The sequence below is a fragment of the Eptatretus burgeri genome, chromosome 4 (genome assembly GCF_056783735.1).
Source record: "Eptatretus burgeri isolate ZD-2024b chromosome 4, Ebu_testis_v1, whole genome shotgun sequence".
Taxonomy (NCBI): domain Eukaryota; kingdom Metazoa; phylum Chordata; class Myxini; order Myxiniformes; family Myxinidae; genus Eptatretus; species Eptatretus burgeri.
In genome coordinates this window covers 59,069,786-59,141,874 of record NC_140964.1, presented here as the reverse complement: position 1 = coordinate 59,141,874, position 72,089 = coordinate 59,069,786, and the positions used below count along the sequence as shown (strand labels likewise).

The 72,089-nt window shown below is 43.2% G+C and overlaps 3 protein-coding genes across 8 annotated transcripts in view; 1 reads left to right on the top strand and 2 right to left on the bottom strand.

The window, feature by feature from the left end:
* Nucleotides 1-6,990, bottom strand: part of TAF10 (TATA-box binding protein associated factor 10) — a 26,114-nt gene extending 19,124 nt beyond the window's left edge. Inside the window, exon 1 of the mRNA XM_085878291.1 lies at nt 6,769-6,990. Within this exon, the coding sequence (XP_085734417.1) occupies nt 6,769-6,814 (46 nt within the window). The 5' untranslated portion in view covers nt 6,815-6,990. The remainder of the gene's footprint in view (nt 1-6,768) is intronic.
* Nucleotides 1-17,955, top strand: part of SCNN1A (sodium channel epithelial 1 subunit alpha) — an 86,254-nt gene extending 68,299 nt beyond the window's left edge. Inside the window, exon 14 of one of the 2 annotated variants that reach the window (XM_085878281.1) lies at nt 16,698-17,955. In XM_085878281.1, coding sequence (XP_085734407.1) covers nt 16,698-17,102 — 405 coding nt within the window. In that variant the 3' untranslated portion in view covers nt 17,103-17,955. The other variant, XM_085878282.1, reaches the window with a different exon arrangement.
* A 7,783-nt stretch (nt 17,956-25,738) lies between these two features.
* EIF5A (eukaryotic translation initiation factor 5A) lies at nt 25,739-57,630 on the bottom strand. 5 transcript variants are annotated; one of them, XM_085878269.1, is made up of 6 exons: nt 57,531-57,630; nt 56,248-56,445; nt 55,575-55,679; nt 28,928-29,059; nt 28,392-28,462; nt 25,739-27,932 (listed from the first exon to the last, which is right to left on the bottom strand). In XM_085878269.1, exons 2-5 carry the CDS (start codon nt 56,407-56,409, stop codon nt 28,400-28,402), a joined length of 462 nt encoding a protein of 153 aa, XP_085734395.1. In that variant the 5' UTR covers nt 56,410-56,445; nt 57,531-57,630; the 3' UTR covers nt 25,739-27,932; nt 28,392-28,399. The 5 variants fall into 5 exon arrangements, with proteins under 5 accessions (XP_085734395.1, XP_085734398.1, XP_085734394.1 ...); XM_085878272.1 differs by having other exon boundaries at nt 57,524-57,592; XM_085878268.1 differs by having other exon boundaries at nt 57,386-57,551.
* Nucleotides 57,631-72,089: the final 14,459 nt, after the last annotated feature.

Here is a 72,089-nt window from a genome sequence, read left to right as displayed (position 1 = left end):
CAACTCCATATTAATGCTTATTATTTTGGAATGAGATATTGGACGAGCAGGTGTCCACATACTTTTGGCCATGTAGTGTATTTGTTTGGATACATACGCAAGCATCACTACACAAGAAATACATAAGGAAATTAGATGCAGGAGGAGGCATTTGGCCCAACATGCCTGCAACACATCAACAACAGACCAATTTACAGTGTATAAGAAATAAAAATGCAAAATGTTTTTTTTGCCATTTCTTTCTGTAATTTTTTTTCTCTTTTTGGGGTGTGGGGAGGGGGGGATTACCAAAGGCAATTCTTGGTTGAAAAACACAATCACCCATCCATGCTAAAGCTACCTAAAAGTCTTGTCAACATCTCCATTACCCCTCAATCTCCTTCATTTCCAGGTACATATAAAAAATGACCGTTTTTACAGCCATTTTTCCCTGCTGTGCAGGGGTTTGGCTTTTTCTTGAGGCAATGTTTTATAGCCGGATGCCCTTCCTGACGCCAACCCTGGTCACCTCTTACGACACACAGGGATATGGTACACCTATTCTAACCGGGGCATACACCGGGACCAGTACACTGCCACTAATTTCGCCGACCTCGGAAGGATGACAGGCTGAGTCAACCCCCTGGTGTTCATTCAGCAGCCAACGGGGCTTGAACTCAGGACCCTGGGATCCCAAGCCGCCACCCTAACCACTAAGCCAACACCAGGCTTATTTCCAGGTACATATCCAATTCTAATTTAAACTTGTCTACTTTTACTGCTGCCATGACCTTTCTCGGGAGGCCATTCCATGCATTAACAACTGAGTAAAAGTCCCCTGCCTTGCTACTGTCTTAACTCTCTTCTTCTTTACTCTCAGGCTATGGCCCCTGGTCCTATCACTGTCTACTCTGTTGAATAATTCATCGGTACTTACTTTGTCTATACCCTTCATTATCTTAAACATCTCCATCATATCTCCTCGTAACCGCCTCCTTTCTGGTGGATAAAGCCCTGTCTCCTTCAGGCGCTCCTCATAGTTGAGTCCAGCTAGGCCCAGAATCAATCGAGTAGCCCTGCGCTGAACCATCTCTATGGCATCGATGTCCTTCCTGAGTTGTGTTGACCAAACCCACACACAATATTCTAGATGTGGCCTCACTAAATTCCTGTACAATGTCAACACCACCTCTTTTGATTTATAAATGATCCCCCTCGAATACAACCGAAAACCCTATTTGCTTTACCTGCAGCTGCCTGGCATTGTGCTGCCTGCTTACCTCCCATATCTATTGTTACGAATCTGGCAGCCACGAGCACACACCAGACAGGTCCCCGTAGCTCAGTTATTTCGTTAAGTAAATGTGTATAGTTAGAATCCATCCCCTGTGTCTCATGGGTGATTAAATGTTCGTGCGCTGCGGAGTTATTTTGATAGTTAGGGTTTTCTTTTACATTTTCAACTATAACAACACCTTCGCCTCGCTCCATCCTGATGCCATAACGCTCGCAGTGGGCGGAGTTCAATGAAGGACTTGGCGTCTCTCTCGACCAGAGAGATACGAGCGAGTTTGCCGTCGTTCAGCCAATGGGAGCCAACGCAGGACAATCTTCCTCATCTTCCTGTTTGAGGGGCGGTCCGCCGTGACACCCGCCACACCCCCCGGTCCAATTAGTGGACTTGGCACCCCTTTTGGCCAATCACAGGGGCAACGAGCGGATCGCGCGCAAAGTCCGTCCAGTAAGGGAAGGAGGGGGCGGGTTACGAGAGTGAGTCTCCTCCCCCCTGGATGGGGAGTGAATAATTGATCGGCACAATCTGACTGGGGGCAGTTGGGGTTTGCCTGCCGGATCGTCTCAGATTGCCTCGCCTTGCCTGCTGGTGCTCGCTACCTTGTCCGCCCTCGTGCTGGTTGGCTTCAGTCCTTCACCCTCCGTCCCTGGTGCTTGGAGTGGCATCGTTGTTGCGGGTTATAGTCCCGCCGAGCCAGAACGCCGAAGACCGCACGAGGCGGACAGGTCCAAGCTCGCTCTGGTCTCCAGCTCACCTTTCCTCGAGCTGGAAGCCTTCAATAAAGACTCGACGGGGTGTGTGTGTGTGTGTGTGTGTGTGTGTGTGTGTGTGTGTGTGTGTGTGTGTGTGTGTGTGTGTGTGTGTGTGTGTGTGTGTGTGTGTGTGTGTGTGTGTGTGTGTGTGTGTGTGTGTGTGTGTGTGTGTGTGTGTGTCCGTGGGCCCCATCTGATAAGTAGAAACTGTGAAGTACCTGTGCTCCTTGTACATTATTTGCCTTGCTATATTCGAATAACTCTTCCCTTACGTGCTCCCCTCGTCCCCCAGGTATTGTTAATAAATCCCCCTTTTTGTTGAATGTACCAGCTCGTTTCTGTGTTTCTTTCATTAGCTTAGCATGGTGAGTGTTGGAAAATAGCGAAGCAGCAAATTGTTAATTTGATCCGGCGCGGCTCTGGTAACTCCGCTCGGTTACGCCGGATCCAAGCCGGATGCCCTTCCTGACGCCAACCCTGGTCACCTCTTACGACACACAGGGATATGGTACACCTATTCTAACCGGGGCATACACCGGGACCAGTACACTGGCACTCATTTCGCCAACTCGTACCTTTGCAACTCGGATCGGACAGTCAGCCGAGGGTGTGGTTCCCCGGTAATTAGACTGCGTGGGTATTTGGGTATATTGCAATTGGCAATTGACCCTATCCCACGTGGTCGAGATATTGGCGATCTTCGGTCCAATAAGGGACCCATGACCTTTCGGATTTATCTGAAAGGTACGACCTAAATTCCGGGTGTTCGGTGGAGCCGACTGTACTGCTCCCCCTAGCGGTCGTGCTCGCCACCGAGACCCGGCACCACAACACTATTACCTCCCCCAGATCCTTCTCCTGTGTGACACGCTCCAAAATTACCCCTTGCATCCTGTAATCTCTATTTTCATTATTCTTTCCCATCCCCAACACCTTACACTTGTTCAAGTTAAATTCCATCTGCCAATCTGAGCAAGTATCAATACTTTCTTGAATCTGATCACCATCCCCTCTGCTATCCACCTTACCTCCAAGATTTGTGTCATCTGCAAATTTGGAAAGCTTACTCTTTTCCCCATTATCCAAATCGTTGATGTAAATAATGAATAGTAATGGTCAGAGTACTGCTCCCTGATGTACCCCATTAAATACATCCTCCCACTCACAGCCACTCTTTGCTTCCTATCACTAAGCCAATTTGCAATCCAATTAGCTACCTGACCAGGCACTCCACAAGCCCTCACCTTGGCTAACCTCCTCCTTTGTGGAACATTGTCAAACACAGTCTTAAAGTTTAGATTTACAGGTTGGCCACAATGTCTTGGCACCTCCTCGTAAAAATAGTAACATTGCCTTTGTGTGCAGTGCGTCAATTCCTTTCCTCTTTTCAGATCGAGTGAACGTAACCATGGGTGACACAAGCAATTAAACCATTGAACAACGGATTGTTGCCAGTGTCTGGGTTCATGAACATCCACAAATGGGGAAAATAATGGAAGAGGTGCACGTCGACTTCCAGCAACGATCCCCCCCCCCCCAAGAATCCCTTTGGGCTTCATAAGACATTGTTGCACAGCAGTCCTACGAAACCACTGATGACCTTAAACAAGCAGTGAGACTTCATTTTGATCACATCAAGCGACAAATGCTCCAGAAGAATGTCCTACAGAACATGGCGCAAAATGATTATCTGTAACGATGATAATGGAGCACAAACAGATCCGCTGGACACTTTAGGCTTGTGTTATTGGTTCGCGGGCGCCAGCAGTGACCACTATTTTCGTTGGGTCTGTGTGTCTATCTGTCTGTTTGTGACTCTCTCCAGAGCATAGCTCCGTGACGTTTGATGCGATATTGATGAAACGTGGACACAAGCAAGATATCATGGTCTAGTTGTGTCTTTTATATGAGGGGCGTCCCACGCCCCTTGTGGGCGGAGCCACGCCCACTTGAACTTTTTATTGTCGATTTTTTTCTCGCAATTTCATTTCCTTGAAGCTGTGCGTAATGTCCACAATTACAACATATAAAAAAATCTGATTTGATTTGGTCAATTTTGACGGAAAAGATAGGTTTTTACGGTCGGGCTTCCTCAATAATGCCTGCGAACCATCGTTGCCTTCCTCGTGTAGCAGCTTGTAGAAAAATCGTGCAAATTGATACAAGCATCAAATTTGGCATTTCTGTTCTGCAGGGCTTTCTGATCAAATCTGCCCAATTGGCCATTTGAAAATCCAAATTTTGAAAAAAAAAATTCAAAAAAATTTTTTTCAAAAAAATTTGAAGTCACAACTGGCTGAAATTCTTGAATCGCAAGTGAACATCCCAGACAGAGAACCAAGGGGAGAAGCAGTCATCACTGATGGCTCAGCACTTATCAATGCCCTACCTCCACGCACTTCAAAGATAATATTTGATGACTATGCTAAAGAAGACATCACCCCAAAGGTGGAATCCTATGGTGCCAGGTACGAGAGGGTGGACGTAGTGTTTGATGTGTACAAGAAGTCAAGTCTGAAGTCCGAGGCAAGGTCGAAAAGGGGGCAAGGAATCAGAAGAAGAGTGACAGGAACCAGTAAGACCCCAAGTAACTGGGGAAGCTTTCTTCGAGATGACAGCAACAAGACCGAGCTGTTTCACTTCCTTGCGGAAAAGATGTGTGAAGCACAGACGACAAGCAGTCATTGCACAAAAGGAGAAGATGCCATTAGCAACACAAGGAAGTCACTGGATGCTGTGTCTCCATGTTGTTATGAAGAAGCTGACTCGAATATTTGTACACACCAGGGAGGCAACAACGGATGGTAGCAAGTCCATCATCATTAAGGCTAATGACACGGACGTACTAGTCATAGCAATATCTGTACTGCCATCCTTACAGGAACTCGGTCTTGAGAACATGTGGATTGCCTTTGGCCAAGGAGCCAAGGCGCGATGGATTCCAGTCCATGAGGTAGTTTCTGCAATGGGCCTGAGAAAGTTTGAGGGATCCCATACTTCCGTGCGTTCACTGGATGTGACGTCGTGTCTGCCTTCCGCGGTAAAGGGAAGAAAACTGCATGGCAGATTTGGAATGTCTTTGATGATGTTTCTGAAACATTCACCAATCTCAGCCAGCATCCAACATTGATTCGTGATCTTAACTTTTTTGAAGTTTTTTTTTTTTTTTTCAAATTTTTCAAAATTTGAATTTTCAAATGGCCAATCAGGCAGATTTGATTAGAATCCCCTGGAGAACAAATGTGCCAAATTTTATGCTTGTATCATTTGCACGATTCCTCTCAAAAATTGCTGTTATCTGCCCCACGACCCGGCAAGCTGATTATTGGTTCGCGGGCGCCAGTAGTGACCACTATTTTCGTTGTGTCTGTCTGTTTGTGACTCTCTCCAGAGCATAGCTCCGTGACGTTTGATGCGATCTTGATGAAACTTGGACACAAGCTAGATATCATGGTCTAGTTGTGTCTTTTTGCATGAAGGGCGTCCGACGCCCACTTGAACTTTTTATTTATTTTTCTCCTCGCAATTTCATTTCCTAGAAGCTGTGCATAATGTCCATTAGTACAACATATAAAAAATCCGATTTTATTTGATAAATTTTGACGGAAGAGGTAAGTTTTTACGGTCGGGCTTCCTCAATAATTCCCGCAAACCATCATTGCCTCCCGGCTTGTTGGTTCGCGGGTGCCAGCAGTGGCCACTATTTTCGTTGTGTCTGTCTGTTTGTGATTCTCTCCAGAGCATAGCTCCGTGACGCTTGATGCGATCTTGATGAAACTTAGACACAAGCTAGATATCATGGTCTAGTTGTGTCTTTTTTAATGGGGGGCGTCCCATGCCCACTTTAACTTTCTTTTTTTTTCTCGCAATTTCATTTCCCAGAAGCTGTGCATAATGTCAATAAGTACAACATATAAAAAAATCCGATTTGATTTTGTCAATTTTGACGGAAGAGATAGGTTTTTACGGGAGGGCTTCCTCAAAAGCTTCCACTAACTCAATTGTACCTATCGTGGCATTGTTCAATAATGCCCGCGAACGATCGTCGCCTCCAGGCTAGTAAAGTAAATAAAAGAGTGCTGCAAATGTTTGTGACACAACGTGGAGAACCCTTCAGTGTTGTCAGCTGATCTGATAAAAGGCAACGTCACAGTTTTTACAAGGGATGACAAGACATTGTGGCCACCTTATATATATATATATATATATATATATATATATATATATATATATATATATATATATATATATATATATATATATATATATATATATATATATATATATATATATATATAGTCCACTGCCATTCCCTCATCCACCCAATCCGACACTGCTTCGTAGAACTCGAAAAAAATTGTTAAACAAGAACCACCTTTGGTAAACCCAGGCTGACTACCTTTAATTAGTTTGTATTTGTTTAAATGGTTCCTCATCTGGTCCTTAACGTCTCCAATAGCGCTTCCCCACAACTGAAGTCAAACTAACAGGTCTGTAGTTCCCGTAAGTACTCCATATTAAATTCCATAAATGTCTGCACGCCAAAGCTGGTTTTTCCTTCAGTATAAACCATTCTTCATTTGAGAAAGGGTGAGAGTAACAGCTTCAATAAATATTCGATCGATTGCAAACTGGTGATGACGCCTCTGGCAGAAGTAGGCCTCGGTTCAGCAACACGGCGATTCGCGTAATAACCGAAACGTTCGGTTCATTTGATAACCCCAATACGAAGAGAGCACTCACCTTCATCACTCGCCGTCGGTTTTGACTCGGTAATGTCGTTATTCATATTCAGCACTCACGGCTCCTCGCGTCACGGCAGAAAACCCCTATCAAATTAAACACCAACAAATAGAACCCTCGCTTGAATTAACGGCGATTTGTTGTCGAATTTTTTTTTTTTTTAATAATCGTTGCTATTTTCATAAATACTATTTATATGCGTCACGTCGCTCAACTACAGAGAGCGATTTGAACTTTGTTTGACTTTCAGTAATCTTTTTTTTTTTTGAGGAGGTGAAAGGGAGGAAGCACAGACTCAATTTACAATATATACCGTCACGTTTGTATCGTTTCGACGAACGACGTTGCGTTGCATTTCGTTATCCGAACACGCACCCGGGGAGAGGAAAAGCGAAACGGTGTATACGCACGAATCGCGGTTTTCGTACACGAGCAGAGTACCCGCCATCCGGGCGATCATGCAACACGTTCTTCCGACGCATACCTTCACTTGAATGGTGCATAGGCAACTGACAGCTGCTTCCATCGCTCCCGAAAATAATAAATAAAAATAACCCGGCTTCGTGAATGAAGCAAAAACATTCCTATTGCTTGCAATTCAGAACACCTCACCCACTGGAAAACTTGGGGACAGGAATATTGTGACTGCAAATGGCAAAACCCTCTCCGAGAGCGGCGCGACACGATACCCCCCTCCAAGACCCTCTACATTCATTGGTGTCATGCTGATCCTATGGAGCAAGTTTGGATGTAAATTGGCCCAGATTTGTAGGAGCAGTGTTGTGTAGCAAAGTCAGCGCACACGTCGGTTCTTCAGCTCAACCGTTTTTGAATGGCGTCTCCTGCTGCCAGTGACGACACGGCTCTGTGACGTCACACTCGGTTCCGACTCGTCAGTTCCGGTTCATCATGCATTCATTAATACTAGTACGGGTCCGTAGAGGCGGGCCCGTAGGTGCATGCCTGTAGGTGAGTGCCAGTATGTGCAGAGTCTCTCTCTCAGTCTCTCTCTCTCTCTCTCTCTCTCTCTCTCTCTCTCTCTCTCTCTCTCTCTCTCTCTCTCTCTCTCTCTCTCTCTCTCTCTCTCTCTCTCTCTCTCTCTCTCTCTCTCTCTCTCTCTCTCTCTCTCTCTCTCTCTCTCTCTCTCTCTCTCTCTCTCTCTCTCTCTCTCTCTCTCTCTCTCTCTCTCTCTCTCTCTCTCTCTCTCTCTCTCTCTCTCTCTCACACCTCGAAAAGGCACATCCGCGGGTCCCCAGCAATATTCCTGGCAAGTTTCAATCGTGCAAAAGAAATAATAATAATAAATAAATAAATAAATAAACATTAATTGTGATGTCATTCGTGATGTCATAGCACCGTGTCCGGTCATTGGTCGACAGATAAATGGCCGTAACTTGGGAACCGCTCGTCCGATTAATATCAAACGTTGAAAAGCAGATCCGCGGGGCCCCGACAATATTCCTGGCAAGTTTCAATCAGATCGGACCGTCGATCGTGCAAAATAAATAAATAAACATTAATTGTGACGTCATCCGTGATGTCATAGCACCGTGTCTTGTCATTGGTCGACAGATAAAAGGCCGTAACTTTGGAATCGCTCGTCCGATCGATATCAAACCTTGAAAAGGCACATCTGCGGGTCCCCGGCAATATTCCTGGCAAGTTTCAATGAGATCGGACCGGCGGTCGTCGAGAACCGGCAGTTGCAGACAGACAGACAGACAGACAGACAGACATACACAGAGATTGCTGGAATTATAGATAGACTAGTACGGGCCCGTAGGGGCGGTCCCGTACGTGCGTAAACAATGACTGGATTGGGGCATTATTTCAATTAGATTGGACCAACCGTATCATAACTTGGGAAACATCTGGGAAACATATTCAGGTCTCCAGCGTCAATTGTGACGTCATATCAAATGAAGAAGAATTGTGACGCCCCTCTCTCTCGTCCCCCCCTCGCTCCCCCCTAGTCTCGCCCCTCCTCTCTCCCCCCTCCTCTCTCGCTCACACTCTCATCCCCCGTCTCTCGCCCCCTCCTCTCTCCCCCTCTCTTGAATTGTGACGCTCCCTCTCTCTCACCCCCTCTTTCCCCCTCTCTCCCTCCCCTCTCTTGCCCCCCTCTCTTTCCCCCTCTCTCGCCCCTCTCTCACCCCTAGTCTCACCCCTCCTCTATTCCTCCTCCTCTCTCCCCCTGTCTCACTCCTAGTCTCGCCCCTCCTCTCTCCCCCCTCCTCTCTCCCCCTCCTCTCTCGCCCCTCTCTCGCCCTTCTCCCTCGCCCCTCTCTCTCGCCCCCACTCCCACCCCTCTCTCTCCCCCTCTTTTGCCCCCCTCTCTCCCCCCTAGTCTCACCCCTCCTCTCTCACCCCTCCTCCCTCGCCCCTCTCTCTTTCCCCCACTCTCATCCCCCCTATCCCGTCCCCTCTCTCGCAGACATTGGTCGACAGATAAATGGCCGTAACTTGGAAACCGCTCGTCCGATTAATATCAAACCTTGAAAAGGCACATCCGCGGGTCCCCAGCAATATTCCTGGCAAGTTTCAATCAGATCGGACGGTCAATCATGCAAAAAATAATAATAATAAATACATCAATAAACATTAATTGTGACGTCACTCATGGCATCATAGCACCGTGTCCTGTCATTGGTCGACAGATAAGTGGCCATAACTTGGGAACCGCTCGTCCGATCAATATCAAACCTCGAAAAGGCACATCCGCAGGTCCCCGGCAATATTCCTGGCAAGTTTCAATGAGATCGGACCGCGGTCGTCGAGAAACGGCGGTCGCAGACAGACAAACAGACAGACACACACACAGAGATTGCTGGAATTATAGATAGATTCATGTAACTCCCAATACCACCACGTGGGGTGGTGCTTGTGTTACTGCCACCACATGTTCGGTGTTTGGGCTCATGACCTTTTTTGAGATCACGTGACCCAGAAAAGAAAGTTCAGCCTCCCTGAAATGAAATTTGTCAGAATGAAATTTTAAACCTGCTTGATCAATACGATTCAAAAGAGCTTGAAGACGTTCCTCATGTTTCTCAGGAGACGAAGCATATACAACAAGAAGCAAATACTTCGATATCGCGTGGCTGGGGGCAGTAAAAGTCGAGGTTAAGAATGATGAAACAATTTTTCAGTTATAAAATTTAAATGTGGACACGGTGAATTAGCATGCATGATGGGAAGAGTTGTGACGTTGGACAAATTTCTATTTATAGCCCTCAGATCAAAAGGACGTACGCGGCCATAAGTGTGACAGAAGACACAGAGGATAGAATAGCCAATTATATAACAGCACGATATCACCGCGCTATAAAAAAAACGTACGTGCAAAAAAAAAAAAATGAAGGAGAGTTACAACGCTGCGCGTCAACAACAAACGGAAGAGGAAGATTATCACTTCCTGCTCAGAAAATCAACTTCCGGCGTCACACAGAAAACGATTCAGCACAAAAAACGTCGCTCTTCTGCATTAACCCCGCCCACAATCCACCCGGCAATCTCCGCCCACAATCCACCCGCAATCTCCGCCCACAATCCACCCGGCAATCTCCGCCCACAATCCACCCGGCAATCTCCGCCCACAATCCACCCGGCAATCTCCGCCCACAATCCACCCACAATCTCCGCCCACAATCCACCCGGCAATCTCCGCCCACAATCCACCCACAATCTCCGCCCACATCACACCCAACAATAAGTGTGACAGAAGACAGGACAGAATAGCCAATGATATAACAGCGCGATGTCGCCGCGCTGTAATTATGTCACCTCGGTAACACTGGACACGGACACGTTAGATCTTCCTGGCCAGCTAAGATCTGTGACATCATTCGCTGGAATTCACTGGGAGCAGTGGCAAGACCATAATGTGTGTTATGAAAGCCGTAAAGTCTCTGCTTTCCTCATGCAAGAGCACTTGATGGTTTTATATTCACTCTCAAGGTCAAGAGTAGAGAACATTCTCACTCCACAAAGTTCTGCCAATACTTCCTCAATATGTGGGAGTGGATGACTGTCGATACGATCACGTTATTGGGTTCACGAGGATCCACACACAGTCGTATACCTCCTGTTCTCTTATGCGTAATGACTACAGGTGAAACCCATTCGGAAGAGTCAATTCTCTCGATGATACCCGCTTCTTCAAGCGTTTTCACTTCTTGCGAGACAGCAAAAAAATTATCTTCCGGTGTAAAACATGTGCCAAATCATTATGCGGATCATGATGGATGATCCGCTGTGGCGACCCCTAACGGGAGCAGCCGAAAGAAGATATATATATATATATATATATATATATATATATATATATATATATATATATATATATATACTGTATATGTATATATATATATATATATATATATATATATATATATATATATATATATTCCAAAATAAAACAATACTAAACCGTAAAATGAAATTTTATTTTTCGAAATGAAATATTTTAGTAATATTTTATTATTATTTATATTCTTGTATATGTAATTTTTTTTTTCATTTATTGTGGGGTCCCCTTTTTGTGGGCCCTGGTTCAGCTGCAACAATTGCACCACGGTCCATTGTAAATCCGGCACTGGAAAAAAGACTCTGTGGGCGTGGGGACCCTCTTCCCTCGAGGCGGTTAAGGCTGACCAAGTGTAATTTTGGTTCTGTAAGAAGTCCATTCTTGAAATGCTCCAGGTAGATAGACTCTGGAAGTATTGGAAATGATTGAACCTGTGTCCACCAGCAATTTAGCTGAGCATGCCTGACCATCAGATGTGCAAAGATAAACATCACAAAATAGGTTCCCTCTAATTTGTGTTTTTATGCTTAAAACAGTCACCTCAGTGGAACGTAAAAAATCATGAAAAACCTTTCCTTCATAAAAAAATCTCTTTCTCTTTCTCTTTCTCTTTCTCTTTCTCTTTCTCTTTCTCTTTCTCTTTCTCTTTCTCTTTCTCTTTCTCCTCTCTCTCTCACCCCCTGCTGGCTGTTTGTACGTTGTGTGTACTGTCATGGTCGCTCCTTCCTTCGTGTCGTGAGTACCTCTCCTCTGCTGTGCTTTTTGGTGTTTACACTTTCCCCATTTTTCATTTCCCACATGTTCGTTTTCTACTTGTTGACTTTTCCCCGTGTTATTTTTCAGAGAGAGAGAGAGAGAGAGAGAGAGAGAGAGAGAGAGAGAGAGAGAGAGAGAGAGAGAGAGAGAGAGAGAGAGAGAGAGAGAGAGAGAGAGAGAGAGAGAGAGAGAGAGAGAGAGAGAGAGAGAGAGAGAGAGAGAGAGAGAGAGAGAGAGAGAGAGAGAGAGAGAGAGAGAGAGAGAGAGAGAGAGAGAGAGAGAGACAGAGAGAGACAGAGAGAGACAGAGAGAGACAGAGAGAGACAGAGAGAGACAGAGAGAGAGAGAGAGAGAGAGAGCCCACGGTCTCGTGTAGAGAAAATCGTAGGCCTAAGGCCTGTCATGGCCGCCGGGGGAGGTTTTTTTCTCGTTCACTGCGACCTTGGTCTTTGTTAATTCTCAACTTTAATCGTTGATTTTTTGGTGTTTGTGAAAACTCCTTATTTCTCTCGATAAAGTTTACTAACTTGTTTTCTTGAGTTAGAATGGTGGGTGAACGTTTCCGTGTCGAGATGTTCGAGTCACTAACTCGTAAACACGCTGTTTTTTGTTTCCCTCCCAGTGAGGTGGAACTTAACGATGTGCTTTCCGCCATCGGTAACATCGTTGGTTTACATAATATTTGTGCTGCTTCTCGCATGAATAAGAAGTTTGTCATGTTTGTGTCGGAGGAACACATGGCCGTCACGGTGGTTGAGCATGTCCTGTTCATCGAACCGAACACTTACCTCTCTGTGTTCGCTTTACAGGCCCCAACAGTTAAAGTTAACATTAATAATATTCCACCATTTATAAGGAACCAGGACTTGTGTAACCAGATAAACAAGTTTGGTAAGGTTGTGTCGAGGATCTCAATGGTGCTGATGCGTCATGTTAGCGATAAATTTAACCACGTCATGTCCTTTAAAAGAGTGGTTTATATGATACTACCTGAAAATGGAAAAACACTGAATGTTGCACTCAGTGTAAAAATCGACGGGGTTGAATATAAAATGTTTGCCTCCTCAGAGGTTATGACGTGTTTTTGGTGTGGAGCTTACGGGCATGGGAATAGTGTTTGTCCCAATGCGGTTACACCGCAAGAAAGTGAAGGTGCGGTGAGGAACGATTCTTCCTCACCACAAACTAATGGGGGAGAAGGTGAATTAGGAGCCGAACCCCACCCCCCACCGGCTGAGGTGTTCGACGAATTGGACTCGTCCACCCCGACCGGCGTTGGAGAGAGGGTGTGTAATCGTGACTTAATTAATCCACTCCCACCAAACGAGGAAGTGAAAGTGGTTGCTTCCTCTCCTTTACCATCCACTGTACAGGACAGTGTGGACGATATGGAGGTATCTATTACGGATACCAGGAACAAAGGCCAAAAACGGTCAAATGTTGATGCCTTTGATGCTGAGGAGCAGAATAAGGTCCAGATCGTGTCAGGCTCGGTGGATCTCCAAGGGACGTCCCACGTTGGAAACCCCTTGGTGGTACCGGAGTCGTGTGCGGATGTGGAAACTTCACTTGTTCCACTGGCCGACTCCGAGCGGCGCACAGAGAACAGTGAGGTATCTCAGGATGTTTTAAGTGTTTGTCCCGTTCGCCAAACTTGTTCAGACGAGTTAACAGCTATGTCTGACAGTGATGGAGGAATAGATAAAGGGGAAAATCCCTGTGAGTTAAATGTCAACCCCTCTCTCACAGATGATGCTGTAAGGGTTGTAGAGGGGAAGGACATGGACAAGGCAAATTCGGAGGGGTCCGTAAACAGAGCAGAACTTTCTGTTGAGCCAAAAGTAAGTGTTCCACAAGTAATAGGAGATGCCATCGATGAAGCACTTGGTTCAGATGAAACCTCTTCTACCCCACATTTTAGTGCTTTAAGCTCTCAAGAGGATGAAGGGGGAAACGACACAACCTTAGTGTCTCAAGAAAATGTGATTAAATTCCTGGATGATACATTCAGGAAAAGATACATAAAAATCAAATATTACTTCCTGAATTTACACGATTTCATTAAAACTGCAAGGAGTACGATTCGTGATCCTTCTCAGGTTAACATGTCAGAGCCTCAGTTCCAAAGGTTAAGGAAATGTGTTTCTCGGGCTGGTAAAGAGCTTCAAGAATAACTAACTGAATGGAGATAAAAGTAGCATCCCTGAGCATCAATGGGGGCCGCAGTTGTGTGCGTCGCCTCCAGGTATTTCAGCTCTTCCAAAATGAAAAAAAATGATGTGTTAATGCTACAGGAGACGCATGCAAATCAGTCTACTGAGGATGAGTGGTGTAAAATCTTTAAAGGTTGTCTTTTTTCTCGAGTGCGCTTGTTGAGGCCAAGGCTGGTGTGGCAATAGTGTTGCATCCTCGACTCCGGCCTTCGGAGATAACTTGTAAGGAAATTTGCAAAGGTTACTTACTGTCTGTGCAATTTGTCAGTAGTCACCTAAAGATTTGCATGACAAATGTTTACTGTCCTTGTGCTAACTCTGAAAGAGGTGCCTTTCTGTACAAGTTGGCAGAGTTTGTAAGCACCATTGACTTAACCATGTTGTTGTGTCTGGGGGGTGACTACAACTGCACCCTCAACCCACAACTTGATCGCAACACTTGTGAGCCTCATCCACCCAGTGCAAGGCCTCTGGCACAGCTAGTCAAAAAGTTTAAACTGGTGGATGTGTGTTGGGTACAAAACTGTAATATCCATCAGTATACATGGGTTTGTGCATCAAGAAATGTTTTGACAATGGCTCGCCTCGACAGATTTTATGTTAATCATGAAATGGTAAACATTGTTAAGAACTCTTATATAAGGCCGTCTGGTTTTTTCCGATCATCACATGATTGTTATGGTGTGTGGCTTTCCTCATCATGTCTGTGGAAGTGCGTATTGGACTTTTAATTTGAAACTTTTACAAAGTGCACATTTCATAGAAGCTTTTAAAATGGTTTGGGAAAAATGCGAGTCACAAAAGGGTTCATATTTGAACTTAAGACAATGGTGGGATTGCACAAAGTCCCAAATCAAATATTTTTGCCAACAATACTGCTCTTACAGCACATACAATGCTTTTGGTGTGATATCTGATTTAAAAAACGATATACTTATCTGTGAGCAGAAAGCTGGATTGTCTAGCATGAATGTCCAGCAGTTGTCGGAGAAAAGGACCCTTCTGGCTGAAATGGTGAAAGAGCGGGCGGCCGGTGTATTCGTCCGACTGTGGAACGAAAAAATACAACTTGACACACCAAACAAAGGGTTCTTCAATTTGGAAAAAAATGGTCAAGACCTCTCAACAAATCCATGCTTTGCGCTCTTCTGGTGGTGATTTGTTGACCTCCCAGAGTGTTATCAAGCATGAACTACAAGACTATTTTTCTAAACTCTTCGCAAAAAGAGCTGTGAATAAGGAGAACAGGAATGCGATGCTTGAACAACTCCCTTCTCTGTCTGAAGACCAACAACAATTGCTTGAGCCTGGCATTTCTCTTGGAGAACTTACTGCTGCGCTCAAGGATAGCAAGGATGGGTAAGCCCCTGGACTAGACGGCCTTCCGGCTGAATTTTATAAGGCTTTCTGGGACATTGTAGGTCCTACTCTTCTTGAGGTCTTTCAGGAGAGTGTTGAACAAGGTGAATTGCCATTGAGCTGCCAGAGGGCAGTTTTGTGTCTCCTTCCGAAGAAAGGAAATCTACATGAGACCGCAAATTTGCGGCCTGTATCACTCCTCAACACGGACTATAAAATATTGTCAAAAGCACTTGCAACCCGTCTAAAGGAAGTCATCTCCTTCTTGATTGGCACTGATCAATCATATTGTGTTCCAGAACGTTCCATATACGACAATATTTTTTTAGTGAGAGACTTGATCAGTCTCAATTGAACTACATCTCCTGGTTTTGGTTTATTTCTTTTAGATCAAGAAAAACCTTTTGACAGTGTTAACCATTCTTTTTTGTTTGATGTATTAAGAACAGGGTTTGGGGAAAAATTTATTGCTTATGTTAAGTTGTTGTACAAAAATGCATCTTGCCTGCTGATGGTTAATAATAGTCTTTGTTACCCTTTCCCCTTTCAGCGAGGCATCTGTCAGGGCTGTGCGCTATCAGGCATGCTCTACAATCTATCCGTTGAACCTTTATTAGTTTTACTTCGGAACTCTGTGTTAGGAGTCTCTCTTTCACAAAACTCCAAAGTCGTTGTATCAGCTTATGCTGATGATATTTGTGTTGCTATTGCAAATCAAAAAGATGTTTTCTGAGGTCTCTCGTTGCCTTACCCAGTTTGAGCTTGCTTCTACTGCGAGGGTAAATTGGAAAACAAGTGTAGCTTTCTGGGTGGGCCCCAGATCGCCTTCCTCGTCCCTGCCTGTTTTACCAGGAGGAATACAGTGGAGTAGTGAGGGGTTTAAATATTTAGGCTTGTTTCCAGGAATTGAAGCGTATGAACAAAAAAATTGGGAGAACTTCCTGGAAAAAATTAAATTGAAACTGGCAAGGTGGAGAAGATTGAACCAACTTCTCTCGCTTAAGACACGGGTATCAATCATAAACAACCTGGTGGTTCCATTTATTTGGCTTAGAGTTATCCCACTTGAACCTCTGAGATACTTGGTTACAGGCATTCAGAGGGTTCTGACTGATTTTTTCTGGGGTGGCCACCATTGGCTGGGCCCAGACGTGGTCTGCAGACCACGAAATGCGGGTGGTCAAAATGTGATGCATATCCCAAGTCGGATAATGGCATTCCGGATTTCCACGATCAAGCGCCGACTGTACAGTTAGTGTGTTCCTTGGTGACCTCTCACAAACGCCTGTTTGCAGAAAGTGGAAGGGCTGAAATATGACCGTGAACTTTTCCTCATCGACCTGCAACACGTTGACATGTCTCAGGTCCCCAGTTTTCATCAGAGCCTTTTGAATGCTTGGCAAGTCCTCGGAGTGCAACGTTTAGAGGTATCATACGATGCCCAACAGTTTGTCCATGAGCCATTAGTTCGGAATCCTTTGTTCTCTAGAATTTCAACCTCCAGGTCGTTTATGCATTGTTTCACCAGTGTTGGAATAAAGAGTGTGAGACCTGTTGTAGCCATCCTTGAATGCCTGGCTACCTGTAAGCTCATTTTCATTAAAAACTGGTGTTCGTTCTGCTCGTATTGTGGAAAATGTCTTGAAAGCAGAAATTCAAACCTTTCATGGACTAAACATCGGGTGGACTGGGGTGGATGAAGTGGTAGACTCGCGTCTCCATTTCCCTGAACTTCAAATTGCCTCAAAAAAACAAGGTGTGTTCTCCTCAAACTTAGAGGAAATTGGTGTGTTTCATGTCATGGGGAAAACGGCTATCCACAACATATGTCTGGAAGCATGTATACCTGGTTTTACAAAACTGTTGAAAAATCGGTGGAATGAGACCTTACCTGCTGGAGCTTTTTAAACTCCAGTGTGGAACAAAATGTGTAGTTCTCCAACTCTTGGGTGAACTGGAGACCTGAATTGGAGACTCGTGCATCAAGCCCTGGTCACACAGACATTGCTCCATAAGTTTAATTCTTCTGTTCCAATTTCTTGTCCTTTTTGTGATTTGATTGAAAATGTTGCCCACGTTTTTATTGAATGTAAGACATTGGTACCCCTCTTTCTCTTCCTTCAACAGCTTTTCTATAAATTTAATTTTGTTTTTTTCCTTTCCAGTCTTTATCTATGGAATTGGGGGAATTATAAAAGTAAACGAGTCCTCTCGTTTTTGTCTTTTCTGTTGGGCATTGCTAAACTGGAAATTTATAAAACCAGGAAAGCAAAATTGAAGGGGGAAAAAGCAAATGTGCTTTTGTGCTTTAAAGGTATGGTTTCGGCACGAGTAAAAATAGAGCAGGCTTATCTTTCGAGCCTGGATATTGTGGGTGATCAGTGGTGTACTGATGAGGTTTTGAGTTTCTTTTCGTGAGGAATCTGTTTGTAAAAGTGTAAGCCACTTACTTACTTTTTTGCATATATGTATTATTCTATGGTGTGTTTGACATGAACACACCATGACATGACACCGTTGCTTTTGTTGAATTTATTTTTGCTGTAAAATTGTTTGGATTTGTTTTTATGGAGTGTGCTTTTTCTGGTGTGTTTTGATACTTGTATATTAAAAGCATACAAAATCCAAATCCAAATCTATCTCTATCTCTATCTCTATCTCTATCTCTATCTCTATCTCTATCTCTATCTCTATCTCTATCTCTATCTCTATCTCTATCTCTATCTCTATCTCTATCTCTATCTCTATCTCTATCTCTATCTCTATCTCTATCTCTATCTCTATCTCTATCTCTATCTCTATCTCTATCTCTATCTCTATCTCTATCTCTATCTCTATCTCTATCTCTATCTCTATCTCTATCTCTATCTCTATCTCACACTCACACTCACACGCACACGCACACGCACACACATACACACAGCAGCCTGTGGCTGCTGGTTGCATCATTGGTTGGGACGTGGCTATGCCACTGATGCAGTGTCCCCCTTACCAGTACACTGGTGCTCATTTTGCCAACCTCAGAAGGATGACAGGCTAAGTCAACCTCCTGGTCCTGGTGTATTAATTCAGCAGCCAACGGGGCCTTGAACTCAGGACCCTAGGATCCCAAGCCGCCACCCGAACCACTAATCTAACACCCGGCTTCATAAGAACCGACTACTCATGTAGAATGTTTTAATGATAATTATGATGCCATAGGTAATGTGGTATGGCAGCCATGATGGAAAAAAGTGGAGAAAAATAAATAAATAAACAAGCAGTGATAGACTGGTACTTACGAAATCGTCAACTTGACCTCTGACCTTGTCTAATAAAAGCTGTCTCGAGATAAGGTAGCGACGCAAACCAGAAGTTTCTACGATGATTCTGCACCAAACCATCAAAAATCGAATGTTTCACCTCACTGTGACCTTGACCTTTGACCGATTTTGACCAAAATCTAATCAGCACTAGTCATCACCCTCCTGAATCACGTGGTGTAATTTGACATTGGTCGCTTCTTCCGTTCTCGAGTTATCGTGCCTACAAACAAACAAACAAACAAACAAGCAGTCATAGACTGGTACTTACGAAATCGTCAACTTGACCTCTCACCTTGTCTAATAAAAGCTGTCTCTCGAGAAGGTAGCGACGCAAACCAGAAGTTTCTATGATGATTCTGCACCAAACCATCAAAAATCGAATGTTTCACCTCACTGTGACCTTGACCTTTGACCGATTTTGACGAAAAATCTAATCAGCACTCGCCATCACCCTCCTGAATCACGTGGTGTAATTTGACATTGGTATCTTCTTCCGTTCTCGAGTTATCTGTACGAAACCATCAAAAATCGAATATTTGACCTCACTGTGACCTGGACCTTTGACCGATTTTGACCAAAATCTAATCAGCACGAGCCATCACGCTCCTGAATCACGTGGTGTAATTTGACATTGGTAGCTCCAACCGTTCTCGAGTTATCGTGCCGACAAACAAACAAGCAGTCATAGACTGGTACTTACGAAATTGTCAACTTGACCTCGGACCTTATCTAATAAAAGCTGTCTCCAGAGAAGGTGGCGACGCAAACCTGAAGTTTCTATGATGATTCTGTACCAAACCATCAAAAATTGAATGTTTTGGATGTTTGACCTCACTGTGACCTTGACCTTTGACCGATTTTGACCAAAATCTAATCAGCACTAGTCATCACCCTCCTGAATCACGTGGTGTAATTTGACATTGGTCGCTTCTTCCGTTCTCGAGTTATCGTGCCTACAAACAAACAAACAAACAAACAAACAAGCAGTCATAGACTGGTACTTACGAAATCGTCAACTTGACCTCTGACCTTGTCTAATAAAAGCTGTCTCTCGAGAAGGTAGCGACGCAAACCAGAAGTTTCTACGATGATTCTGCACCAAACCATCAAAAATCGAATGTTTGACCTCACTGTGACCTTGACCTTTGACCAAAATCTAATCAGCACTAGCCATCACCCTCCTGAATCACGTGGTGCAATTTGATATTGGGAGCTCCTACCGTTCTCGAGTTATCGTACCTACAAACAAACAAACAAACAGAAACGGAAGTCATCAATATACTTACAAAATCTTTAGATTTCATAAGTAACAAGCAGTCATAGACTGGTACTTACAAAATCGTCAACTTGACCTCTGACCTTGCCGAATAAAAGCTGTCTCCAGAGAAGGTAGCAACGCAAACCAGAAGTTTCTACGATGATTCTGTACCAAACCATCAAAAATCGTAACGTCGACCGAAGCAAAAATCTCCATTTCTCCACGCAATTACACCTTAACGTAACTCAACGACGCGTTTGCTCGAGCGCGCTGCACCACGTGACGACCCGTGACGCGTCGAGTGAAATATTTTTTTTATAAAATCTTAAAACGTCTCCAAAACATCCGATTTTTACCAGAATTTCGACAACCGAGTTTTAAGCGTCCTAAGCGATCGCAAAAACCGAAGACAAAATTAAAATCGAAGTTAAAACGAACTCATAACGTCGAGCGAAGCAAAAATACTCCATTTCTCCACATGAATTTACGGAATTATGTTTGACCTCACTGTGACCTTGACCTTTGACCGATTTTGACCAAAATCTAATCAGCACTCGCCATCACCCTCCTGAATCATGTGGTGTAATTTGACATTGGTAGCTTCTTCCGTTCTCGAGTTATCGTGCCTACAAACAAACAAACAAACAAACAAACAAACAAACAAACGGAAGTCATCAATATACTTACGAAATCTTTCGATTTCGTAAGTAACAAACAAACAAAGGGAAGTCATCAATATACTTTCGAAATCTTTAGATTTCGTAAGTAACAAACAGAAACGGAAGTCATCAATATACTTACGAAATCTTTAGATTTCGTAAGTAACACAAACAAACGGAACTGATCAATATACTTACGAAATCTTTAGATTTCGTAAGTAATAAAACCTCCATCCCAAAACCACTCCAAGGAAAAAATTGAAACTTGGCAGATGGCAAGTACTCCTGATGGGGGGATAAGGCTGATTATATATATATATATATATTTTTTTATTAATGTCACAGGTGACTTCGTTATGACGTCATGATCACATACATAAAACACTACATCTGCTCAGGATGATAAATTTTATGGTCATCTCAGATAAATTGGTCCACAAAAAAAAAAAATAATTGCTCATCAATCATGTGCTTCAGCAGCCATATTTTTTTTTAACCTTCAAAAATCTGCTCGATACGGCCAAACAGATCGAAGCAAAACTTTACACATATGACTATCCATGAGGAACAAAACGTTCACACATATGAAGTAGGGTATTCCACTTTTGCAAAAGTAGTTGCTGGAATGAAGCACTATGTGCCTATCGATTCCACGAGTGAAGTTAGGTGATTGACCAAAGTTTGAAAATTTTCGCGCCTTTTTTGACCGTGGGCCGGCATTTTGAAATTTCAGGAAAAATCCATATTTTTGGAAATAATATTGATTTTTGAATATTAAAAAAATGGCAACCCCTTCTCAAAATGTTGGGACAAGTTGTGAATAATATTTACAGGTATCATACTGGTGCCCACTGAAGTGCATTCGGCCATCTAAACGCAGAGAAATATATATTTTAAAATATTCAAAAATCAATATTATTTCCAAAAATATGGATTTTTCCTGAAATTTCAAAATGCCGGCCCACGCTCAAAAAAGGCGCGAAAATTTTCAAACTTTGGTCAATCACCTAACTTCACTAGTGGAATCGATTGGCACATAGTGCTTCATTCCAGCAACTACTTTTGCAAAAGTGGAACACCCTAATATGAAGTCATGGGTCACATGGTTTGGCAGCCATGTTGGAGTTACCCAAAAACCAACAACAATCTTCTCCAGAACGGCTGGACAGATCGAGGGGAAACATCACAGAAACGTTCCCCAAGCCTTTGGTGACACCGGGGTATTCACGAATAAATTATAGGAGACATGGTCTGGCAGCCATAACGGATTGAGTAAAAATCTGGGAATTTTTTTTTTCTCTTGAACCGCTTCAATCGAAATGGAACCACAATTACGATCTTGACGTGATGGTGAATAAACGTTTTAAATTTCAACCTGATCCGAAGCATCGTCTGACAACCAGAATTATTTAATTTTTTGAATCTGGGTTCTTTTTTAAATTAAATAAGGGTCACTTGGCTGCGCTTGGATGGGTTTGAGGGAAAGGAGTGTCGCAGCTGAAACCCGAATCCTATCCAGGTTTATCCTGATGACTTCATCTTTGCTTTTTTGCTCGGTCAGGTTGTTTCTGATGACTCCAATGCACGACTGTACCTATTTGGTCTTCCATTTGATTTATATTGCATATGGCAGCACAACATCTTCGTCAGCCGTATCCTTGCCCTTCAGATCCTCACCGAATGCAGCTGAGAGTTTTGGCAGAGGCTGCTTGCAGCCAATGTTGATCTCTGCAAAGCATTTGATTCAGTGATGCCCTCTGGAGGATTCTTGGTCTTCGTTGGGTGCCACCAAAACTGATCAATCTGATGTCTGAACAATACTCTCGAACTGAGAATGCTGTGAGATATGGTGGTACCATCTCCGACTTATTTCCAGTTGTTACTGGAGTACGTCAGGGGTGTGTCCTGGCCCCCACACTTTACAGCACTTGCATGGACTGGATTCTGGGGAGGATTTCAGAGAGATCAAGCTGCAGTGCATCGTTTGGGAATGTCAAGATCTCTGACCTTGATTTTGCAGGTGATGCAGTCATCTTTGCAGAGATTCTGGATATCCTTTTGGGGGCCCACGAGGTGCTGAATGAGGAGCCGGAGCCACTGGGATAACAGGTTTCCTGGGTCAGCACTAAGATCCAGGCTTTCAATGACACATTGGATGCTGCTATCTTGTCTGTACCCTTGATGGGCCAGGCATTTGCCTGGGGGACTGGCAGAAAGTTGACGTAGTGACATGCTGCAGCGGTGCATGCACCCACACCTAACCTCAGTCAGCTCACTAGTGGCCATTTTTTTGGGCCTGCTGAAAAATGCCTGACTTGGAACGGGCCACAATTTCTTGATAAATTTTTCGTCACTTTCCTCATGTGATTGAATGCCTGATCACCATACCGATGAAGAGCTGGATACATTGCAATGTTTATAAACGCCCGGAGATGCCGGAGTTTGCAGCTTTATTTCATACCCACATGACAAAAGAACGAGAATCTCTTAATCTCAGCCAAATTTCAAATTTTAAACTTCTTTATTGATGTCAGTCATCCCACTGCTAAAATAGAAATATATGTATAAAAAAAAAGTGTTCACATGTGCAATTTGGATATTGCTTCACATTCCAGGCATCGATGGGTCCATTGTGTTTATTTCACCGATCAGCAATCGCTAATCACTTGCCAAGCCAGACGTTCCTTATCAACCATTTTGTTGGGAGTGTTTGCTTGAGTGTTTAAGCCACTTGGTGAGCACTCAACAACATTCGCACTGTCTGAATCGATTAATCAACTTGAACAAAGTTCATGGCCCATTCCCCTGCGTTTGGATGTGTAGTAGATCCCTCACTGAAATGTGCTATTTTATTTTACACGATCTTTCATTATACCACCCGCCACTTCGGCATAGATACATAAAGATGAGAGCGCATACCTCCGCCAAGCAATTCCTGATCCACGAGAACATATCAAGCCGAACACATTTTTTGAAATATGGCATACAGTACTATACCATTTTTGGCCCCATCTCTCAATAAAGAATCACTTTAAAAACTAAATAATTCTCATATCTAGATCTTCACCAAAATCGAAGAAATTCGTCATGGTGACACCAAACCTGTCAACCACGTTTCATCCAAATCCATCCTCAACTTTGAGATATCCTACTCACAAAACAGACAGAAAGGGGTGAAAACATCCTTCAGCTTTGGTGGCAGAGATAAACGTTTCATTAAGTGTCTTCAACCGTTTTGTTGGAGTGCGTGCTTGAGTGGTTAAGGTACCTGCTGAGTGCTCTTCAAGCTTCGATGATGATTTGGTGGCATGGTTCGCTGTGGGGATCATGGCAGCGTAACTCAGGTACACAAACTTGCTCTAAGCTGTCTCGCCTGGGTTTGAATCCTGACCCAACTATAAACCGTCACCCCGTGTTTCACAGGCAGAGTGATTCATCAACGGGTGCCATCTCAAATGGACATTAAAACTGGTGGAACCCTCCCCAATGCCCTCAGCTCCACCCGTTAAGGACTGACGGTTTCGTTTTGCATTTAAAACTGCTTCCCAACACTGCATGATGTACAAATCAGATTTGGAGTGAGCCGATCGGAGAGGTGCAAAGGTCGCTGCTGTCTGAGCCAATTCCACTCCTATTTTGAGAGCCCTCACAGGAGCTAAGATCAGAATGTGCATCCTGGCCAGGAACAAACCAACGAAGAAGCAAGCCCTGTTCCAAATATTTGGAGGACATCTCTCATTGACTCAATACGAGTATGCAAAAAGTTGAAGGATTCGTCAGAGTAAAAGCCTTGAGTTAGTGTTATCTCCGGCCAGTCTTACATTAACTGTTTGGCCAGCAACTTCTAAGTGCAGCTGTTGCAAAAGGCTTGCCGTGTTTGGGAGGACGGTTGAAGCGCATTGCTGCTGTAGTTATGTGGTGTAGCTGCTGTCCAAATCCACACTAACATGCTTCTTATACACAAGTTGCAACAGCACAGCATGTTTACAGGCTGCAGCGACATGCCGATATTAAATTTCCATCCAAGACTCAGGTGAGTATAAAACAGACAGGACAACTTAGGACAAAGGTTAAATGGCACATTATGGCTTGTGTTAATGAGCCTCGATTTTTTTTAATAATAGAATGAGAGCTTATTTATTACACCCCGTTAACATTTTATGCCACTTGTACGAGGTGTATTCAAAAAGCATCCAACCTTAATTTTTCGTGCGTCAACAAATGAAGCTCGGGAGGCGTGGTTTGGTGCACGTATGTAGGCGATCCTAATTAGTATGCGTGAGTATTTTCCCGCCTGCAGAAGCTGTCAGTCACCGACAGACCGCCGATGAGTGAGGAAGTGTAAGTGAGTGCCGTTGGATTTTCTCTTTTGACAAAATGACGGATCACTGTGTTGAAGAAGTTGGGATCGCTGTTCAGTCTCCAAATGGCGTTGCTTCTGCTCGATCGTTAGCAGCTTTGGCACAAACTTCGCTGACATTCTCCTTAAGCCCAAATGGAATGAACGGATCCAATGCTGACGCCCGCCTCGTCTGCAAGTTCTCTGATCGTGATTCGACGATCCTGCATCAGCAGGGTCCTCACTTGGTCAATGACGATCTCATTTCGGGATGTTGAGGGCCTACCAGAACGTGCTTCACTTTCCACTGATGTGCGACCGTCTTTGAAGCGGTTGTACCACTCTTTTATCTGTGTGGTGCCCATTGCTTCGTTCCTGAAGGCCTGTTGAATCTTGCAGATAGTTTCCACTTGGGAATCGCCAAGCTTTACACAAAATTTGATGCAGTAGCGTTGTTCAAGTTTTTCCGTCATTTTGTCAAAAACGAAAATCCGAAGGCGCTCACTTACAGTTCCTCACTCATCGGCGGTCTGTCGGCGACTGACAGCTTCTGCAGGCAGGAAAATATTCACGCATACGAATTAGGATCGCCTACATATGTGCACCAAACCACGCCTCCCGAGCTTCATTTGTTTACGCACGAAAAATTAAGGTTGGATACTTTTTGAACACACCTCGTATATGAACGATTTCCAATTTCAGAGAAATCCAAGAAAGCGTTTTCATGCCTCATTTGAGGTCATCACTTTTCACGAAGATAACACCAGACATCAAGGACGATGAACCTCTTTATTCAGTTTTATCTCCATCCTTATTGAAAGCACACTGAAAAATAAACCAAATGGCTGCCTACAACCCACCTAAATGCCACAAACTGCATGCTTTATGTTAACCATAATCTACACTGGCCTCAAGGCCTCCCATCCCTTAGTTAAGAACTTGGCTTGAAAGATGTAACAACAACAAAAAAAGTCTTGGCCATTTCAATTTCAATGGTGCACACACTTATCTGCAGTGGCATGTAAGAGGTGAGTTTCACATCCCATCTGGAACACTCAAGTGGTACAATCTAAGATTTTGAATCAATAGCCTCAGAACAATTTCACCCCTTGCCCCCCCCCCCAAGCTTCATCTCTTCTCAAAATAAAGAGGTCAACATTGCACTTTGACCACCTTTCACTTTCTCCCACCTGCACTCAACTCCCAGATATCCACAACTCAAATATGCAATGTACGTTTGAGCATTCAGAAAATTTGCTGTGGCAAAAACCTGCAAAAGGGAATAGCTTCCACCATTTGGTCAAGATTAATGCAGATTTATATTTTGAATGACAATTATTTATTTATTTTCCCCTCATTAAGCTGGAATTTCAGGTCATGACCCTTCTGCATCTCTTAGCTTTGTTACATCACACAAGTTTAAAACCTGCAAATCATCCATTGCTGGTGAGAACTAAATAAAATTCAAATTTGTAATGAATGACATCAGCTCAAGACAACTCTGACTGCAATCTTACATTTTTCATTGAACTTTGTAATTAACCAATTACGACAAAAAATATATAAAAAAAAATTAACCCCTCCCCTCCCCCAAATGGCAGTGGTATGGCATGTCCACCAATATTCTGCAAAAATAAAAATAAAAAGTTAAATTAATGCGACTAAATTAAATCATATTCGTTTATTCACCAGCATGAATACAAATGGGAGGTTTTAACAATAAAAGTTGTGCAACTGATCATTACCAGCAAAATATTTGGAGGTCAAAACTTTTGCATTTGACATAAACTTCAAAATGGTCTGCAAGACATGACAGCCAAAGTAACTTGCAAGCAAGTGCAACATACCTAGAAATTGGAATAAAAAACAACCAATTTCAGCTGAAAGACCCACAGCCAGACTCATTCAATAACCATGCATCAACAAAAATACAAAAAAAAGTAACCAACCACTTTCAATGTGTGCATTATGCTGGCCAAGCTTTGCAAATTGGTCCTTTAAAAAAATGTTTTTTTTACTTTTGCTCCAAAAGTTTATGTATGTAGATTCGCAAAATATTAGCTATTTGGAGACCAAAATCATTTCAGGAGGGACAAACTTATTGGGTGTGCCCAACATGACCATTTAAGTTTAGGATGCAAGTTTAACAAGCAAATTTCCCTCAAATGCAAAACAAGTAGGGACCGTCATGGAAACCTTCCAAACCTGATTTACTCAAACCAATCGTTGAACCAGCACTGCCCCCCTCCCACCCCCCACCCCAACCAAAAAAAAAACTAAAAAAGGCAAACAGCTTCAACATTAACCTACTCGCACTTGCCCAACACAAATTTCCGTAACAAGGCAAGTCTAATACTGTACAATTACAAGCCTTTGTGTATACACAAACAAGCACTTGCCCCAAAGCCCAAATAGGCAAGACAGCCATCATATGAAGCTCAGAAATCCAGGAGTTCCACTGTAATAACATTTATTGTTTAGCAACTTTGCCCAGCATACGGTGAGAAGCAAAAGTGAGATCTATAATTTCCATGCCATTTAACCATAAGGGAGTTGCTGATTCATTATGCACAAGCACGCAACAGCCTCAACTTGGGAGTCCACTTTAGCATTTCAAAGAATTTTTTTTAAAAAGGGGGAAATAAAAATAAAGGTAAAAGAACCCAAAATAAAGTTGGCCTGGTTACTTCATTTTACCACCAGGTTGTACTGGGGAGGAAAAAAAACAAAACAAAGAAAAGTGAAGTGGAATAAGATGAGCAAAAAAAAAACTTCAAATACTGAGATGCAATTGGATTCTGGGAAGCAGGCTATTTACTGTTGCTATTGCAGTTAAGGCCAAGGCAGGGCAATCCCAACTAAGGGTGATAAAACCCTTGAGGGTCAGTGGCATGTTATGCTCCTTGCTGGTCATTTGTGGTTTCTAGGCAGTTCCAACAGTTCAATTCAGCACTAGTGCCTCAAGAAATCTGTGGAAGGGAAAGAACAATTAGTGCACACACAACCTTTTCCAAAACTGCACAAAATTCCAATAACTATAATAGCACTCAGTAGAGCGAATACCTCACGAGGCTGAACAGTTTATATTTTGTATCCCAATGAAAGGCTGGATCTGGACTTGAACCAAAATCAAATTGACTCGTTTGTCATCGAACCAACTCATTCACAACTTTCTGAAATAATATATATAATCATTTGTTGACTCTGCATCTCAATGGTGAAGAATCACGAAAGATTTTTTTTTATTCTCGTATCCAGATCTTCACCAAAATCTCATCAAATCGTCCTCACCACACAACCAAGCTGTCCACCAATTTTCATCCGAATCCATCCACAACTTTGTGATATACACCATTAACAGACAGGGGTGAGAACAACCTCCACCCACTTAAGGTGGCAGAGGTAAAACAAAACAAAAACATATTCACCTGCATTGTCATTTAGAAATTGCTTTGATCCCCACAGCACTCTCTTCCTGCAGAGCACCTAGAACAGTGATCTATGGAACAGACATTTGCAAAGGATCAAAAGAACTAATGAAATCAGCAAGTTACACGCCAAAAAATTATTTATTTTAGTTCAACACAAAACAACTTTAGACTAAAGCATGCAGGTGGACATTAAAAGTGAAATTGCATGAATGATAAATATGAAAAAACCCAAACTCAAACTGATAGCAGACACATCAAAAAATAAAACAAACCCAACTCTACCCATTGTGATGAGCAATAAGTTGGTGCAAACTCAAACCCAACAATTCACAAGTTGGGAATGTCCAATTAAGAAATCTTGCTTTCCATTTGACTCTCAAAGAAAGAAACAAACAAACAATAAAGCCAGAGCCAGGGTTAAAGGAGTACCGAACCAAGATTACTAATTACAGCCAGTCTCCCGAAACAAACTTTAAAAGAGATGGTTTAATCAGAATGGTAAAACACAACAGCGACAAAACAGTTAAACTCACAACAAACTCTTCTTCACGTTCATGCCTTGCAAGGATGTCCTTGCCCAGGTCACCCTCTGGGAGGCGAATATCTTGACGTACTTCACCACCCTCATCCATGAGAGACATGAAGTCATCATTGACGCCAAGAAACTGCCAGAAAAAGAAAAGCAATTACTGCAAGAATCATGAAATACCATCTGTTCATACACAAGTGGAGGGGGGGGGGGAAGAGTATGGTGGGGGCAGGTGGCAAATAAATGTACATTTAAAAAGAAAAACAAAGTAAGCAAATAAATAAAAAACACCAACCAACTCACTTCGGAAGTCCATCAAAATTGAAAATAAATAAAAATAAAAACAGGCCAACATCAAATCCAGCTCAATATCTCAATTTCCAAGCAATACACACTATATATATATATATATATATATATATATATATATATATATATATATATATATATATATATATATATATATATATATATATATATATATATATATATATATATATATATATATATATATATATATATATATATATATATATATATATATATATATATATATATATGGCGAAGCGCATGTAAATGCGAGTGTAAACCACTCTGTTTCAAAAATGTCAAAAAATAAAGTTTGTTCCATTGCCTTCTCACTACATTTTCCTGAAAGTGTAAGTCTAACCGAGTTCAGAACAAAAAACCGTTTCGCTTAATTACATATACTAGTACGGGCCCGTAGGGGCGTGCCCGTAGGTGAGTGCCCATAGGTGAGTGCCCGTATATGCAGCCCTCTCTTGCCCCCACCCTCATCCCCCCCTCTCGCAGATATTGGTCAACAGATAAATGGCCGTAACTTGGGAACTACTCGTCCGATGAATATCAAACATCGAAAAGGCACACCCGCGGGTCCCCAGCAATATTCCTGGCAAGTTTCAATCAGATCGTACCGTCAATCGTGCAAAAAAATAAAAATAAAAAAATAAATAAACAAACATTAATTGTGACGTCATTCGTGACGTCTTGCACCGTGTCTTGTCATTGGTCGACAGATAAATTGCCGTAACTTGGGAACCGTTCGTCCGATTGATATCAAACCTCGAAAAGGCACATCCGGTGGTCCCTGGCAATATACCTGGCAAGTTTCAATGAGATCGGACCAGCGGTCGTTGAGAAACGGCGGTCGCAGGCAAAAAGAAAAAACCACACACACACAAACCACACACACACACACACACACAAACCACACACACACACACACACACACACACAGACACACACACACACACACACACACACACACACACACACACACACACACACACACACACACACACACACACACACACACACACACACACACACACACACACACACACACACACACACACACACTCTGCTGGAATTATAGATAGATATACTGAAATATGATACTTTGAAGAAGGGGAACCTATTCTGATGGTTTTGAGAGTTTTCAATGAAATTACCTAATTTTTCTTTTTTGGCAAAATAAATGAAGGTCATCGTATGTTACTTATTCTAGCAACTAATCTAATAATCAAAATACCAATTTCTGGGATTATTAAGAAATAATACATACCTATTTTTTTATAACTGCTCTATTTAGTGACTGTCAGATGCTGAAAAGCACTAAGAGATTTATCGAACAAATTCTTAGACGTAAATTTTCAATTCAATAAATTCTGGGAGTAACAAAACTGTTTTAACTGCCTTCTAAATTAAAATATTTTTTAAATACCAGGAAAAATATTTTTAAGAAAATTAATTTCTAATCAAATTCAAAAAAGTGAGACGTGCAGTCGGACAAAAATGCAAAATTACTCTAAACCAAAGCCATGTATGTTTTCAATTTTTTTATATTATATCTATATCACTGTTCCCCATTTGTAAATAAATTTTAGCAAAAATAATCTGATGCACAGAAGACTAAAAGCATTTTTTTTTTAAACGTGACGTGCAGTCGGACATTTGGGTTGGAAAGTTCGGTCAAGCCGCTGTAATTAAGTATCCACCCGGATCAATTTTTTTTTTTTTACATTGATAATTAGTTGAATAATTTAAGACACGTAAATACGAGTTATTGATAAACTAGTCATTTTGTTCGGGGATTTCATAGTCCCAGGCTCTAAAAGGGCAATATAACAAGTAGAAATAAAAATATGCCAGAATGAGCATATATTATGCGACTCCACCACTGACCGACACAAATGCTGATTTTCTCAGGTGGTGGGTGACAACTGTTTGATTAGATGAGAAATTTCATATAGAATGTTTTCTATGTTGTGTTTTTGCATGATCTAATGTCATATTTTAAGGTGAAACAAGAAACAAGGCCAATACTGGGCATTTATATTCAATAAAAATCTTGTAGATTCAGTAATATAAATCATAGACCCGTGAACCTATATATTTTAAGGTCCTATGGAACACTGTGCAATGAACCAAATTTCATGACCAGTAGTAGTCTTTGTGACTTTCAAAAATGCCACTCAATTCAGGGTATGCCCTAAAATAGGGGTGGTAACCACGTACATGCGCTTAGCCATACAGTGGGGAGAACAAGTATTTGATACACTGCCGATTTTGCAGATTTTCCCACTTTCAAAGCAAGTAGAGGTCTGTAATTTTTATCATAGGTACACATCAACTGTGAAAGACGGAATCACAAACAAAAATCCTGAAAATCACATTGTATGATTTTTAAATAATTAATTTGCATTTTATTGCATGAAATAAGTATTTGATACATCAGAAAAACAGAACTTAATATTTGGTACAGAAACCTATGTTTGCAATTACAGAGATCAGACATTTCCTGTAGTTCTTAACCAGGTTTGCACAGACTGCAGCAGGGATTTTGGTCCACTCCTCCATATAGATCTTCTCCAGATCCTTCAGGTTTCAGGGCTGTCGCTGGGCAACACAGACTTTCAGCTCCGTCCAAAGATTTTCTTTTGGGTTCAGGTCTGGAGACTGGCTAGGCCACTCCAGGACCATGAGATGCTTTTACGGAGCCACTCCTTAGTTGCCATGACTGTGTTTCGGGTCGTTGTCATGCTGGAAGACCCAGCCACGCCCCATCTTCAATGCTCTTTTTGAGGGAAGGAGGTTGTTGGCCAAGATCTTGTGATACATGGCCCCATCCATCCTCCCCTCAATACGGTGCAGTCGTCCTGTCCCCTTTGCAGAAAAGCATCCCCAAAGAATGATGTTTCCACCTCCACGCTTCACGGTTGGGATGGTGTTCTTGGGGTTGTACTCATCCTTCTTCTTCCTCCAAAAATGGCGAGTGGAGTTTTAACCAAAAAGCTCTATTTTGGTCTCATCAGACTACATGACCTTCTCCCATTCCTCCTCTGGATCATCCAGATGGTCATTGGCAAACTTCAGACGGACATGGACATGCGCTGGCTTGAGCAGAGGGATCTTGCGTGCGCTGCAGGATTTTAATCCATGACGGCATAGTGTGTTACTTATGGTTTTCTTTGATACTGTGGTCCCAGCTCTCTTCAGGTCATTGACCAGGTCCTGCCGTGTCGTTCTGGGCTGATCCCTCACCTTTCTCATGATCATTGAGGCTCCAAGAGGTGAGATCTTGCATGGAGCCCCAGACCGAGAGAGATTGACTGTTATCTTGAACTTCTTCCATTTTCTAATGATTGCGCCAACAGTTGTTGCCTTCTCACCAAACTGCTTGCCTATTGTCCTGTAGCCCATCCCAGCCTTGTGCAAGTCTACAATTTCGTCCCTGATGTCCTTAGACAGCTCTCTGGTCTTGCCCATTGTGGAGAGGTTGGAGTCTGATTGATTGAGTGTGGACAGCTGCCTTTTATGCAGATAACGAGTTCAAACAGGTGCAGTTAATACAGGTAATGAGTGGAGAATGGGAGGGCTTCTTAAAGACAAAACTAACAAGTCTGTGAGAGCCGGAATTCTTACTGGTTCGGAGGTGATCAAATACTTATTTCATGCAATAAAATGCAAAATAATTATTTAAAAATCATACAATGTGACTTTCAGGATTTTTGTTTTAGATTCAGTCTTTCACAGTTGAAGTGTACCTATGATAAAAAATTACAGACCTCTACATGCTTTGTAAGTGGGAAAACCTGCAAAATCGGCAGTGTATCAAATACTTGTTCTCCCCACTGTATATATATATATATAAAATTGATTTTGGTTGGGGAGGGGGGGGGCAGTGTTCCAAAAAAAAAAAAGAGCATTTCACCCCAAAATTCAAGAGTAATGGAGAAAAATATTTAAAATGTAGTCATAATCCATACATAATATCGTTACGAATCTGGAAGCCATTTGCACACAGACAGCAGCCCCCACAGTTCAGTTATTTCGATAAGTACGTACGTGTTTATCGTCAGGGTCCCGTCCTTCTGTCTAATGGGAATTTCGTGTGCGTGCTACGAGTTACTTTTAGTCAGGTTTTTTTTACATCTTTAAATCTTCATCCTTCGTTTTCGCACCATCGCCCACGTGCAGCATGGCACGTACAGGGGTGAGGTTCCCTCTGCCCACCGTGAGCTCGTCCAATCAACGGCGGGCCACGAGTCGCCCGCCAACCCCTCGTCCAATCCGGAGGAGAGTACCTCAGAGCGTTTCCCTCGACCAGCGGGGGAGGGGAAGGATAAGACGAGGTGGAGAGCCTTCGTCGAAGGGAGGTTCGCCCCGTCGTAAAGAAAGAGGAGGAGTAGCCTCGTCTTGCCTGCTGGCTAGGGTGCATCAAACGCCCCTTTTTTGCAAAAGTTTGAAAAACATAACGGCGATAGGACAGATGTGTTCGAATACATGAAAAAAACATCTTTTTTTTTTTCCAGAATTTTCGGTCATCATCTTGGGGGGTCCACATCGGGGTCAAAGTTCAGGCATGCAGCTCCTGCGCATTTTTCAGAATAAGCGTTATTTTTCACTGTATAGTGATCAAAACTTGTATCTGGTGGTGAAATAATTCTGACACATCAATGTACTGCTCCTTTGGTGATGTTCCAGTGATATAGAGCCAATCAACTTTTCCGGGAAATTTGCCGGAGAAGCGTAAACTGGTGATTTTCCCAGAAAAAAAACAACAAAATAGTAACAAATGCCTCGGTTCTGTCAAATTCACGGCTTTATTACCCAGAATTGTGTGTATTCATATCAAGGTACTCATATAATATCATTAATGATCAAGTTTCAAGCGTTTCCGGAGATTCGGATTCTCTTTCTTGTAATTCTCAGTGACTTGTTGTACATTCTGAAAGTGTTCTTCAGACCGAGCTGCACCGAGACAGTCCGTTCCGAGTTTTATTAGACGTTCAGCCGCATCATTAGTTACATTGAGTGCTTTGGTTTTAGATTTTGAATCAACATAGGCTGGAAGTGTTGCCCACTCACTCACTTGATACGTTAAGAATGAATCGTCCAGTTCAAGTTCTCGGAACACAAACCAAGAATCAACCGAGACAAAGTCAGATAGGCTCGATGTCAAGTGAATGTCCTTGGGTAAGTGAGGCTTTCCGAAGTCTGTACCAAAGCGCTCAAGAGGCAATATTCCAAGTTCCTCTCTATTATGGCTTGACAGAGATGATACGGTCAGTCAGTCGACGCTTCTCTGCACTTGGAACATCCTCACTGAATAAGGCTAAGGGCACAAACTCAGCTGTTAAGTACCAAAGATGACGCTGTCGAGCTTTGATAGCGGATGCAGAAACCTCGGGGTCCACAGATCCATAGCGTATGAGATCTTTATACAGACACAAATCATTGTATGGCGCATCAAGAGCTCTCAGGCAAGAGTTCCACCATTTGAAACAAAGTGTTGCAGTCACAGAATCTTATTATCTTGGGTACCTGGTGTCATGTTGTGATAACTGCAGTAGGAGGTAGAGTAGAAATTTGAGTTTCTAACATAGCAATCTTTAGACAATAAATGACCTTTGCCATCCATCGGACACGGTGCATTGCTCCAGGAAACCGGAAGTCCACTTGTGGTCCGTACTGACCATTATACAGAGAAAAAAAAAAAACTTATTCTGAAAAATGCACAGGAGCTGCGTGCCTGAACTTTGACCCTGATGTGGACCCCCAAGATGATGACCAGAAATTCTGAAAAAAAGATGTTTTTTCATGTATTCTAACACATGTGTCCTATCGCCGTTATGTTTTTCAAACTTTCGCAAAAAAGGGGCGTTTGATGCACCCTACTGCTGGCGTTTTCGTCTCCCCGCGGGTGCTCGTCTGGTCCGTTCCCGTGCTGGCTGGCATCCGTTGCATCGTCCCTGGAGCTTGGTGCTGCGTTGTTGGTGGCGGGTTCGAGTCCCGCCACCGGACAAGCTCGACCAGACCGCACGAGGCGGACAGGTGCAAAAATAGGCCCCTGCCCTCAGCTCGCCTTCCCTCAGAGTTGAAAGGCCGAAATAAAGACCCGACGGGGTCCAGTTCTTTTGGGTGTGTGCGTGTGAGTGTGGCGCCGTCCTGTAAGTAGAAACTGTCCAAGTGCCCTGTGTTCATTGTACATTACATTTTCATATTCGGATAACTCTGCTCTTTGTGTGCTCCCCTCCCCGATTATTGTTCTAAATAAACCTCCATGTTAAATGTTCCAGTTCGTTGTTCGTGTTTTTTTTCATTGGCCTTGCATGGTGCGTATTGAGAAATAGCAAGGCTGTTGGTGCTGTAAGTTGTCATCGGGACCGGCGCGGCTCTGGTAACTCCGCCCGGTTACGCCGGATCTGAGTCGGTACCTGTGACTCGGTTCGGACAGAGTCGGCCGAGGGTGTGATTTCCCCAGTAATTTGACGATGTGGGTACTTATGACGATGTGGGCCTCGGCTGGGATGGTACCATTCTCCAGGATTTAAGCTGCAGCTTTAGAGTTGCTACAACAAGCCTGTGGTCAGTATTGAGGAACTGAGCACTCCGGTAGACCCTGCAGTTCTGGATCATCCTCCAACGACCGTCAATGAGGACATGGTCAATCTTCTTTGCCACACCGCCAGCGTTGGAATACCAAGTCCAGCGATGAGCTTGTGGGCGCTGAAACCATGAACCAGCCACCCTAAGTCCATGACTTCTTGCAAAGTCAAGGAACTTAGTGCTATTCTGGTTCATAGTTCCTGACCCATGGGGACCAACACATGTCTCATAACCATCCCTATCAGTTCCAGTCGATGCATTGAAATCCCCCAAGACTAGAAGTGTATCTCGTCTGGGGCACTGATCAACCACTGCCTGCCACTCGAGCGTGGCGTCGAATGCATCCTTCACGGTGAGATCACTCGCCTCAGTCGGAGCATAAACAGAGACCAGGGAAATGACACCTAAGGAGTGACGAATCCTTAATCTCATAATACGCTCGTTAACCGGTGTTACATCAATTATCATTGGGGTCAGCTTATTGGACACAGCTGCAGCAACTCCTTGGGTATGGTAACCATCAGAGCGACCAGACTAATAGTCGGTGTAACCACCCGCCACTATCTCGCCGCAATCCGGTCTCCGAACCTCAGAGAGAGCTGCAATCCCGATGTCCAAACGCTTGAGCTCAGATGATAACAGAGACAGGTGATCATCCTCTCTTAAGGCCCGGTCACACCTTGACGTTTTAGCCAACGTATGCCGATTTTTGAATTTTTTTTCTAAAACGCTGGCACACGTTGAATACGTTATGGGTAAGTTTTGATAACATTGAGAGCACGCTGAAAAACACTGCCATACATCGTTGTACGTTGGCTTTAAACGTTGTACTTTTCGGTTGTCCTCAAATTTTTTCATGCTTGAAATTTCACGACGTATGCCGGCGTATGACTCACACGTTCCGCTACGCTGGCCACAAGTTGTAGGCACGGTCTGCGATCGTTGACAGACGTCAACACATGCTACTTGTAAGTTAATCATAAGTTGAGACACGCCGAGGTAATGTTTAGCGTACCCGAAACTTATTTCTAACCTATGATTAACGTGTTGTTGGCACGTTACGCGATCGTTGCCACACGTCGACAGACGTTACTTTTAAGTTACTCATAGGCTGAAAGACGTCGTTATAATGGATCGTCCTTGCGTCAGCGTCCACGGCCACGGCCAGGACACTTATTTGCAGCATTCTTCAAACTTTTCTTCGGCATGACGAGGATGTTCACACTTCGATGTCTAGCTTGGCTATGATTCCAATTGTCTATCGGCAGCGTCTATTTAAAATAGTCGAGTTTGAGCGTTTTAACACGTTCAGAAGAAACGCTTCAAATTTCCAAACCCCAGCGTCAAAAACAAACAAAAAAACAAAAAAAAACAAAGGCGAGTGACAGCAATTTAAATCGTTCATTGTAAACAATGAAACTAGCTGAGTGGTACCGTTTAAAAGTCGTTTAGTGTAAAAAAAATCAAATTGTTGAGCGCAAGCGTCTACTTTTAATAGTGGGGTTTGAGCGATTTAACACGTTCAATAGAAACGATTAAAATTTCCAAACCTCAGCGTCAAAAAACAAAGGCGAGTGACAGCAATTTAAATCGTTCATTGTAAACAATGAAACTAGCTGAGTGGTACCGTTTAAAAGTCGTTGAGTGTAAAAAAAATTCAAATTGTTGAGCGCAAGCATCTACTTTCAATAGTGGAGATGCAGCCATTTAAATCGTTGAGTGGCAGCCTATGAACCTACCCGTGGACACGCGGACGCAAGGACGATCCATCATAACCCACACCCTCCCCCTCACACCCACCTACTACTGCCAACATGAACAAGCTACTACTAATACTAATACTAATACTGATACTGATACTGCTGACATGGACATCGACTCAAAAAGGAACTCGAAAACACTGTTGGGTTCCCCTTTTATGAGCAGCATTTTTATATACCAATTCCCAAAACCGCTGGGAACACGTCTTTATATGGCAGCTGTAAGCTAGAAACACATTCATTTTTTTTTTTTTGTCGACCGGAAGACGTCATTGGAATACGTCTACATACGTCGATGTGTGTTGGGACTACGTAAAGAATTGGTTCAAAGCACATCAAACATCAGTTAGAAATAAGTTTCGCGTAAAAAAGACATTACCGCGACGTGTTTCGACTTATGAGTAGCTTATAAGTATCCTTTGTGGACGTGTGTAAGCGTCCACATATCGTGTGTAAAACTTATCCTCATCGCATGCGAACGTGTGTCATACGCCGAGTACGTCGTAAAATTTTGAACATGTTCAAAATTTCTTGACGTACTCTACTTACTACGACTTATGATAGCGTATTTAGCGTTCTACTCGCGCATACCAAACTTACCCATACCGTATTCGACGTGCCCCAACGTTTTAGACACACTTTTTGTTACGTCGGCATACGCTGGCAAGATCGCCAAGGTGTGACCGCGATTTTGACCCTTCCATTTCTACGGCAGTTATGATTTGAATCGTTGTGCGTCAGCCTTTTAATAGGCTACGTCACGACATTGTCGGCGATGCGTGCAACGCGCTATGCCTGAGTTAGACTTTCGTTGGGCATCGGTTGTGTAGGCCGACAACAGGTTCAGCATTCGTTTGTATAAGTTATCTATAACACAACGAAACGTTCTGTGTAGTTACCAATGCGTTATACATAAGACCAAGTCGCTATGAATACGTCCGAATCTTTAAAAAAAAAAACCATCAAAAGTTCAACGTAAGCCAGCGTTTTACATAAATTTTAATACGTTGCCATCGCTGGCTAAAACGTCAAGGTGTGACCGGGCCTTTAGGGATAGAACATTCCAGGCACCCACCCGAAGGGACCGCCTCAGGTTAACCCAAGGAGACCGCCGTCTGGTGGACGACACCTCAGCACCACTCCGACACACTCTCCCACAATCTGACCCAGGGATGTTACCCTGTGGTTTCCCTCCTATCATCAAAGATTGGGGGTCTCGAAGGCTTTGCCCCAATCCCGTCATCCGGTGAGCTGCCCTGCGAAGGGAAGCTGCACAGGAGGTACTCCCACGGAGTGGGTTTTCAGATTTTTTTGCGTTTTGCGGAATGAAGGGCTTTACGGTGGCCGGAGTGCAAATCCTGCCACCAACCTCCTAATAAGAAGTGACCCAACTGCAGGAGGACGTCTGCAGACACAGTTGGGCACTAGATATGGATGGCCGTTGGCTCACAAGGAGCTCCTCCGCCCTTTGACAGGTTTTGTTTTTAATCCTGCTGGGTGTCCATATCCAAACACCCTTCGAATAGGTGAGCTAAAAATTAAAATGATTTAAAGAAATTAAATTCACTGCTATACCATGCATCCGATCAGGTTGAAATGTAAAAACATATTCCCTTCAAGACTACAGCATAAGGCCTTTGTTATTTTATAACTTGGTTTACACAGTTCTTCAACTAAAATGTCGGGTTGGCATGTCGAAATATAAATATAATTTCAATTTTTAGAAATTATATACTTTTATGATTTGTTTCGGATGTTCCATGGAATAAACAAGGGTAGGTGGGGGGAAAATAAATATAAATCCCGGACCAGGAGGCTCTAAGAAAACATCGAGGATGGAAGACCATTCAAATGCAGGATGCCCATGTTCACTGTATCTGATGTGAAAAACAATGGAGAAGGATTAAAACTTGTTTTTGCAATATAGTCTGGCATGTTTTTCTTATAGAAACCTGTTGGATCATCAAACAAATGGAAACGATGCTGAGAAAATTACTGTCCAAGTCGTAGATGTGTGCGTGCACACCAGTGCATAGTGCTGGATATGATTTAAACCAGAGTTGGTGTCAAAGCCACCCAATGCTTGCCTGTTTTTCATTTATCGTTTTTAAAATACTAGTCTTATAATTAATATTTTTTTATAAAGCATTGCAGTGAAGTCTGATCCAAATAATTTTGAAGCAATATATGCATTTGTATATTGCAATCAGTAACAAGAGCGCATATACGCCCGCACAAGACGGTATATACAGAATTGTGCTACTACATGGAAAACGGCAACCACTTTAGATGACGACGTACGTCGTGACACACCGTCTCCACAGTCTGTACCTATGTACCAAATATGAAACGTGAAAGTTGAAAACTTTGGGAGTTAGAGTGCGGACAAGAATGGAGGGAAAACAGCATCCTGGTTGCCATGGCCACCACTTTAGATGAGGAACGTATGTCGCGACACAGTCTCCATAGTCTGTACCTGGGTACCAAATATGAAATGTGAAAGTTGAAGACTTTGGGAGTTAAAGTGCGGACAGGAACGGACGGAAACAGCATCCTGGTTACCATGGCAACCACTTTAGATGACGAACGTATCGGCCCAGTCACACCTTGACGTTTCAGCCAGCTTATGCCGATTTTTGAAAAATTTGTCTAAAACGCTGGCACACGTCAAATACGTTATGGGTAAGTTTTGGAAACATTGAGAGCACGCTGAAAAACACTGCCATACGTCGTCGTACGCTGGCTTTCATCGTTGTACTTTGCGGTTGTCCTCAAATTTTCCATGCTTGAAATTTTACGACTTATGCCAGCATATGACTCACACGTTCTGCATAATGCTGGCCATAAGTTGTAGGCACGTTATGCGATCGTTGACACACGTTACTTGTAAGTTAATCACAAGTCGAAACACGTCAAGGTAATGTTTAGCCAACCCGAAACTTATTTATAACCTAGGAGTCACGTGTTGGAGGCACGTTACGCGATCGTTGACACACGTCACTTGTAAGTTTTTCATAAGGCGAAACACGTGAAGGTAATGGTTAGAGTCAGTGTTCCAGACTCCCTGGTTTTTTTTTTTTTCTTCTTCGGTATGACGGTGATGTTGACACTTCGATTTCTAGTGTGGTTATGATTTAAATCGTTGATCTGCAGCCTATTAACTACATTATATTATAACCGCACTAGAAATTGAAGTGTCAACATCACAGTCATACTGAAGAAAAAAAAAAAAACCAGGCAGTCTGGAACACTGACGCTAACCATTACATCGACGTGTTTCGACTAATGAGTAACTTACAAGTAACTTTTGGCGACGTGTGCCAACGATCACATATCGTGCGTACAACTTATTCCCATCGCATGCGGAACGTGTGAGGCATACGGCAAGTACATCGTAAAATGTTTAACACGTTTAAAATTACAAGATGTACTCCACTTACTACGACGTATGATAGCATACTTTAGCATTCTATTCAAGTATACCAAACTTACCCATACCGTATTCGACGTGTGCCAGCGTTTTAGATGCATTTTTCAGAGGTCGACATATGCTGGCAAGATCACCAAGGTGTGACTGTGATGTTGACACTTCCATTTTCCGGCGGTTATGATTTGAATCATTGTGCGGCAACCTTTTAATATGCTACGCCACGTGATCGTCGGCAATACGTGCAGCGCGCTATGCATAAGTTAGACAATCGTTGGGCATAGGGTGTGAACGCCGACAACAGGCTAATCATTCGTTGGTATAAGTTATCTATAAGACAACGAAACGTTCTGTTATGCGTCCGTTACCAATATGTTATGCATTCGACCAACTCGTTATGAATACGTCCGAATCTTTTAAAAAAAACATCAAAAGTTCAGCGTAATACATACATTTTGATACATTGCCATTGCTGGCTAAAACGTCAAGGTGTGACTGGGCCTTATGTCACGACACACCGTCTCCAGAGTCTGTACCTATGTACCAAATATGAAACGTGAAAGTTGAAAACTTTGGGAGTTGGAGTGCAGACAGGAACGGACGGACAGACGGACAGTATCACATAATACGCCCCGATATATATATATATATATATACATATATATATATATATATATATATATATATATATATATATATATATATATATATATATATATATATATATATATATATATATATATATACACACACATATTGTTATGAGATGTGTGTGTGTATATATACACACATATTGTTATGAGATGTGTGTGTGTGTATATATATATATATATATATATATATATATATATATATATATATATATATATATATATATATATATATATATATATATATACATATACATATACACATAATACATACATATTGTTACGTTTGAGGGGGGGGGGGTATGCATTCAAAGGGTAATTAGGATGTTTAATTAGGTATGCCATGCTGTTCGAGTGTACCAGGATCTCGATGTAATAAGTAGCAATTCAGTGGTGATAAGTTGTCTAGTAAATGTCCATTTCTTCAAGGGAGAAATGATAATTGTCACGTAATTAGATAGGGATACGGGATAGGGTAAGTGTGTCTGCGTAAACCCCTTTTAGTATTTCCTGGAGGCTTGCCGTGATGTCACAGGATAGTGCTGCGGATGGCTCCGCCCTGTGATCACGATTGGCGGAAGGCGACGGCAGAGGGCCAATAAAACGGCTCGATTGGAAGTGACGAGGACTCGAGGATAAAAAGGCTCTGTTCGGGGAAAAAGGGAGAGGAATAAGATCGGGACAGAAAAACCGTTCTGGTGGAGGCTGTTGTGCTGGGAGCGTGCTGTGTTGTTGCGCTGATTCGATCCTGGATTCACCGTGTCTCGTGGCCTTGCTGTGCCTCGTGCCTCACCTCGGTTGGCTCTGGGTTTCTGCTGGCTCGGAGCATGGTGTCGAACGGCAGGCGGACCTGCCTCCCTCTCCTGCTCGCAACTTGGCGCCAGAACTGGTTCCCTGGCGGCTGTGAGCGGACTTGGTCTGACACCAGGAGGTCGACAGCACCACGGTGTCTCCTGCCCCTGACGAGCGCGACGCCAGCTTGTCCGCCGCCAATCCAGGGACTGTTGCGTCCACACCACGGGCCAGCTTGACCACCAGGACCAGCTACGTTGTGTGTGTGTGTGTGTGTGTGTGTGTGTGTGTGTGTGTGTGTGTGTGTGTGTGTGTGTGTGTGTGTGTGTGTGTGTGTGTGTGTGTGTGTGTGTGTGTGTGTGTGTGTGTGTGTGTGTGTGTGTGTGTGTGTGTGTGTGTACCTGGCGCCTTAGAGGGTTTGAGATTGGTATATCCATTGGAATTGTTTGTGTTTTCCCCACGCCCGAACCCACACCACCATCCCGTCAAATCACCCCGGATCCCTCCTCTTGCCGAGTCTTATTATTTCTGGTTAGAGAAATAAACATCATTAACTCATGCCATGAAAAGCGACTCATGCCACCTTCCTCGTCCCATTTGCGGTAGAGCGATTAGAACCGCCATCTTTGGGTTGTAAAGGATAAACCGCCTCCATCGTTTCGGCTCATTCTACGTTGGCGGGACTGTTCAAGTCCCGTGGACGTCACAATATATACACACACACATCAGGCGTATAAAAAAGTGGTAGATAAAAACTTTAGAAAGGAAAAAAATAACTTGCACCAAAGCTGTTAGGGTTAGCTGTTAACATTTTCACGCTGACGCTCACGCCGGGGGTATCGCTATAGCTCTCTGTTCTTCGAACAGGTGAACTAAAAAGGTGTCTACTGGGAGTCAACACGCTCAAAACGGTCAATCAGAGCCATAACCAGCTCTTACTTTTCAGCGGGCATCTGATCGTACCGTCTCCCCATCCCCATGAGCACATCAAAGGCTGATTTCTGGTCCGTTGAAGGCTGAATATCAGCATCTCGCAGGGAAACTGGCGTACTTGGCACCAAAATCTTTCAATACGAACAGCGGTGTACAACTTTCGACGGAAACAAAATCGGCATGATAGAGAGTAGCCTGCGAATCATCCCTACTGCCGCACTGAATTGATGCAATAGTTCGGCCAGAATATTCGTCGTCAAGATGTTGTGTGATTAAATCATCAATACAGTCACTCAAATTTATACCGCTGACATACTTCTTAACAATCACTTTCGCCCCAGAAAGCACAGTCGATCTGAACCACGCTGGCCACTGCTCAGATACTATGACCGAAGACGACAGCACAGTTTGGTTAAAGGGGACTCGGCATTTTGGTGCACGCGCGCGAAATTACATTTTGAAAATAAATGCCGACGTTTACATTTCAGGTTTTGAAACTTTTGCACCTTCTACAGAAAATTTATAAATATAAAAGGCTAAAAATGTGTTTTATATTTATATTTCATTTTCGGCAAATATACCGTCGGTGGATCTGTAAACCAAATTATAAAATAACTAAGGCCTAATTGTGAAGTTTCATGATCAATCAAGTGGTTCAAGAAACAATTTTAAGATTTTTGTTCAATATCATATAGTTGCCACACCATGTGACCCATGACATCATAGGGTGGGAACGTTTAGTTCCTCATGGATAGGTGGTTAAACCTATAAAGTTTTGCCTCTACCTGTTCAGCCATTTCGGAGATGATTTTAGAAGGTTTAAAAAGTATAATACAAATAGACATGGCTCCCAAACGTGACAGATGCCAATTTTTTTTTGTCGACCAATTTATCCCGAGATAACCGTCAAAAAATTTCAAACTGATACACTACCGGTCAAGAGTTTTAGAACACCCCCATTTTTTACTGAAATTTAAGCACTTTCAAATCCAGTGAATAACCTGAAATGGTACAAAGCTAATCGGTAAACTGCCAAAGGTTAAAAAAAAGTTTAGGTTACCAAAAACTGAAAAATAATGTAAATTTCAGAGTTGACAAAATACACCCGTGCGGGAGTGACGGTTATCTCTGCGAGAAACAAGGTCAGCTGCTATGCAATGACACCATTCACTAACTTTTACCATGCCCGGTAGAGAATATATAGCCTCCTGAAGGTAGGGCAGTTTTTGCAAACTTTGAAGTCATGACGCGAAAACGAAAGCGAAATTCGAAAAACCGTCCCGACCAAATTTAGATATTGTCCCATACATTTACATTCCACAATCAAATTCAAGATCGCTTGAGAAATGTAGGAGATAGATTTTGAAAATCGTCATTTTCACATTTTTTTCCAACTTTGAAGTCACGTGACACGAAAACGAAAGCGAATATCGAAAATCCGGCCCAACCAAATTTAGATATTGTCCCATAGATTCATATGCGACAATCAAATTCAAGATCGCTTGAGAAATGGCGGAAGAGATAGAATTTGAACATCGTCATTTTCGCAACTTCAAAGGCCTCGTGACCTTGACCTTCGGTGACCTTGAAAGTCATACCATCGTGTACGTCTCATCGACCTCTATCAGGATCACGAATGACCAGATCTCCCGCTTCAACTTCATTGTGAACGGACAGACGGATCGAAGGACATCGACAACCATATTATTAGGTCATGCTCGAAAAGATGACCTAATAAAAAGGCTCTTTTCAGGGAACAAGTAATGGGTTCGAAACTGCAGCAATGGAAGTAAATCAAGCCTTGAAAGTTGATGTAAACAATTCCAGCAGGTGTCCCAACTTTAGTTGATTAGTTACAAACCGTCTGTCTGTATAAAAGCAGCGTTGGAACAGACTCTGGTGTCTATACACCCTCTGAAGCAGTATTTGGACAATATTACACTGCAGGAAGTAGTATATTGCTATCATAATGGCGAGAAAAAGACAATTAACAAAGGAAGACAGACAGACCATTATAACACTGAAAAGTGTAGGTCTTTCCTTTAAAGAAATTGCAAAGAAGCCAAGGAGTCAGTGAGTACAGTTTAATACAGCATCAGAAGGCATTTTGAAGCTGGAGGAAACTGACAGGAAGAGGTCTGGCAGACCCAAAGCCACAACACAATCAGAAGGCAAGTTTCTGAGAGTCAACAGCTTGCATGATAGGCAGGCTCACAGGACAGCAGCTTCAAACTGGTCGAAGTAAGGAAGTCTGTTTCAACTGGGAAGAGAAGACTGAGCTGCAGGTTTGACAGGTCAAGTGGCAGTAAGAAAGCCATTGCTAAGATGACAAAATAAGAAGAGGCTTGCCTGGACCATGAAGCACCACCAGTGGACTACTGAAAATGGCAAGGTCTTATGGACCGATGAATCAAACTTTGAAATCTTTGTTTCATCACACAGGGTTTTTGTACACCGTCGAGTAGGCGAAAGGATGGTTCCTCAGTGTGTGCCACCAACTGTCAAACATGGAGGAGGAAGCGTGATGATTTGGGGCTCTTTTACTGGATCCAGAGTCGGCGACTTGCACAGAGTGACTGGCACACCCTGAACCAAAAGGGCTACCACAGCATTTTGCAGCACCATGCAATACCCTCTGGTCTATGCCTAGTCGGTCAGGGTTTCATCCTACAGCAAGATAACGACCCAAAACATACCTCCAGGCTATGTCAGAACTCCCTCAGAAGAAAAGAACAAGACGGTAGGTTTCAAATCATGGAATGGCCATGGCCAGCACAGCCTCCAGACTTAAACTCCATTGAGCTGGTTTGGGATAAACTGGACAGAAGGGTGAAAGCAAAGCAATCGACAAGTGCAACACATTTGTGGGAACTTCTGCAACAGTGTTGGGAAGAACTTTCAAACAATATTTGATTTCCATTGGAGAAAGAATACCACAAGTACGTTTGGCTGTTATATCTGCAAAAGGTGGATATGTTGAGGAGTCAAAAATTTAGATTAAATTTTGTTCAACAAAACTATTCCACGATTTTTATTTTATCAGAAATTGTTTATTTGTTCTACGCTTTAATTTCAGAGTACTTTGAAACATTAAACTGCTTAAATTTCAGTAAAAACTGGAAAAATTGGGGTGTTCTCAAACTTCTGACCGTCGTGTAGCATTCCAAGTTTGTAATGACAGCAAAAACAACCAAAAAATAAACCAATGTCACCCGCAGGGTGACCCGTATCTTGCCAAAAGGTGACCACGTGTGACTTCTTTAAGGTCACACTGAGGTGAACAGAGCTGCTATCCACCAGGAGCGACTCCTTGAGGAATTTCTGCCTACGAGAGATTCCGATGAGAATCGTTCTGCAGAGTAACCATGAAAAATATGAGTTTGCCTCATAACGTCACCAAATGACGTCATAATGTCTCAAGCTTGACATAGAGAAAGCACTCATCGAGGTGCTCAATTCGAGTTACTACACAATATGGTTCCTAAAACTTGAAAATTTGACCCTGGGGTCAAATATGTTTGACCTAAGGTGCTAACCATGAAGGTCAAGGCCAATCGCCACCAAAAACTAATCAGCTGAGCGCCAGACCATGAACTATATTCCCATGAAGTTTGAAGACTATCCGATCAAAATTACTCAAAAAATAAGGGTTTCGTCGACTCCCCTGATTTGCGACAAAGTGACCTTGACCTTTGACCTTCAAAATTATGCGCTGAAAGGGACCTCTATAGGCCTCTGATATGCGAAGTTACAAAAATTTCCAATGATAACTGTGCTCTGCAGAATTTTTTATACGTGATTACAGACAACCAAAAAAAAAACAAAAAAAAACAAAAAAAAAAAAACATACAAGCTGACTAACATATCTTGCAAAAACTTAGTTTTGGCAAGATAATAAACCAATGTCACCCGCAGGGTGACCCGTATCTTGCCAAAAAGTGACCACGTGTGACTTCTTTAAGGTCACACTGAGGTGAACAGAGCTGCTATCCACCAGGAGCGACTCCTTGAGGAATATCTGTCGACGAGAGATTCCGATGAGAATCGTTCTTCAGAGTAACCATGAAAAATATGCATTTGCCTCATAACGTCATAATGTCTCAAGCTTGACATATCTAGAAAGCACTCATCGAGGTGTTCAATTTGCGGTACTACACGATATGGTTCCTAAAACTTGAAAATTTGACCTTGGGGTCAAATATGTTTGACCTCAGGCGCTAACCATGAAAGTCAAGGCCAATCGCCACCAAAAACTAATCAGCTGAGCGCCAGACCATATACTACATTCCCATAAAGTTTGGAGATGATTCGATTACAATTACTAAAAAAAAAAAAATAAGGGTTTCGTCGACCTCCATGATTTACCGCAAAGTGACCTTGACCTTTATGTGTGCTGAAGGGTATTGTAATACTACGATATGTGTACCCACAAGAGTTTCCGATGAGAATTGTGCTCTACAGTGTGATATAAAGGTGAAAAAATCCAATGATTACAGACAAACAAACAAAAAAAAATAAAAAAAATAAAACAACTTACCAAGTAACAGATCTTGCAAAAACTTCGTTTTGGCAAGATAAAAAAACAACATTCCAGATACAGAGCGCACAGTGCAGTTTCAAAGATAGAGGTCTAATGTTTCCCCTTTTTCCAACATGGATGCCACAACACGTGACCGATAATGTCATTCATCTTTAAAACATTCTACACGAGTAGTTGCTCCTATGGTAAAAATTGTGCCGATCTGACAAGTGGTTGGAAGGGGAAGAAAAATAAAAATAAAAACACCGTACTCACGTTCTGTGTGGACAGAGACAAACCCAAATGCAATACCCTCTCATCTGGTGAGGATAACAAAGTTGCTCAATCGGAATTGTCCAACTTACCCAAAACAAATTGTTTTGGTTACTCTATAATATACCAGTACCAACAAGGCAGAGTGCTAAAAACCCAAATATGGTGAGGTGACAGACATTTTCTGCACATATTCGCTTTAGTAAGAACTAGATATTCAATTTTTAATTACCCAAAAAAGAAAAGTTTTAAATCCATTAAATGAGTAGAGTTAAAATTTAAATGCACCACATCAACCGTAACTGCTAAAGTTGACATCACTGGTAGCCAATGAACAAGTCTCCTCTCAACCAATCAGCACGTGTGTCATCGTCCTGCTCTGAGGGCCACCATATTTGTCATTGTACCAAAAGCCTTGGTAATTATGTCGAAAGGGTCAAGGAAAGGGGAGGGGAGGGAGGCATCAGTCTGGAAGGGAAATTGAAAGTGTTAAGGCGAATGGAATCAGGTGTTGGCGTCACTGCTGCTGGGTATGAATTTGGTTTTAGAGAGTCATCTCTAAAGGTCAAGGAAAAACAAATAAATAAAGCATCACCAGTCCACAACTCCAGTATTATACAAATTAATGAGATCTAAGCAGTTTAATGGAGACACTTTTATCCCCCTGAATCAAAGATGTGAATCAGTGAGCTATGCTTTCAAGCAAGGCAGTAATAATGGCTAAGGTGCTGAATTTATATGATGAAGTGAGAGCAGAAAAGCTAGGAATCCATCAAGATGTTTATGGCCAGCCGAGGGTAGTTCCATAGATTTAAGCGCCACAGCAATTTTCACATTCGTATAAATGGCAAAGCTGTGAGCGCAGATGAGCAGCCAAATTTAAGGCCCTTGTGGAAGCTTACCCTGCCCAGGTAGTTTTTAATGTGGACAAAACAGGGCTTTTTTTTTTTTTGGAAGAGGATGTTAATCGTGTACATGAATGTTTTCATGTTATAGTTAACATGCATATGATTCCTCGGCACCAGGAGGTAGCAAATTTGAATCACACATCATGATACCCATTCTGCCCAAATCCCTCAAGAACCTATCCTGCGTGCAAACCGGGGTATTACTGTATAATATCTTGACTTTAAAAACAATTAGACATTTACAGGACCCTGAGATCCCAATCACATCACATATGCGATGCCACAGGTGGTTTGCCCAGCGATCTTAAACAGCCACCCAGATGTATGGGATTGACTGAAACCAGCAATGGAGACATATCAGCTCAGGCCTATTCTACTTTATTAATTTTAAACATGCCCATGAGGTTGAAGCACAATTATGGAATATCCGATGGACTAATCACTGCACTGAAGGTGGGTGGATCCTGTTTGCCTCAAGCGACCAAGACGGAAGCAAGACTTTCACCGATAGGATGTTGCTCTTAGCTGTGTTCAGACGAGAGCGTGCAAACTGATGGTCATGCGAATAAAAGCAAATACAGTAATCCCCCGCTATATTGCGGTTCACCTATCACGCCCCCGCTTCATCGCGGGTTTTTCCTTAGAACCTAACTAATTTTTTCTGCGGATTCCCCCGGTATTAATATATAAAATATAAATTATAACGCGTGGCACTCGACCAGTCACACAATGCACTAGACAAAGTTTCGCTTGTGAACTTCGAATATTTTCTACGTTTTTTCCCCCAAGCCTTCCGATGCCGCCCAAACGCCCTGCACCTTCTAAGGCTTCTGGCAAGGAACCGAAGCGCCAGAGGAAGGTCCTGACGCTCCAAGAGAAGGTGCTCGATATGCTTTGGGAAGGAAAAAGGTTTGCCACAGTTGGACGCCATTACGGTTTGAATGAATCGACCATACACTACATCAAGAAGGACCAAGCCAACATCAGGAGCCTATCAAACCCAATCGTGTTTATACACCACACAGGGTTTAATATTCGCAATAGAGAAATCAAACCCAATCGTGTTTATACACCACCCAGCGTTTAATATTCATTCAATATAAATGAAACCCAATCGTGTTTATACACCGCCCAGCGTTTAATATTCACTCGATATAAATCAAACCCAATCGTGTTTACACACCGCCCAGCGTTAAATATTCACTCGATATAAATCAAACCCAGTCGTGTTAATACACCACACAGCGTTTAACATTCGCAATATAGAAATCAAACCCAATCGTGTTTATAAAAAAATAGGCATTTTTAGGCATTTTTGGGGGAGGCGTCAATTCATCGTGGATTTTCACTTCTCGCGGGGGGGGGGGGTTGGACCGTAACCCCCACGATAAACGGGGAATGACTGTATATTGCTGTTGAGTTTGTGATATTTTCATTACATTTCTGAAATGATGGCATCCTACTTGCCAACCAGTGACTATTTTCATAATGGAATCTCCAGCCACTTGGAACCTCACTGGTCGGTGGTTATTATACGAGCCTCGGGCCAGCGGCCTAATGTCAAGATCGAACTGTGTATGGCACATGGGTACCAAGAACGGCACTCGGTAGAGCACACATCTCCATAAGGCGGATCAGTTTACGTTTTGTATCCCACTGATTGGCTGGATCTGGATTCGGACTTGAACCAAAATCTAAAGAGGCTTGTCCTCATCACCCAACCAACTCATCAGTTAATTGGCAGACAACTTTTTGAAAGATTATTATATCATTGGCTCCATCTCTCAATGGTGAAGAATCAGGGGAGAGGGGGGGGTGGGTGGGGGGGGGGAATATATATCCACTCGCATCCAGATTCGGATCCTCACCAGAAGGGAATCAATTTGACCTCGCCACACTCAACCTGTCCACCAAGTTGTCCGAATCTGTCTAAATTCTTGATATATCATGTTGCATTTAATTTTTAGCTCCATCAATCAATGGTGAAGCATTAAAAAAAAAAAAACCTCAGATTTGGATCTTCACCAACATCCAATCAATTTGTCATCAGACATCCAACATGCACCAAATATTATCCGAATCCATCCACAACCGAGATATCCTGCTGACAGACAAACGGAGACGGGAGTGAAAACAACGTCCATTCATCTTCACTGGCAGAGGTGACAAATGCATATGTACCTGACAATGCATTCTCGTAACACCCTGACTTTTTGTTTTAGAAAAATTTATCTTAAATCAACGGCAAAAACGTGAGGAAAATGACACGAGGTTTAGCAAAGTTAAGTACGTCAGGTTGAACCTGTTTGCTGCACGATTCCACACAAAGGTGGAAGCCTCAGACCATTTTGTTTTTCAAGTGACAGGATGTCAATAGAATTTGGTGGCTAAAAACTCAAAACAGGATACATGTCATCTTTTGAAACTCTTCTTCATTGTACCCAAAACAGCTGGAAGTGTGCTGTTCAGCAGACGTACGTAAACCACGAGCTGCCATTTATTAGTCTGTAAACCAAGAACACAGGTTCTGTGGAAGTTTGCAATTAATTGCATCAGTGATGTAATATTTTCAGCACAAACATATTTTTGTTCTGTAACCATGCAAAGACACTGCCAAACCACATCGATCATATCACCAATGCAAAAGTGTTGAATACAGGTATCCCTCGATTTAAGTCTTTTCACAACAAAAAAACTGAATTTTCACAGTAAGTTTTTCAATTACATTTTACGCCACAACTAAATTTGAATACTGTACAGTCCAGCGATATGAAGGAAATTTCAAAACGGCACTCCACTCCTTTGGTGAGCCACATCACAGACATACGTAAATGTGTATGGCTCATCTCACAGTATCAAGCAACCGTCTACCTTTGTGCCTATGAAGTGCTCCGTTAAAAATACATAAATAAATAAAATCCACCATTTTCTCGCCCATCTCTCAAGATGTCAAGCAAGAGACCTTCAAAAGCTCAACTGCTGCAAGTGAAATGGTTGCACCAACCTACAACGCTGGAAATGATGGGCATAATAAAATTTCAAGAGAATGGTGGGACACAGTCATTAGTCGTTCGTGATGAGTACGGCCACATTGAAAAGGTGAAGGATTGCATATTTATTCAGTGGCAAGTAGCATTTATTAATGCAATAGCCTTTCATTTCAGCTTTTTGTTAGTGACATTTGTCACATTTTCTTAAGTTACAGAAAAAGAAAAAGATCAAGTTTGGGGATGCCAGAAATTTGTGGTCAGGAACATATTCCCTAGTTTTACCTTTAAAATAACGGGGGGGGGGGGGAAGTGTCAAGTTAATAACTAGCACTTCATGTAGTCAAGCTGATCTCAAATAAAATGTCATCTATATATATATATATATATATATATATATATATATATATATATATATATATGCATGGCTCACAAAGTGGGTACATGTACTGTTACACAAAGGGCAAAAAAAAAAGTTTAGGGAAACATGAAATGCAACCCATTATGTTAATCTCCACGTATTCAAATAGCTAAATCTAAATTTTTAGACCTGCAGCACGTCCGGTTTTAAAGTTACCACTGAATATATACAACACTGTAAATCCACGGTCAAATTTCGAGCCTGGCGTCAGCGTTATGTACGGAATCAGATGAAAAAAAAAACGTAAATATTATATTTTGGGAAAAGAAACAATTTTTCCTCTGCCTTTTTAAACAGGCTCAATATGTGACAGGAAAAAGAAAAAAAAAATTTTGAAACAGGAAAAAGAAAAAAAAAAAAAAAAAAAACATTTTGAAACGTTTTGATCAGACTTATTTCCAGTTGTTATTGGGGTTCGTCAGGGGTGTGTACTGGCCCCCACACTTTTCAGCACTTGTATGGACTGGATTTTAGGGAGGATGTCGGAGAGATCAAGCTGCGGTGCATCGTTTGGGAATGTCAAGACCTCGGACCTTGATTTTGCAGATGATGCAGTCATCTTTGCGGAGACTTCAGATATCCTTTTAGGGGCCCTCGAGGTGCTGAATGAGGAGTCGGAGCCGCTGGGATTACGGGTTTCTTGGGTCAAAACTAAGATCCAGGCTTTCGGTGACATCTTGGATGCTGCTGTCCTGTCTGTGTCTGTTTGTGGTGAGGATGTTGAGGTCGTGGAGAGATTCACTTACCTTGGCAGTGATATTCATGTCTCTGCTGGCTGCGAGTCAGAGGTCAATAGACGTCTGGGTCGGGCCTGGGGAGTCATGGATTCACTGGATCATGGGGTGTGGCACTGCCGGTACCTGTGCGGGAGGACGAAAGTCCAAGTCTTCAGGTCCTTGGTACTTCCAGTCTTGCTCTATGGATGCGAGACTTGGACTCTGACCAAGGATCTGAGACGGAGACTCAATTCCTTTGGTACCAGGTCTCTTCGGAAAATCCTTGGCTATCGCTGGTCGGATTTTGTGTCCAACGAGCGGTTGCTGAGAGAGACTCGGATGAGATTTGTTACCTGCATAGTCCGTGAGCGTCAGTTGCGGCTGTATGGACATGTGGCTCGTTTTCCTGACGCTGATCCTGCTCACCAGATTCTCTCAGCGAGGGAGTCTCATGAGTGGACGAGGCCAGTGGGCCGACCACGTGCCTCGTGGTTGCAGCAGGTTGACCAGCATCTCAAGGAGATGGGCATGGCCTCTGCCTGGGGGATGGCCAGACGGAGGCCCCTGGAGTACAGGCGGAAAGTGGACGCAGCAACGCGCTGTTCTGGCACATGCTCCCATACCTGACCTGACATTTTGAGAGAGTCCGATGTTATAAATTACGAAGAAAACACAGACGAGGTCAGTAGCAAAGAAAGCCACACTTGTAAGCAAAAAAAAAAACATTAAAATCGAATACATTTCTTTCGAACTTTTGAAAATAAGCAATTTAAACATGAAAAGAAAAACATAATTCTTACCTCTCGGATCCTCACGAAGCACCAAAAAATTATAGCGTTGGTTAAAATGAAGAATTATCAGACAAATGCGAGTCACCTCGTTCGGCTCGGCATCCTCACGCTGGATTCGTACGTTACGGCTCTCGCAAAGACACGGACACGAAGACAAACGCTGCGCTCGACGGCGAATGGAAATGTACTGACACACTTGCAAGTGCCTATTATATCCATCAATCGGGGAAGTTTGCAAGACGGCAAGATTTTCTAATGCTAGCGTTATTTGCGTCTGATGAGAGATGATGATTCGTACATAACGGGACTGACACGAAAATAAAGACGGGATTACTTGCGGTCCGAATTATATTTTTCTGATCACAATTTTGGTCTATATTTTTCTGCCATTACACTCTGTTATATTTCCAAGAAATTAACGGAGATTTGGAATAAAAAAATCATAAGAAACATTATCAACACTGGACTCGTTATTTTTCTCGATGCAGTGGACACGAAGCGTTATGTGCGAATCCATTATTTCATCAGATAGGGTAGATGCCAGAAAACCCAAATAGGGAGACAGAACATCATCAAAACATAAAAGAGACACCAAAGTTCACATTCTGAGACACCACACTCCAAATAACTGTCACATAAGAAACGTACAGTAAAATAAAAATTTTACCAATCAAACTAACATTTTAAAGGTTACAATACCCATATTCTGTTGCTTTAATACATCTATAATAAAACAGCGAAATGGAGATTATGATATTGCCGGTTTCTACAGGTTCCCCAAGATGTCCACTTTCATTCCTGACCATTGATGGTTTGTCTAAATACCGCATAATAGCTTTATGTGGAACGTCCCGCAAACATACCACAGCATACCCACTTTGTGAGCCATGCACTACATATATATATATATATATATATATATATATATATATATCTCCCACATGAACTGAAGAAGCTGCATAAAGCAACCGAATAAGGCCTACACAAGGTAAGCGCTTTTCCGTTTTGGACCCTTCCCAGAGAGACACAAACACCAAAAAAAAAAAAAATTTTTTTAAAGCTACATAAATGCACGATACAACACAGATGCACATCTTTACCTCCACCATTGAAGGTGGAGGTGGTTATGTTTTCACTTGTTTGTCTGTGTGCATATCTCAAAAAGTTGTGGATGGATTCAGATGAAAAACTTGGACACTGAGTGTGTGACAAGAATCGATTCAATTTTGAAAATCCGAATCTAAATCCAGATACGACATATAATTTTTAAGTGATTCTTCACCATTGAGAGATGGCCAAAAACAAAATATAGCATGACATTTCAAAAATGTATTGGGTCCAATGTTCTCATGGATCAGACATTGTGTAGTGGAGGTATGTGCTCTCCCGAGTGTCTTTCTAGTTACATTTGTTTTTAATCCTGATATCCAAACAGCGCAAAAAAAAAAAATCTCATGCAAGGTGCAACTTGGAATGCTTGTTTTGCGCAATGCATCAACTACAAAATAACCTGCGAGACATACTGAAAATAAATTGTCAAATCGAGAACTGCAAGCACATACCAAGTAGTCACTACGCTTCACATTTGGCACATCCATATTGTGAGTAGAAGGGCAGATATCTTCATATTTCTTGTTGGTAAAAATGTCAATACCAACAAGATGTACCTGAATCACACAAAGCAAGAGAAGTGGGGAGGGATCAAAAAACAATCCACAATGCCAGCATAAAGTCAGTCATGTGATGACTGCTGGGAAATCAAAAAAAGTGGATCAATCACATTCGAGATCCATCACGCAGGTAAGTCACACCAGTCGTACAAACATTTCTATCTGTTGGCCATGTTAACATTGCTCATTGGCACCTTCACCAAACAACTGCAAAATTGCACCAACATTTATCAGTTCTGCCTTCACCACGTTCGAGCGGTGGCACAAGATTACATTCCAGCCTGGATCGACCAAGCATTGTGTCTGCAGATATCCATCCCAACACAGTCAGCGAAACTTCCCTTTAAAGTTTCATAAATTAAAAGTTACAGGTAATTAGTTCCAAATCAATCATGACAAGGCCAGCCTCCTTTCTCATTAATGAAAATGTAAACCTTATTCCCACCCACAATCACCCTCCAAAAAAATAATAATAATAATAATAATAATAATAAAAATCTTAAAAGTTCACATATGCAAGTTGATGGTCCCAAAACTGCCTTTTGCATGCACACCAGCAAGGTACCTTGGCATGTCCATGTTTGCCAGTTTTAGAAGTTGACATTTCCACAATCTTGCAGGGACGATATTTCAGCATGACATATCCGTTTTTGCGCAGAGCCGAGCATTGCATGGGATAGGTGCTGGAAGCACCGGCATCACCAGTTTGAAAATCTGCTGCGTCCATTACTGCTGTCTGTTTAGGTCTTTTGGCTTGATGTTACTGTGAGAACAGAATGAAAATAAATAAATTAATGCTCAGACAAAAATCCAGTTACAAAGTTCATTAATATAAAAGCGCTCGCAAAGCGGCTTAAGCACTCCATTCGAGACCATCGGGAAGGAAAGTCTGGTTTGGCGAGCGCTGGCTGCTTGGAAATCTTAAAATTAATCCGCAACAAAAGAACCACTCCCACAGCATCCGCAGACATAACCCCAAAGATAAATAAATAGACAGAGACAGACAGAGACAGACAGATGGCGCGAGAGAGAGAGAGAGACCGTTGCGCACGTGGCCACTCTGACAGAGTCCCCCGCACCTTCAGGTCAAAGCGAACGGGGGGGGGGGTCCGAGAGAGCGAAGGAATCGGGTAGGGCGGGGTCGTGAAGGCACAACCACGCCATTTTACTTAGAGCCGATCCCACAAGGAACTCGATAAACGTGAGTGGAAATTTGTCGAAGCGCCGGACATTTTCTCACAACCACGTGGCAGGCACGGCAATCCCCTCAAGAAGAGAGAGAGAGAGAAAAAAAGACGTTCCTCTTTGCCCCCAATTGAAGCATTTTTTTCCCCTCCTCCACATCAGCCCAATTTTAACCAAACGTCAAAACATTTATACAATTCCACTTCAGATAAACCTCTTTCACCGCATCACCAACCACGACCACCCCGCCCAGCCATCTCGAACACGACCACCGACTCAAACATAACGTGTCCGGAACATTTACCAAGGGACTCGAGCCGTTAACAACAAACAAAGACAAAAAAAAAAACGAAAAACAAAACCTCACAACGAAGGATCGATTAGACGAGGTTGTGCGAGACCAGGCCTCGGCCATAGCTCGCAACATGCCGGCCCGAGTCCGCCATGTCGTCGCCGCCTGCGACGGAACCCGAATGCGCCTCGCACACACAAAGAAACGCGCAGGAAAAAACCGCGACCTTTGAGGCCTTGACAGGACGCCGAAAGATGGCAAAACACACGCAATCGGGGGGAAAAAAACCAGTCTCCTCAATAATCGGCGCAGACGTCGCTTGGAGCACGTTAACCAATACCCCCCTCAAAAGGCCAGCAACTACCATTCACCGTTTTGAGCAGACGATGGAGTAACACACTGCGCATGCGTGCGGATCCTTTTTTGTTTCAAGCCTGCTGTGACGTCACGCGCGGAGGTTGGCACTGCGACCTGCGGGTGGTTTAAAAAAAAAAATAATAATAATCGGTGTAAATGGCAATCACGAACAGAAATTACGGATGCCTCGGCAAATTAATTATTTTTTTTTAAACCTCCATCTCTTCATATTTCACTTTGTTAAAAAAAGTTCTCGTCTCCACTTGCGTTGTTTTCATATTTTAATTATTTTCTGTTACACGGTGGCACGACTTGAACACATCCGGGTCCTCCTCCTCCTCCCTCTCTCTCCCTCCCTCTCTCTCTCCAACAGTAATTATTGATTGGTCGCGGCGCCACGTGTGAGGCGCGTGAGCATGAGCATGAGCATGTTCACGTGCACGATTTCCCCAACCGGCTGCTCAGTCAGAGATTTTTTTTTAAAGTAGTTCCGACTGTACACGGGTGTGGATGGCCAACTGTTGGGGCCAATGAATAGCGTTTTGGTGAACCATGACGGGTTAGTACTATGATGGTCAAACCGCGGTCAATCATGATGTTAAACAATGATGGTCAATCTTTGCATTCTTTGCACACAGAGATACACAACGATCTTTTAATGCAAGTGGCCGTTTGACCCGTGACGAGGAAACTACAGGCAGGAGGCCATTTGGCCCGTCATGCCTACGTCACACCAACACCAAACCAAACACATTCATCAAAACGATGCAACCACAATGGGGGCCACGAGGCGGGTCGGCATGAGAACAATGCAACACAATCAGGAATATCCCAAGGATGCCGAAATAAAAATGTGGAAATATATATTAATTATTAAAAAATATATATATATTCATATTATATACATACTTTTGCAAATACTACCCATCGCTTCATTGACGGGGATACTAAAAGGGAGGAAGGGAGGAGGGAGGGGAGGGGGAAGATGAGGGAGGGGGAGGAGGAGGAGAAGAGAGGGGGGGAGGAGGAGGAGAAGAGAGGGGAGGAGGAGGGAGGGGAGGGGAGGAGGAGGGAGGGGGAGGGGAGGAGGAGGGAGGGGGAGGGGAGGAGGAGGGAGGGGAGGGAGGAGGAGGAAGGGGGAGGGGAGGAGGAGGGAGGGGGAGGGGGAGGGGAGGAGGAGGGAGGGGAGGGGGAGGGGAGGAGGAGGGAGGGGAGGGGAGGGGAGGAGGAGGGAGGGAGGGAGGAGGCAGGGAGGGGAGAGAGAGGAGGAGGAGGTGGAAGAGGGGAGGAGGGAGGAGCAAGAGGGGAGGAGGGAGGAGGAAGGAAGGAGGGAGATGGGGAGTGGAAGGAGGAGGAGGGAGGAGGAGGGGAAGACAGTGTGAGGTGAGAGGAAAGGAAGGCAGACATGCGGTGGAGTGTTAATTACGATTCAGATTGTCTAATCAAAATGATTCTGCATAGAATAAGAGTGAAGATGGAAACAAAATAATGTGTAAAATCCATTTTATACCGGAGACAAACACCGCCCGGATGCGTTCTGAGGCAAAGAGAATGAATGAAAGAGAGACAGAGACAGAGACAGAGACAGAGACAGAGACAGAGACAGAGACAGAGACAGAGACAGAGACAGAGACAGAGACAGAGACAGAGACAGACAGAGACAGAGACAGAGACAGAGACAGAGACAGAGACAGAGACAGAGACAGAGTCAGAGACAGAGACAGTGACAGCCACAGACAGAGACAGAGACAGAGACAGAGACAGAGAGAGAGAGAGAGAGAGAGAGAGAGAGAGAGAGAGAGAGAGAGAGAGAGAGAGAGAGAGAGAGAGAGAGAGAGAGAGAGAGAGAGAGAGAGAGATATGGGAGGGTGCTGAACTGTATTAGGAGGGGGCACAGCAAGGATGGGGCCGAGAGGGAGAGGGGAAGTTGGGGGAGAGGGGAGTTAACAGAGAATATGTTATGCTATATGAACAACAACAACAACAACACACACACACACACACACACACACACACACACACACACACACACACACACACACACACACACACACACACACACACACACACACACACACACACACACACACACACTAGGGCTTTGGGGCTTCTGAGGCATCTCAGAAATATACATGCAAGTGAATGGGGGAAAAGGGGAAAAAAAAAACTTCTTGACTAACATAAAATCCTCTCAATTTCCCTTGTTATCCCCCGCCAACCAACAAAGTTGGCGGGGGATATAGAATTTACTTCCTTTAGACCCCACTTTTGAGACTTTTCTTCCACAAAGTTTCCGAAAATCACCCTCCCCTTTTCACCATATTTTCACCAAAACCCCACTTTTCACCACTTTTAACCACCTCCATTTTCACCAAAAATCATCATACTTTTCACCACACTCAATCAGAGAACCAACAAATATTGGGTCGCCGAAATAGGTCACCCTTATTGTCAGCAATTATGTCTGCTTGTTTGGATGTTTGTTCCTTTGTCATCAGCATAATTGGGAGTAAACGTGGGCGCATTTTGACCAAACTCGGGTGGTAGTTACATCTTATGACCAAGAGCTTTGAAAATTGTGATGGTTGTTAGGGACGCTTTGGTTCCCTAGCAACAACCTAAAAACCTTCAAAATCGGTACCGTTCACACAAAATCAATTCCGAAAGCCAGTATCCCATGTAGAGTTATGAAATTTGGCACGAATGATCTACAGGTGATGCTCAATCAAACATATTCTGTTTTTTTGATATATGGAATACTTTACCACGAAATATGCGCGAAAATTGGTGAAAATTGAAGGTCCCCTAGCGACCAGGTGAGTGCATCGATACGAATGAAACTTTGCAGGTTCATGGTACTCAATGAATACTACAACTTTGCCTCAGGACATATTGACCGATTTCACTTAGGTCAGGGGTCAAAGGTCAATTAGTGCATAAATCGATAATATGCGAGAACTGGAGGTGCCTTCGCACCAAATGCTATTCTCCTAGGGTTATGGTTGGATGGTCATGAAAGTTCACAGTAATCGTCCGGAATACATTGTGCACAAACGATCAAGCGGGATTTTGGATTTAGATCTTTGTTCACCCACAGCACCCCCTAGAACTTTGGGGATTTTCGATTTCAAACCGCATTTTCGGTACTTTTCATTCAAATGGATATCGAGTCATTATCAGTAGATGGAACTGGATGAGATTTGATATGCATAATCTTACGGTGATTCTCTATCCGCTATATGACATCCATTTTGCTCTACATCTTATAGTTTCCATGCTTGGCGACCCATCGCCGCCTACCGGCTTGTTTGTTTATGTTTTATTTTCAGGAAAAACTTAATTTTCTTATTCACTTGAAGTACCATAAAGTACACTTTTAAATACTCTTATTCTCACCACCATTCGCTTATAGCACACTCTTATTCGCTTATAAACACTCATTACCATTGAGTATTGCTTGAAGTTGGTTCTCAGTTTAAGTATAATTGTTGAGAAGAGATGAAATGACAAACCTCTCTTAATGTTCTTGTCTGAGCTTATTATTTTCAGTTCGTCATAGATTATTTTTCCATTGATTATAATATATATATATATATATATATATATATATATATATATATATATATATATATATATATATATATATATATATATGGACATATACAGATACGTATACATATATGTATATGTATACGTATATGTATGTATATATATATATATATATATATATATATATATATATATATATATATATATATATATATATATATATATATATATATTGAAACATTGAACAATCGGGGTATTTATTTGCAATGGGGGGATGAGGGAAGCACATAAGGGCAGAGCGAAACCGAATATTAACGAATGCACGTATTTACAGGAAAAAAGCACTTATACAATTCACTACTTAGCAGACAGGCCCACGGACACACACACACACACACACACACACACACACACACACACACACACACACACACACACACACACACACACACACACACACACACACACACACACACACACACACACACCCAAAGAATCGGACCAAATGGTCTTTAATTGGACCTCCAGCCCGGAGGTCAGTCAGGCTGAAGACCAGGGTCTGTCTTGGACCTGTCCACCTCGTGCGGGCTTCACGTCGACCCGGGGACCAGCGAGAGGCGAGCCAAACCCAGGTACCGGCGAGCGACCCTTGCGGTTCTTGCGGAGGGATGGTGTCTCTCGAGCGCTCGATCGTGCGGCGCAGGAGGAGGAGGAAGAAGATGACGACGACGACCAAGACCAGCCAGACAGACTCCTCTTGCGAGGATCTTCTGCTCCTTTTTATACTCTCCGGTGTGCTCGCTCAGGTGTCATTCGTTCTCAGGCGGGGCTCGACCTTTTCCCCACTTGGTGCTCTGCCAAGCGAATCGGTGGGTGGGGGCATAACCTTTCCAAGTGAACGCACAGAGAATGCCAGGAGCGGAGGGTTTCTCGTCGTTGTTCTCTGCAGAGCCGTAGTAATCCGTTGTCTCTCCATCATTAGTCAGCGCGTCAGGCGCCTTGATTCTCTGCCCTGTCCCCGATCTGCCGAGGAATCGCGAGTCGGCGGGATGAAGCGAGATGAAGGCGAAACGATGCTGGCGTTGTTGTAGTTGTTGGTGGTGGTGGTGTAAATAAACGAAATAAAAATCCCAAACTATAAAAATAACGACGCAGCTCATTTACATTTAATCACCCATTAAACAAGGGATGGGACCCTAACTGAAAACATATACTTATCGAAATAAGTAAGCTATAACAACCTGAATGTTGTGTGCTCATGGCTTCCAGATTCGCAACAATATTCCGTTGGCAGAAAATGATTCGTTAATTCAAAAATCATGTGAAGTAAAACGAAAATGCTCATCTTTGTCAAAGAAATCGAATCGCTGATCCGATTTTAAAGATTATAAAATAAGCACGAAGTTTAAAAACAAACAAACACAGGAAGTACTTGAAGAAACAAGATCGTAAAAGCACATAGAAACTTGAAAAATAACTTGAATACTTCCCAGATGACACAAGGAGTTCCCGAAGGTTCCCGCCCCGCTGGAAGAGGTCCCCGCCCCTTTGGGAGGAGTCCCCGCCCCGTTAGGAGAAGTCCCCGCCCCGCTGGTAGAAGTCCCCGCCCCGCTGGTAGAGGTCCCCGCCCCGTTGGCAGAAGTCTCCGCCCTGCTGGGAGAAGTCCCCGCCCCGCTGGGAGAAGTCTCCGCCCCGCTGGGAGAAGTCTACGCCCCGCTGGGAGAAGTCTCCGCCCCGCTGGGAGAAGTCTCCACCCCACTGGGAGAAGTCCCCGCCCCGCTGGGAGAAGTCTCCGCCCCGCTGGGAGAAGTCCCCGCCCCGCTGGGAGAAGTCTCCGCCCCGCTGGGAGAAGTCTCCGCCCCGCTGGGAGAAGTCCCCGCCCCGCTGGGAGAAGTCCCCGCCCCGCTGGGAGAAGTCTCCGCCACACGTAAATAAACGCTCGCAAAACACAACGGCGTTTTAAGAGAAGACAATGTGAGGTAATGCGTGAGTTGCCGTTATGGCGGATTTCCGGTGTAAATTGAATCGGTTTCGAAAATGACCGGTTTTACTCAGCGCTCCGTCCCGAGGGGATGGAAAGTGACGCGTCGGAGTTGAACAGCCAGAGGGATTAGCAATGCCAATGTGTTTTGGCTCGAAGACTGCGTCTTCGCCATTTTGTTTCTCAGGTGAAGCTGCTCGAGGTTTGGAGGGTGCGAGCTGGAGCAAGCGGGCCGAGAGGCTCCGGATGGAAGCGTGTAGAGCATCGGAAAACCAGATGAGCGGTGTTTGGACTAGGCCCGAGGACGGACTTCCCGCCTTCAATTCCAAATGGACTCGTCCATGGACAGGCCTGAACTACTGATTTTTTTTTTATTCCCCCCCAAAACATTTATTTTAAATACCTGCACATTTGTTTTATTAAGTGAATGTTTTAAACCGGGTGAGATAGTTATCCGTTGCATTGTGTGACGTCCTTACCTTGGATTATGAAGAAAAAGAAGCCGATTAAACATGTTGCTTGTTCTGCCGTGGGCACGTGGGAGGCAGCCATTTGGAGGAGCACGTGCTCGGGGTTTTCGCGCCCTTTTTGAATTCCCTCCGGGAACGAAACGTGACGTCGGTGGTTCTCGGTACCTCCTCCCTTCGGCGCGGATCGGTGGTTAAACCACTCTCACTATTCCACATGAAGACGCGACACCTACAAGTTGTCTCTTCACCTTCACGGGGAGGGCAGATGGTGGTTTGTTTGTTACTTGCAAAATCGAAGATGATTTATTGTTTCAACTACAGTAGAACTTCCTTGAAGGCGAGGGATACGTTCTGGGATAACCTCGTGTTGGAGGAATCATGAGACGGATGGAGGAATCGTCAACAAGTTCGGTGAGATTTCTAAAATCCTCAATTTTCATCCCATTGACTGGAAATTTCGAAGAGGATTTTCATATCGGATCACTGAATTCAACCAGCCAATTATTTTTGAGGTCAACATCGACCCAAGGTCAACAAGTTCGGTGAGATTCCTAAAATCCTCAATTTTCATCCCATTGACTGGAAATTTCGAAGAGGATTTTCATATCGGATCACTGAATTCAACCAGCCAATTATTTTTGAGGTCAACATCGACCCAAGGTCAACAAGTTCGGTGAGATTCCTAAAATCCTCAATTTTCATCCCATTGACTGGAAATTTTGAAGAGGATTTATATTTCAGGTCACTGAATTCAACCAGTCAATTATTTTTGAGGTCAACATCGACCCAAGGTCAACAAGTTCGGTGAGATTCCTAAAATCCTCAATTTTCATCCGATTGACTGGAAATTTTGAAGAGGATTTATATTTCAGGTCACTGAATTCAACCAGCCAATTATTTTTGAGGACAAATTTGTTGTGTGGATTTTGCACGTATCGTGCTCTGCACGACGTCGTCTTCTTGTTTGTTGGTTTTTTTTTTCTTGCCCATGACCTACCTGATCCTAGGCATCCTCAGCATGAATGTACCATTTGGATATCTCAAAGTTATCGACTGATTCGGGCGAAACTCGGTGCATGGACGGGTTGGGTGTGTGACAAGGATGAGATGATTCGATTTTGGTGAAGATCCTGATAGGATAATTTTTTTTAAACTGCATCTTCACCCTTCAGTCATAGGAGGAGAAGGACATTGGGACCATACTCTTTGCAGAGCGTTGGTGCTGCTTAAGCAGTCTCCTTGGTTATTGGGCACAATCCTGGATGGGTCGCCCCTCCAACACAGTATACCAGCATGCTGGCACTCATTTTGATGACCTCGGAAGGATGACAGGCCGAGTTAACCCCACCTGGTATTAATTCAACAGCTGAGCAGGATCCAAAGCCCACCACCCTAACCATAAAGCCAACACCAGGCATAGTCATTGGGCCCAGCATGATATATAGGCTAACATGATATTTCAAAATGCTTATGGATGGATTCGGACCAAGCTCGGTGGATGAGGTGGCCAGAACAAGCCGATTCGATTTTGGTTCAGGTCCGAAACCAGATCCGGCCTATCGATGGGATACGACATGTAAACTGCTGAGCCTGGAGAAGGTATGCGCTCTACTTCTAGTTGTTTTAAGTAGGATAACTGTGACATTACCCGCTGTTGTGTGTTACAACCTTGTCCCCCGCTTAGTGGAAGATGTTTGTAATTGTGTCCTCCATCCGTTTGGCCATTCATGTGCGTGTGCTTGTGCGTCCATGCGTCCATACCTGTGTGCGTCTGTCCAGGTTTTTGTGGCCGTTCACGTGCTTGCGTCGGTCCACTTGCATTTGAGTGTGCCTCCACATGTCCGTGTGCCTTTCTGTTTGCGTGGGTCCATCCTTGTGCGTGCACCCACGTGTGTGCATCTGCCCACGTGCATTTGTGTGTCTGTCCACGTGCTTGTGACAATTCGCGTGTTTGTGTCCATTTGTGTGCATTTGTCCGCATCTGTGCATCTGCGTGTCTGTCGTTCCGTGTGCGTACGTCCATGTCCATTCCCCAGCAGCATAAAATATATATTTTTTTTACCATTTTGCTTTTGACATGAAATTTCCAAGAAACTTTTATTTTGAGAAATCAAATGTTTTCGTGTGCAACAGGATGTCATCAAGGTCGACCATGCATGATTGCAATGGCATGCCACCTAGTACATGCTGCATCCAATCTCTCAAATGTGGCGAGGATCTCATGAAACCACCAAACATTGCAGTCAAGTCAAGTCGTCATCATCATGTGGCAGATTACCAATTTTGATGTGCTAAATATTCTGTTGTTCATTGATCAATGTTGCAAAGTGATTGTAAATTATTCGGGGAACTGTAGAGGGTGCATTGATAGATGATGTGGTCAGCGATCTGGTTTGCTCTGCAGTCACACAGGGGAGGTGTAGCAAATCCAATTTTGTGCATATTGTAGGTAAATCTCCCTGAGCATGAGCGAAGCTGGCTCAGACAAACCAAAGACTATCATGGTAAGTTCCAGCCCAGTGACCAAACTGTGGGTCCATCAATAGGATTTGCTTGGCATGATTGATCTGTGGCAAATGGTTTGGGCCAAGGACTATGCTTGTAGCGAACAGCAGTCACAAAATCAGAATCTATCAGCGATTGTGTTGCATTGGCTAGTGGATAATGAGACTTGAGACGCATAAGCGTTGGCCTCTCGGTAATGCAATCTTGGATTCCAAGATGACGAGTCGGATGATTTTTGTGCAATGTTGAGGACATAGCTTTGACTATGGATACCAGGTGGTTCTTTGCCGGATTGCATTGGAAGGCAAGTTTGCATAGACTCGTTGAGCGCAACATCCACCTTAGATGTGTGTGCATTTCTTCCCCAAATGATTGAGCAGTATTCGGCAGGAGCATAAGCGAGGGCTAGCACAGAGGTGCGTGGAGCATTTGCAGATGCACCCCATTTTGTACCTGCCAGCATATGTATGAGACCATTTCTGGAGTTAACTTTCTTGCTGAGCTGAGAAGTTCAAGCTACTGTTAAGGCATTCTCCAAGCTAGGTGTGACCGTCCTCAAACTTTACCGTTCAACATTGGCAGATACGGCCATTTTGCGCTTTGTCAGTTTGTCTTCAGTTGTGGTATTTATCCTCCTCCTCTTAATTTGCAATTGGTCACTGGCTTTGACATCGATTCAAATTTTTTTACGGACCCTCGGCATCAAAAAGCTACATCTATCAAACAAACACTTTCAAATGGAGCACCTCGCTGCCATTGGAGCATTTAAATTGCATCAGATGTGGCAATAAATGTGAATTGTTTCTCCCAGCTTGTCTCATGCCAAACTCTCGCTGCCAATCAATCCTCCCTAAGCACCAAGTCAAATGCGTCTTTCAGCAATTAATGTAGACTTGGAATCGAGCAACTTACACTCGAAGAACGACTTACGAATATCCTGTTGATATTAACACTACAGATGTATTCTATAACTCGATGGTATTCATAGAATACTTATCCTGCACAGTCTTGAGAAGGGCTTTGTGCAAACCAACTCTTCCATTTTTTTTAAGGTTTTTTTTTCTTTCTTTCTTTGATCCAATATGGTGCCAGACCAGTGACCGATGTCACTTTTATCAAACTATATTTCCCATGGGTAGTTGATCAATTAGTTGAAGTTTTGTATTGATCGGTTTGCAGTTTCAACAATTAGAGAATTTTTTTTATTTTCATACTGACCGTATCAAGCATTGCACTTGTTGAATTATGACGTAATTAAGAAAGTGATGACTTCATCATTAGCACATCATATTCCCCATGAGGAGTGCTTGACAATGAGCCATGTGTAAAAAAAAATTTCCATGGAGTGGTATTGGAGATATAGAGGTCCAATTTCTTTTTGGTTTTTCCAAGATTGTGCCTGTATCATGTGACCCATGATGTCATAATTATCATTTTGAATTCCTACAAGAGGAGACACACCAATTTGGAAAATGTTGTGTCAATTAGACTAACAGTTGCTGAAAAAATTGATTTTTTAAAATTCAGACACATATGGCACACGTACGTACAGCACACGGACGCGACCGTTCGCTTAATCCTGCTTTTCCCTTCGCGAGCGCAGGGAAAAACGTAACGCGTAGCAGCAAGCATGAAAACAACTTGTGATCACGTGACCAGCCATCACAGCTGCAAGAAATGAGAATTGTGTTTGGTTGTTAAAATGCTTTTCTCTGAAAGGCACACAAGTAGTTAATTGGCTTCAACCCATCAACAAAACATACATCCAAAACATGCCTTATACCTGAGGAGATGCAAGTACAGTATGAACTAGAAGGACACTCGGTGGACCTGCGCCATGCAATGCCTGATTATCAGTATACAGTGGGGAGAACAAGTATTTGATACACTGCCGATTTTGCAGGTTTTCCCCCTTACAAAGCACGTAGAGGTCTGTAATTTTTATCATAGGTACACTTCAACTTAAATAGACGGAATCTAAAATAAAAATCTTGAAAATCACATTGTATGATTTTTAAACAATTAATTTGCATTTTATTGCATGAAATAAGTATTTGATACATCAGACAAACAGAATTTAATATTTGGTACAGAAACCTTTGTTTGCAATTACAGAGATCAGACATTTCCTGTAGTTATTAACCAGGTTTTGCACAGACTGCAGCAGGGATTTTGGCCCACTCCTGCATACAGATCTTCTCCAGATCCTTCAACTTTCGGGGCTGTCACTGGGTAACACAGACTTTCAGCTCCCTCCAAAGATTTTCCATTGGGTTCAGCTCTGTAGACTGGCGAGGCCACTCCACGACCTTGAGATGCTTCCAACGGAGCCACTCCTTAGTTGCCCTGGCTGTGTGTTTCGGGTCGTTGTCATGCTGGAAGACCCAGCCACGCCCCATCTTCAATGCTCTTGTTGAGGGAAGGAGGTTGTTGGCCAAGATCTCGTGATACATGGCCCCATCCATCCTCCCCTCAATACGGTGCAGTCGTCCTGTCCCCTTTGCAGAAAAGCATCCCCAAATAATGATGTTTCCACCTCCATGCTTCACGGTTGGGATGGTGTTCTTGGGGTTGTACTCATCCTTCTTCTTCCTCCAAACACGGCGAGTGGAGTTTAAACCAAAAAGCTCTATTTTGGTCTCATCAGACCACATGACCTTCTCCCATTCCTCCTCTGGATCATCCAGATGGTCATTGGCAAACTTCAGACAAGCCTGGACATGCGCTGGCTTGAGCAGAGGGACCTTGCGTGCGCTGCAGGATTTTAATCCATGACGGCGAAGTGTGTTACTGATGGTTAATTTTGATACTGTGGTCCCAGCTCTCTTCAGGTCATTGACCAGGTCCTGCCGTGTAGTTCTGGGCTGATCCCTCACCTTTCTCATGATCATTGAGGCTCCACGAGGTGAGATCTTGCATGGAGCCCCAGACCGAGGGAGATTGACTGTTACCTTGAACTTCTTTCATTTTCGAATAATTGCGCCAACAGTTGTTGCCTTCTCACCAAGCTGCTTGCCTATTGTCCTGTCGCCCATCCCAGCCTTGTGCAAGTCTACAATTTTGTCCCTGATGTCCTTCGACAGCTCTCAGGTCTTGCCCATTGTGGAGAGGTTGGAGTTTGATTGATTGAATGTGGACAGCTGTCTTTTATACAGATAACGAGTTCAAACAGGTGCAGTTAATCCAGGTAATGAGTGGAGAATGGGAGGGCTTCTTAAAGACAAAAATAACAGGTCTGTGAGAGCCGGAATTCTTACTGGTTGGTAGGTGATCAAATACTTATTTCATGCAATAAAATGCAAATTAATTATTTTAAAATCATACATGTGATTTTCAGGATTTTTGTTTTAGATTCCGTCTTTCACAGTTGAAGTGTACCTCTGATAAAGATTACAGACCTCTACCTGCTTTGTAAGTGGGAAAACCAGCAAAATCGGCAGTGTATCAAATACTTGTTCTCCCCACTGTATATCGGGCCCAATAATTTTTTGAAATATTCGATTATTCGTTTTTGGCTCCATCTCTCAGTGGTGAAGAATCACTTAAAAAATTAAATAATGCTCGTATCCGAACCCGGATTCGGATCTTCACCAAAATAGAATCAATTTGTCCTTGTCACACACCCAACCTGTCCAAGTTTCATCCGAATCTGTTCACAACTTTTTGAGATATCGTGATGAGATATGTATGTATATATGTATGTATATATGTATATATATATATATATATATATATATATATATATATATATATATATATATATATATATATATATATATATATATATATATGTGTGTGTGTTGTGGGCCGGGGGTCGGTGGCGAGAACGACCGCTAGGTGGGGAAGTATACGCCGTCTCCCACCAGACTCCCCAGAATTGTAGGCCGTCGCTCCGGATAACTCCGAAGCACGGTTGATTAATCGACCGTGAAACGCCAATATCTCAACCGCGTGGTGTAGGGTTAATTGTCCAGATCCAATATACCGAAGTAACCACGCAGTCTTGGCTACCTGGGATTCACGCCCTCTGAACGTCTGGCCGAACCGGATCACTCTGTCAGCTATGGTAGAGTATCAACTTCCACCTACCAACTCCAGCTCGGATGCAGTCGAGCAGGCCTGCCCAGGACGTTCCGGCTACGATGTACCGATTACCGGGGATGAAACCCCATCTAACCTCAGATACGAACCATGCTGGACCAAATAAAGAAAGGACGAGCTGGGTACATTTATAATAATTTATTTACAGAAAATAAAAGACAAGAGAAGCGAAACTTAACGCGAATATGCAGGAAGTATTTACAATGATCCAAAACACGTATGCAGTTCTACTTACAAGACGGGCCCAACACACTCAGACACATACACAAATGAAAAGAAAACCCAAGGTTCTTTATTCGACCCTCCAGCCGATGAGTGGAGCTGGGGTCAGAGTTCGGCTTGTACCTGGTCGTCGGAGGGAAGGCATGCTCCGTGATGCGGCACCTGACAAAGGTCGTTGGGCCGATCCCCAGTCGCACGTGGGGGACTCGTGGTGGAGTTCGGGTGGCGAATAATCGGGGTCAGCAGAAGGGGGTCAGGGTCGCTCTGTCCTTTCTTGTAGAGGGCCAGCAGAGACGCGTTCGCCGCCTCAATGGCCCTCTGCTCAACCCTCGTGACAGCAAAAACCCCTTCGTAACAGCAACGTCGACCTCCTGTGACCACTCCTCGTAATCGCCCCTCAAAACCACCCCTCATAACCACCCCTTCGTAACAGCCAAAACCCTTTGTCCACAGAACTCTTGCACTGAACTCTCCGCTGAGGACGGTGTCGGTAATTTTATGGACCTCCCTCAGCAGGGAGGGGCCTTGGTGAAACTGACGTCACTGTTTGCCCTAATTGGACGGGGCTCCCATGGGCCCGCCCTTTCTGGGCGGGGTTTCAGCCATGCCGGGAAAACCCCGCACCCCACTCCACGCGTACCCATACTCATCAAAAAGAAGTTACAAAGTTTGTGGAAGCCGAGAAGGAACTGCCAGAGATTCTGCCCCGGACAGTGAGTCGCCTGTAAGGCGAGTAAAGCGCTTGTTAAGTGGTGTTGTCGGTTTGTTTGATGGTTTGTTGGATGGTTGGATTTAATATCCTAACTACAAGAAATCGTAATGCACGTTTTTGATCCTCCCACTTGACAAAAGGAAGGGGAATTTGACTACACACATACTTAATGGAATAACTGACTTTTGGGACCTGAATGTTGAGTGCGCATGGTTTCCAGATTCGTAACAATATATATTATTTATATTGGTTTAGTCCTATCTCTCAAAGGTGAAGAATCATTTAAAAAACTGGATGGTATTCATAGAATACTTATCCTGCGCAGTCAATGGTTTTGGGTTTGTCCAAGATAGCACCTGCACCACATGGTCTGTGATGATATAATTATCTTTAAAATATCCTACAGGAGGAGGAGCTTCTATGGTGAAAATTTTTTGTCCATCAGACCAACAGTTGCTGAGAAATTTTTTTTCATAATGATCGGATAAGTGTTGTACTTGTTGAATTATGACGTCATAATCAAGGCACTGTTGATGTCATCATTAACATATCTTATTCCCCATGGAGAGTAGTTGACAATGAGCCAGGTCTGAACTTTTTTCCATGGAGTGGTTTCAGAGATATAGAGGTGCAAAGTTTTTCCAAGATGGCGCCTGTACCACGTGACCTATGATGGCATCATGCGCTCCTATGTTGAAAATTTTGTGTCGATCGGACCAAGAATTGCAGAGAAATAGAATTCATACCAATCAAATTAAGCGTTTTACTTGTCAAATTATGACATCATAATTAAGGTACCAATGACATCATCATTAACGTATCTTATTCCCAAGGGGTGTATTTGACCATAAACCATGTTTCATTTTTTCCATTGAGTGGTTTGGGAGATAGAGGTGTGAAGTTTTTTTCCAAGATAGCATCCGTACCACATGACCTTTGATGTCATAATTATGAATAACTAGTGCGGGCCCGTAGTTGCGTGCCCGTAGTTGCGTGCCCGTACGTGCGTGCCGGTACGTGCAAAAAAAAAATT

What these genes read in the sequence shown, in the direction of transcription:
- EIF5A (XM_085878269.1), bottom strand. Translation starts at nt 56,409, where the DNA reads ATGGACGCAGCAGATTTTCAAACTGGTGATGCCGGTGCTTCCAGCACC. An exon ending in TGAAGCGTAGTGACTACTTG is followed by an intron (nt 29,060 to 55,574) that starts GTATGTGCTTGC and finishes TTTTTCTGGCAG; the next exon opens with TTTCTTGGCGTCAATGATGA. An exon ending in AACGTGAAGAAGAGTTTGTT is followed by an intron (nt 28,463 to 28,927) that starts GTGAGTTTAACT and finishes TCTGTTCCATAG; the next exon opens with ATCACTGTTCTAGGTGCTCT.